This window comes from Aricia agestis, chromosome 12, assembly GCF_905147365.1.
Source record: "Aricia agestis chromosome 12, ilAriAges1.1, whole genome shotgun sequence".
Lineage (NCBI taxonomy): Eukaryota > Metazoa > Arthropoda > Insecta > Lepidoptera > Lycaenidae > Aricia > Aricia agestis.
The window spans coordinates 16,457,432-16,529,520 of record NC_056417.1 but is presented as its reverse complement, the minus strand read 5'-3'; the positions used below and the strand labels follow the sequence as shown (position 1 = coordinate 16,529,520).

Sequence of the window (72,089 nt, the reverse complement as noted above, 5' to 3'; positions counted from 1 at the left end):
TTGATGGTGTAAGCGGCCGAATCGCAGAATCATCAATATTATCACAGAGATTTTAAAAATTCTTGAAATCCACGCGATACTGGGGGGCGTGGCTTCCACCACAGATTATGGTATATACCAAAGAGAATATAATCACTATCTATGGATCTATGATCTATGGTATATACATTTTGAAATGCAAGATGTGCTCAGCTCCGTAGTCAGTTCTAACCACGTTCTAACTTCTGTTGTCTAAAAATGCTGCCAGTATTGGCTTTACAATTTCCCAGCGACCACATAACCCAATCAGCGACCACATAACCCAATAGACGCCTAATGTTTTGATTTCTCTTAACAAATTATTGTGTCAATGTGCTGAGGTAAGCGACGCGGGGGGAGAGGTAAGAAATGCATTACGATTGGCCAATTCAAATTCACGGCATGTCATAAATCAGAACTAGTGATGGGAAGTACAAGAAGCGCTTGTCAAAAGAAATAAAAAAACAGTACATATTTATTTTAAAGTATAGAATGAAGAAAAGACTTATTAATTGTGGCAAGCTTCTAAAAATATACAAAAACGTTTTCGGATTATATTAAAAAAGTACCATAAACTTACCTAAGTATATTTAAAAATACTTATACTTTTTTTACAAATTATATATATATACTTTTTTTAACAAAAATTCTGTAAATTATATGATTTTTGCGAAACTTTTATCGTTTACGCAGCACAATAGGAAAAATCACCCGATTTTGAAACATTCTTCATTGGTGCTCTGCTCTTATTGGTCTTAGCGTGATAATATAATATAGGCTACATAGGATATATAATAAAGCGTTCCTTGATTAATACTGAAAAAAAATTCTAATCGGTCCAGTAGTTATTTTTTTATTTTATTTTTTTTATTAAATAAGGGGGCAAACGAGCAAACGGGTCACCTGATGGTAAGCAACTACCGTCGCCCATGGACACTCGCAACATCAGAAGAGCTGCAGGTGCGTTGCCGGCCTTTTAAGAGGGTATACGCTCTTTTCTTGAAGGTTTGCAGGTCGTATCGGTCCGGAAATACTGCTGGTGACAGCCCATTCCAGAGTTTTACAGTGCGCGGCAGAAAGTTACGCGAAAAACGCACTGTGGAAGACTGCCACTCATCAAGGTGATGAGGATGGTATGTTTTTCGCGTGGGACGATAGCGAAAAGTTGCAGGTGGTATGATTCCGAACAATTCCTCAGAGCACTCCCCGTGATACAACCGATAGAGGATGCAGAGTGAAGCAACATCTCGGCGTAATTCCAGGGGGTCCAAGCTGTTTGAAACACTATGGCAGTCAACAATTCGAGCAGCCCTTCGTTGGATACGATCCAGAGGGAGCAGTTGGTATTTTGGCGCCCCTGCCCAGAGATGAGAACAATATTCCATATGAGGCCGAACCTGCGCCTTGTAGAGTTGTAGGCGTTGGTCCGGACTGAAGTACTGTCTCGCTCTGTTAAGAACGCCAAGCTTCTTCGAGGCTAATTTGGCCTTACCCTCAAGATGATATCGGAACTGGACTTCGCTCGATATGTTGACGCCAAGTATCTCAATGCTAGGGGAGATGGTTAAAGATGTGCCCTCGAAACGAGGATAAACGACCATTGGTGACTTTTTAGTGGTGAACGCGCAGACTTGTGTCTTGGCGGGGTTGAATTGGACTAAGTTACGTCTACCCCATTCAGAGACCTTCTCCAATGAATTCTCCACCTTAGACACAAGTTCGTTTCGACTCTCAGTGACATTTTGCCGAGAAATATTAGGGGAGCCGGTATATACAGCATCACCTGTACTATCATCCGCATAGCAATGAATGCCTTTGGTTTGTAGCATGTCATTGATATGCAGTATGAATAGAGTAGGCGATAGCACACAGCCCTGAGGGAGTTATAGGGTAAGCACGAACTACTATCGAAAAAACATTCGTATCGTTAACGTAAGCATTTTGTATGGAAACTTGAACAGGCGCCTCTGGTGTGCGTAAATTAAATTAATTTCCAGAGCACGAACACTTAGACGTAAGTTTCGTATCGTCATCGTATCGAATACGCAACGTAACTTGAGCCGTTTGTATGAAGATAGCTAGCACGAAGGCATAAAATGACGTATCGCAATTGTCGAAGGCTGGCTTGCGAGTTTCACGAATGTTTATTCACTTTAAAAATTTCAGTGAGGAAACTTTCGTCAGAGTAAATTTAGAGAATAAAATAGTAATTTAAGTGATTTTGTTGATTTATTTGGTGAGAAAATGCTTAGATTAGGACGGAGCACCCCACGACGTAGTACATTGTACTATTATCTTGCGGCGCGATTGATTATTGAAAGTAGAAATGTACAAAGAGAAACAAGGTGAGTAATGCATTTTGGTACACTATCTCTCCAAAATTTAAAACTTTACAGAAATAATGTTCGAAATATCCTTTTGAAAGATTATTAAAATTAATATTATATTATACTTAAAACAATAAAATCTAAAAAAAATGTACTTACTTACTTTTCCATAAATTCTACCATAATGGTGTATTGCGATTTGCGGGTGGCTGGTTCTCATTTCAGCAGAATGTTTTAGAAGTTAATTATATAATTCCATAACTTTCACACAACATTCACAACACAAGTTCACTTCAAAACAAAGTTAGCCTTGAATGAGCTTCGAGTTACCAAAAATGTCAAGTGCTTCGCGTCGTTCGTTTTAGTAATAAAGTGACGTGGGAGAGCCATGCTTCGGCACGAATGGGCCGGCTCGACCGGAGAAATACCACGGGCTCACAGAAAAACGGCGTGAAACAGCGCTTGCGCTGTGTTTCGCCGAGTGAGTGAATTTACCGGAGGCCCTTTTCCCTTCCCTACCTTCCCCTATTTCCTTCCCTATCCTCCCCTATTACCCTATTCCCTCTTAAAAGGCCTGCAGCACGCACCTGCAGCTCTTCTGATGCTGCGAGTGTCCATCGGCGACGGTAGTTGCTTTCCATCATGTGACCCGTTTGCTCGTTTGCCCCCTTATTTCATTAAAAGAAAAATTGTATTTATAAATACCATTTATCTTTATGAATATAATATTAACTTGTACTGCAGTTTCGTCATATTGCGTCATAATTTGAACAGCGTTTATTTTTTAAGTGCCCTAAAATCACAAAGTTTTTAATTGATTAAATACGTATCTAATTTTTTGAATGAAATGTTCATTCAATTTTACGACCATTCGTTCTATTTCGCTCACTCATATTTACGTTGGTGTGACGTCACTAACGTTATCGTGTCGAGGTCTCGATACTATTTCGAAAGTGCTTCGTGCTTCCAACTAAAGTTGTCTAACGTTTTCGTATCGACAACTCAATACGCTTGCGATACGAAACTTACAATCTAGCCGGAGATCGCGCGTTCAAACAACAAACAAACACTTCAGCTTTATATTTATTATTAGTATAGATTATTTGACTTGCTAATTCCGCCACATGATTTCTAAGTCACAATGAAATTGATGGAAATTTATTTCTAAAAATAGTTGTTCGCTAATAAAACTGCTTGAAGTTTTAGTGACTAAAAATCTTTACTTGGTTACTTTCTTTACGCTTTCAAGATAAGATTTCATGATTACTTCGCAACGCCGACAAAAAACAACGCTTTGTGATGGGTAGATAGTAGTAGTACTAGTAGATGGATGGTTTATCCATATTTCTCTTACTAAAATTGGCTCTGAATAAATTGATTCTTGACAGTAAAAAAGTATTTTGTATTAAACGCACGAGATGTACATGGGTCACGGATGTGGTCGATACTAAGACAGATTTTGCTATCAAAATCTAAAGTAGGACTTATAGGTCTAGTCTTACATATTGTCTGAAAGTATTCGCCTTGCAATAGGCGTCTAGAGGCTATGTGGTCGCTGCAATTTCCTTTTCAATTACATGTTGCCATGTAGCAAAATAATATGATAAGGCATAAGGACTAATAGAGAACGATATAAGTCATAAACTATTTTATTTGTATTCTGTGCTCTCTTCTTCCCGAACCACCGGCGCACGCGCACGTCCACTATAGGTATCTACCAACATTGTAAAATCGGAATATATCGGAGTTCTATCTTTTACCCCTTTCATTTAAACTACCAGTAGATAGGACCCGACAGGTATATTTTAAATAAGAAAAGTTATAAAATATTATTATTTTAAGCAATTTACTATATATCTAAGTATACATATTATAAAACAAAGTCGCTTTTTTCCCTCATGGCCCTTTGATCCCTTTAATCTTTAAAAACTACGCAACGGATTTTGATGATTCTTTCAGTGTTAGATAGTCAATTTATCGAGGAAGGCTATAGCACTAGGCTATATTTTATAATAGCAGCGAAGAAATAGAGGAAATTGTGGAAAAAAAAGGGAAAATTATTTGAAAGGGCTAACTTGAACGCGCTAATCTCAGCAACTATAGGTACTGGTCCGATTTAAAAATTTATTTCAGTGTTAAATAGCCCATTTATTGAGGAAGGCCATATGCTATATTTTATTACGCTAATACTAATAGGAGAATGTGGAAGAAACGGGGGAAATTATTTAAAAGGGCTTATCTCGCGACAGAGACATGATAGTTGTAAGCATAGACTTTATACTGTCGTATTATAGGTTTATGGTTGTAAGTAGGTATCATGTCTCTGTCTCGCGAACTACCTATTGGCACAATCCACAGATATAAGAAGTAGGTAAAAAACGTAAAGGATCATAGGCTAGGTATCGATTTCATTTTTTCAGTGGCTATATATTTTATACGCGTGCGACGCCGGGGCGGGCTAGTTATATTATAATAGTATTGGATCCGACCGTAAAATCCTGCAGGAATCGTTTTTTTCGATCAAATTTGTTTTAAAATAATCTTTAGAACGTATAGAATGGATTAATGTTCGGTTGCCTTGTCAAAAGTAGCCGCAAGTACCTCTAATTAAGTTTAATGTTCATGAGATAAATGCATAATTTGTTTGATTTTTTTTTCAGTAAATTTTACATCATTTGAAAGAAAATGACGAGACAAAATAAGGTATAAATGGTTGCCAGCTCTAAATCGGCCGCAACCTAGGGTTGCCAGCCCGTAAACACACATAGTTCATCATCAAAATTGAAGCATAATTTTTTTTAATAATTTTGATACAAAATTAAAGTTTTATGCATTTTGTGCATGAATATCCATGGTTGCCAGTTGCACGATAGCCGCAAATTGGGGTTGCCATCACTTTTGTTTAAGACAAATGTTCAGGCCTACAATTATTATGCCTGGGAGAATTTGACGACGTCGAGAACCCGCAAGATTGCAATTTTTATTTAACAGGCGTTTTTATTTTTATGCGTAGTGTCCTGTCATTCCTTCTTAGTTCTTATTTTTCCATTGAATACACGCAAATTTGTATTACTTTCATTTTACACAATTAGAGGTACTTGCGGCTACTTTTAACAAGGCAACCCAACATTAATCCATTCTATACGTTCTAAAGATTATTTTAAAATATATTTGATCGAAAAAAACGATTCATGCAGGATTTTACGGTCGGATCTTAGGATATAAAACAAAGTCGATTTTTTTCCCTCATGTCCCTTTGTTCCCTTAAGAGGAGTCCACACCGCCGTTTCTCCATACAAACGTTGTCCCCTGTTTCCTCCCTGGATAATGCCGGTAGGGTTATGATTTTTTTCCTGAATAATCACTTTTTAGAGTTTTAAGTCCAGTTTTATTACATGTGTTTAATAAACTTTTATGGAGCCGATGTGAACCGTGGCACAGTGTTGCCAGAAACTGTAACATTACAATATGTTAATTACCTCCTCGGTTAAAGAGACTTTCGAGATGAGGGCATAAGCGCAGCGGCATATAAAATTAGCAGTTAAGGGTAAACTATGAGACTCTCGACTCGCATCAATGTCATATTTAAATAAAAGCGCACTCCTAACGTGATACACGATTCTGGTTTATTTTGAAACCTAATGTGAACACACGACAAGTTTAACTCACTGTGGAAGCCGAGATTATGATTCTTTACCACGTGAACTTGGAAATGGTGGGATGGGAACGAGTACGAGTACAGAATAGGTGTTAATATCATTACGACCTGCAGATTCTGTGACACACCCATTCACCTTCTACTTGATCCTACTATTCTAATACAGAGCAAAATCTATCCTAATTTACTAAAGAGGAAACTACACCAATCCCAAATGAGCAGTACTGGGTTGCAGACGGATGCGTCTAATATGAAGGAGTCACAATAGAATATCCTCAAGGATCGGAAGTCAGGATTACAGTGATCTATCTACCTTCGGAGGAAAAAATACCTCTAGAGCATAGCGCTATCTTTTCTTAGGCCTATCCACTCAGTCGATATCCGGCCTAGATGTATGCGGATAACGTGACCAGCCCAATGCCACTTTAGCTTGGCCGTCTTGATTCTTACGTCTGTGATTGTAGTTTGGGAGCACATTATGTTTTTTATTGTTTTGTTTAGATTTAAGCTCTATTGCTCTTTGGCAGACCCTGAGTTGGAACTTTTGTAAATCGTAAATCGGTCAATGATCGATGCGCATCGTTGGATTATGACGAGCGAAATACATAACATAATTATCAACGAGTCTGCGCTTCGGTGAGATTGATAAGTCACAATTCTTAATGGACCAGCCTTTCTGTTGTCATAAGAAACTAATTGGCCCAAGTACGGGTGCTCGTCGACATAGTGAATTCCTTGCTCTTCTACCTCGATCCTACGTCTCGTACTGTTGATCATTGTTTGTGTCTTGGACCTATTTTTTGTAAGTTCCACCTCTACCGACTTGCAGATCTTGGAGCAGAATTTGATGATGTGCGGCTGACGGCTGTAGGCGCAAAAATGATGAGGTCGTCGATAAAGCGGAGATTGCTTAGGATTCTCTTGTTAACTAAAATTTCACATCTTTAAATAGTTGACTGGATTTCCCAAACCGCTTTTTTGCGCGGCAAGGCTGAAAACTATCCTATTTTTTAAGATTTAAAGGTTTTCATTTTTGATTTTAAAAGTTTTTTATTATTTATCATTATAATATCTAGACCGATTTACAAAAAAACTTGATACTGGATTGGATTTTATCTTTATGTAGTCGTTTAATAGGGTGCAATTAAACCTACCTGCCAAATTTTTTTTGGGGCTTAGGTATCATTAGGTGAGTCCATTAAACCAAAAAAATAGGTGTTCATTTTTTTACAATAACATATTTTATCCCAAAAAAAAAACGATGCACAATGGTCACTTCATAAGTTCATAATAATTACGATATTGCGAGGTCGCTAGTCCATCGCGCCGCACGACAGACCGGTTATGCGTAGGGGTAAAGCGGGGGTGACGCGCGGGGTGGGAGGCGGGAAGCCCGCCGCGCCGGTCGCCGGCGACCGTTTAGTATTAGTACCAATAAAAAAGTACTCTGTGATTAGTACCACGCGCGTAGTTGTATAGCTAACACGTAATTATTTTGTTTGTCACGCCCCCCCCCCCCCCCCCCCCCCGGCCCCCGCGCTTTAATTAGTGTCTGTTACAATGTACCCTAACCAAGATCGAGTGTTATGAAATGTGGAGGCATAGGTGGAGGTGCTACATTTTGTGTGGCGAAAGTTTACGGGGAACCCAGAGAATGTACGAGCAAGAAAGCCTTCATCGTCTTCGTAACAGCTGATTGATGATTCTCGAATGCAGCAGCTGTACCCTGAATCTGAATCGCGAAACAATCAAAGAGTCGGATTATGGACAGTTCGCACTTCGTAACACCTGCACACGCCTAGCCAGCCTCGAAGACATGCTTCTGACGAGGTTAAAAGTGACAAAGTTGTGCTTAACAAACTTTTAAAGTCGTAAAGACAATATGCAACACGCGCTAGACTCTGCTTAGAGCAAAACGGATTGCAGTTTTCAGAACTATGTTAAGTGTAGACAAGATGGAAGTAAATAAGATTTAGAGGTGGGTTGTTTTGATTTTTAATTACCTAGTTGTACTGTGTATATAAGTTAATTGATTTTTTTAAATACGCCTAAATGCAAAGGATGTGGTTTAGATTTATTATAAATTTCTAAGGTGCTTATTTTTCGTAATTAAAAAGTAGTAATTTTCCATTCTTTTGATGTGTATCAATTGATTTTATTCTAAACATACTTGTCTACGTCCTTTACATTTGACGGTCCTAAGTCCGTCAAAGTATGAAGGGAAAATTCGCAACTTATGATAATAACAAGAATTCAGTGACGGATTAGCCCTTAATCAAATTAAGCAATTGCCTAGGGCATCAAGTCACCAGGCACCAGAGGGGGCACCAGAAGAGTAAAGGTTCAAAGACCGATACTAGTTGTAAAATTTTAGTACTGAGTGATTATAAAAAAGAAATACGTGTATTTTTATTTTTAACAAGGATCAATATATCCAAATTTGGCAGGAAGGTTAAATAGGCTAGATGACTATTTTTTTTTCTTATTGGTAATTGAAAGACCCTTAAGAAATAGAAACATCGCTGAAAGAATGACTCTGATAGCTTAAAAATTCACCAAGATATGACAATTCAAACATCTCATAAAATAGACCTGCCCGAAACGCTCCATACAAAGTGCTACGAAAGACTGACGTCACTCTTTCGTAGTTTGTACGCATCGGGTGAAAACTTTGTTCGATAGGTATATCAAATATTGCGTTTATAAAAGTGGTTTCATAGCAAAAGTTGCTTTTAATTGCATAAGTTATCGATTGTTATACAAATATTAAGAAATTTAATTGAAAAAAAAATCGACTTGATTATCTAACTTTGAAGGCGCATAACAAAAAAAAATAAAAATGCTATAGAGCTGTAATTTTGGGAACACTTACTTTTCACCGTGATTTCTTTATTTTATTAACAAAATTCGCTAATCTTTGACCTTGTCATCATCCCTATTGCACCCTGTATAGTTGACTCTTGATAGGTAATATACGGTATGAATCAGGTGGGTGAAACTTTCGAACAAAAAAAAATTGGGTTCCAAATTTAAACGTAGCACCTAAACTAAGTTGTATAATCTGTACAATTTTAAAGTAAGATCGACAGTGATTGGTTGATAAAAAAGACGAAGAAGAAGTTTAAAACTCAAAGTTCGATTTTCAGTTTTTTTTTCTTGTTATGGCGCTCGGCTTTTAAACCATGGCCAGTGTCAAGTAAAGTATTGGCGGGAAAAAAAATGCGTAAAAAGTTTACAAAATTTTCAAGTCGTTTTTCCAGATTATCGTCAAGTCGAAAGTCTAGTCAAAGTCTAAAAAGTCGTCGGTAAAGTCAACGAGTCAAGTCAGTTGTTTTAGTAAAATGGTAGATCCTTTACTAAAACTTTCGATGGAGTTTTGGAGGGAACACAAAATGACACGTTTCTTGAAGTTGTATCACTTGCCCACACTTGTGCACGACAACGAATATTTAATGGTTAATATTCTACCAACATTACACATAAAAAAACCGGCCAAGTGCGAGTCGGACTCGCGCACCGAGGGTTCCGACAGCTTAAAGGTATTATAGACCTGAGTATTTGGTATGAATTTCAATTTAATACCTCTACGCGTTTATGAGGAAATGGGTAGTAAGTTTAAAATTATTAAAAAAAAATATATTATGTGATGTAACTAAAAATTTATGGTTTTCGTAATTTTTCCTTTATCTATGCTATAAGACGTTGCTTCGTACCAAATTTCAAGATTCTGAGTTCACGGGAAGCACCCTGTAGGTTTTGATTCCCTTGCAAGTGTCGAAAATTTGCGGCATAAACGGCTGTATCTTTTGATTGCGTTGGCTTAGAAGTTTGATTTTTTCACAGCTTCAAGGGACAGTAGACCTGAGTAATTGATATAAATTTCAGCTTCATACCTCCACGCGTTCCTGAGAAAAAGGGTCTTGACAGACGGACGGACGGACAGACGGACAACAAAGTGATCCTATAAGGGTTCCGTTTTTTCCTTTTGAGGTACGGAACCCTAAAAACCGAAATAACACAATTTTAGGAAAATAATACAAAAACGCAACGTCACTCTTTCGTATTCCCGGCAAAACTCCCGATTTTCAGTTAGTGAAAATTACTTTGTAGCAACTCTTTCAAAAATTGTAAATTAGTGGATTAATTATTGAAAAACGAAAGGTAAGCCATTGTAAAATGTAAATATAACCGTAAATTAATAAATTGAAGCAAAACATAACTATGTCATACCGTGTTCAAAGACAGGCCGGCGCCAGACATGGGCTTCAAAGTTTGAGCAAACTTTGCACAAATAGGAAAATGCCAGCAATTAATTTGCACAAATAGGCAAATGTCAGTGCCACACTTGGCGAATTTGCGTATTTGATCACATGTCTGGCGCCCGCCTTATACAAAGTATGTCATGGTGATTATTTGTATATTTGTATCTGGGTGCACGGGAGTGCCCCCGCCAAGATGAGCCAAGCGAAGCGCGCACGGGCACTACCTACCTTTTCTTGAAACGTTTCGTCGTATTTTTGCACCCTCGTAACTTTGGTTCGGATAATGCCAGATAGTTGAAATTTTGCAGATATAATGGCATGAGTATAATAATCAAACGCGCAAAGTTTGAATATTGTTACTATTATACTTTAGATTTTATAGGTGTCCAAAAATCCACATTTCTGGCACTGACTCACCGATCATCAAAATTGTTAGGGTACTTCCTGAAGTCCGAGAAAACTGAAATTTGGTATGTAGCATACTATTAGTACAGAAACAACAAAAAAATTATCAAACCCAACCTAACCTTTCCCGCCCCCTTGATATAGAGGGGGGATGTTAGTATGGGATACCCCCGTTTCTTGTGCTGGATACAAAATTAAAAATAGAGTATAAAATACTCCTTGTGCCAAAAAAAATACGTGTTAGCCATGTGAGATCACAGACTCACAGAAAACCGGCGTCAAACACCGCTCTCACAGAAAACCGGTGTAAAACAGCGCTTGCGCTGTGTTTCTTCTAGCGAGTTAAGCGGAGACCGGAAGCCCAACTGAACTATACCTTATTCCCTATCGCTGTTCTCTTCTGCTTATTCCCTTAGCCTATTCCTTCATAAACAGGGCGAAAATGTACTTGCAACTCTTCTAATGTGACAGTGTCCATGGATCGCAAGGACGACGGCAGTTGCTTTCCGCCAGGTGGCCCGTCTGCTTGTTTGTCCCCCAATTTCATAAAAAATCGGCCAAGTGTGAGTTAAACTCGCGCACAAATGGTTCAGTACCTCAATCTAGAAAAAATAGGCAAAAAAATTGTATTTTTTTGTATGGGAGCCAATGTATGAATGATGTATTAATGATGTATGAAAGATGTATTAATTTTATTTTGGTTTTAGTATTTGTTGTATAACAACAGCGGCAACAGATACCTATACACAATCTGTGAAAATTTCAGAAATCTAGCTATGCGGTTCTTGAGTTACAGCCTGGAGACACACAGACAGACAGACGGACAGACATTGAACAGTCTTAGTAATAGGGTCCCGTTTTTACCCTTTGGGTACGGAACTCTAAAAAGGGAAAGAGAACTTTTCTCTCTAAAAAGCCGGCAACTCGGCGACGATGGAAAGTACCATCAGGTGACCTGTTGCTCGTTTGTCCCCTAATTTTATATTTAACCGATCCTGACAAGACACTTGCAACTTTTATAATATTGCGAGTGTACATCCTCGTTTGCATTTTAATTTCATAAAAACGCATGTGGTAATTTTTATTAAGTACAGAATCATTCTGTAACTCTTTATAAATAATATAATATTATATTATTATGATATTATATTCGTAATTACTTCACTTTGTAGACTCTAGACCTTTGATATATATTCTACATTCTCCATAAAGTCATGACAGTGACGTTGCCATGGTACCACAGTTGTTTACCAGACTACAATAATTATTCTTACAATAAAGTGTTTTTACTACAATACAAATGGTATTTCAAATATACATTACCCTTAAATCGTCTTAAAAATATGTAAGTTCAAACACTTCAAAGTATAGTCGTAGTCTCAGCCCTCAGCAATAATTCTTTGCGAATATTTAATTTTTAGGCACGGACGTAAAAAATTTTAGGTTGTTAACAACGTCTTACATCGGTTAGTTCAAATATGAAACCTACAGCTACACCTAAAAGTTAAACCTCTTGGACAGGCAAAATGCGTGTAATAGCTAGATTGCCTGCGGGATAGTAAAAGTTCTCAAAAAAAAAAAAACACTCCGAACCCGTATCATGCCCGACTCACCCGTTCCATAGTCAGCAGGGGTGCTCCTCAGGCAATTGCAGTAGCAGCAAGCCCGTTGGATCTTGTAGGGGCAGGATACTTGTCTTCTCAAGCACGTGGTCCGCTCCGGAGCGTAGCTGAAGTACTCTTGAATTTTGATGCACTTTGGTCGGCCGACCACACAAAAAGTTCACAGCGATTATATTGAAAAACCAAAAGAGAAAGAAACTTGAAATTCCAGCTGGATTAAGCTTTTTCAAGGAAAAATTATCAGAACAAAATTTTCTCGTATACCATCAAGCCCGCTCCGCGGCAAAAAGGGGCCAGCAAACACTTATCATCTGTCAAGTGTCAAAGATATGTATTCTTCGTCTTCTTCCGACAGTGGTGAATTGCCATATTATGTTAAAGGTTCATCCAACGGTTGATGAAAAGAAACTCCCAAACTGAGCTACATCCCAACAGTGGAAATCAAACACAACACAAATCCAGAGTGTAATTTGAGAACTTATTATTTAATTATTAAGGAAATTAAGGAAATATAATATATTAAATTATAACAAAATTAAGTACACAACCACCTGTTAAACGGCTATATCAAACATCTTCGCGTCAAACAGCAGTGCAATGTAGATAGATGAAAATTGAAATCTCTTATTGATTAAAAGAGTACATTAACAAGTATATGAATATACGTGCTAGCTATATCGCGATGTAGACGACCAGCAGCGACATCTATTATTATCAATAGAAAAAAATAGCAAAAAAGTCACGTTTGTTGTATGAAAGCCCCCCAAATATTCAATTTATTTTGTTTTTAGTATTTTTTGCTAAGTAGCAAGGGGGCGTCCACAAATTACGTGAGGTGTTTTTACAAATTTTCTGATCCGTGGTTAGATTTCGTGAGATTAACGTGTTAGATTGTTTGACAGTCAGTAGATGTATCATGTAATTCTCGTTTATAAGGTCAATGTATGAATGAAATTATTTCTTTGGAAACGAATTAGGGTTGCACCAGAGGCGTTGTTATAATTATTAGCTAAAGTTAAGGTTATCGTCAAATATTAGGTCCATTATTCACTTTAACAAGGGATTTGACAGTTCATTTGACATTTTTATAGGTAGTTAAAGTTAAAGTAAGTTGGTGCAACTCACTCTTAGGTTGGGTTGCACCAGAGGCGTGGTTAAAGTTAAAGTTAAGGTTAAAGTTATGTTTATAGTTATGGCTAAATTTAACTTTAACCTTAACTTTGACCGGAGACATTGACAGATGACAGCTGATCCAACAAGGTTATAAATGAACGTGGGCCAGCAACAGCGCCCCCTGCTGGTAAAGGAGAACTGTCAAAAATGGCGTTTTTGTATGATGACGGCGTTAGTTCCTTTTTTCGCCACGTGCATTTAAAACCTTGTCGAGCTCTATGGTTATGGTTAAATATGGCGTCTTGATGGCGTCCATTTTTAACTTTAACCAAAGATTTGACATTTTGCATTGTAGTTAAAGTTAAAGTTATAGTTATAGTTAAAGTTAGTTGGTGCAACCCAACCTTAATGAATGATCTTAATAGTATTACGATTACAGTACTCCCAAATTAATAATGCGCATGGAAATCTTGAAGTCTAGTAATAGTGTTCCGTTTTTACCCTCTGGGTACGGAAACCTAAAAGTAATTCACCCAAAAAAAATGAACTAAAAGAAAAACAACATAAACCAACTTACAAAAAGAAATGAAATCCCACCAAAAACATTTTCATGTAAAAATGTTGCCAAGATGAGAACATATAGTTCGTGGTGTCAAAAAGTAGTGAGATCTCATATAGAGCCAATTTCTAACGTTAAGACTCAGTCCTAAATTTAAAAACCTTAATTTTACACTATTGCGCGGCAAAATATGTGATAATAATAAAATGTGTTAGCCGTACGAGAAGAATCTAAAAACTCTACACATTAGTCAAAATCGGTGTCTTGGCCATTTTGTTATTCGTCATGCTTTAGGCTTTGAACTTAATATATACTTTTCTGTTGTACTTACAAACTCTTATTTTAAAATGGCCAGGCCACCGGTTTTGACTAATGTGTAGAGTTTTTAGATTCTTCTCGTACGGCTGACACATTTTATTATTATCACATATTTTAATATTTCACATAAAAAATACGCCATTCACTTCATTCTGTCACAAGCTAACTCGTCTGAGTGGTGGCAAATAGAATATAATCACTACGTTTTAAGTGGTGGTTGTCATACCAGTTTCCGTAAACACTATAATAATCTCTAATTTTGGTGGAAACAAAAATTTCCACCAAAATTATTTATATAAAAAATGCAAGTTGAAATCCACTCATTTATAAAATCATGCAATTTAAAATTTTTCAATCTCTGACTAGGACTTATATTAGAAGGCATGCAGCGGGAACTATAAGGGTTGATTCAGACCGCAACGCGATGCGTAGATGCATTTCTAAATTAGTATGGATTTGACAGATTCGCAAGACGTCTGACGCAATTGAAATCTGTCAAATCCATACAAATTTAGAAATGCATCAACCCTAATACTCTAGCGAGTACAGCGGGCATAAGCAGCTGTGTGTGCAGACTGCAGTCTGATTTGGCAATTGGCGGCGGCACTCGGCAGTGTGGACGCGGCTGCCGAGCGGGGCGACCGGCCGCCGCCCGCTATGCAGAACACTGCTCGCGAGGAGCTAAAGTGACGTGCGAGAAAAGTTTTTTGACTTCAAAGTAACGATAATAATATTATAATGTATTTGTACGAAATTAAATCATTATTCTAGGTCAAAATAGTTGCAACTTTAACATACAATTGATTGACAATTGACATTGATTACAAATGAAATATTTTTGGACACTCGATGCCTACTCTCTGTAAAGAGCAACGTATGACGCCGAACACGAATCACGACTATGTTCTGTAGACAGGTAGTAGTCGTGCAGGCGACATGATTTATTCAATTTAATTAAGGTAACTACTATTATTTTTAAGAGGTGGTATACCTACCTTATACCTATACCTATATACTTACCTATCTTGAAGGAAAAATATTGTTTTAAAATTTAAGCGTAGGATAGGTATTATGTCACATTATACTTAGTCTGGCCATAAATACTATTACTACTAAAAATAATACCCCAGTAGAGTTAGATTTTTTATTAAAATTAATTATAGTCAGATTTTTTTTGCACCAGTGCAGTGTTTTTTTTGACCCCTACTTCCCCTAACATTATCACATCAGGGCTTCAGTGCAGTGTTTAGAAGTGGTCACAAATAGCTTAAATTAAAAAACTCGACCAAATCCGACGAGTGCGTTAGCCGCCCTATTGGTTTCAGGCCCGGATCTAGGGGGGGGGGGGCGAGAGGGTGCACTTGCCCCGGGCGACAAAGATTGAATTTTATAATTAATTTCTGATTGAAGAATTAATTTCTGAACTTAGAGTTTTTCAAGAACAAGGCAAATACTTACATTCAAATATAAATAAATTACAACATGTTTCTTTGTGAGAACTTAGAAGTTATATATAAAAACGATTTACAGAATGCATTTCCTAACTTGAGCACAGTTCTTAAAATTCATGCAACCCTTCCTGTAACTTCTGCTTCATGTAAAATAATAAAATGAAGCTTATCAAAAATGATCGCTCCACAATATGCCAAGAGCGCTTGTCGGGTTTGGCTATATTGTCAAAGTGTAATTGACGATTTCACTGAAATGAAATCGAGACAATAAACCTTTAATTTTATTATATTAATAAACAATTTTATAAAAATCATAGCATTTTATTTAAGTAGGTACCAATTGAAAACGCACCTTTTTGCTTGGAGGGCGGCAAATTGGGATTCTGTCTCCCCCCTTTTTAAAACGTAGATCCGGGCCTGATTGGTTTGAAGGTCTAATCTTTTTTCAGCTATATCTCCTTTATTTTATTTTTTTAAGAAAATGAAAAGGATCAAATTTGTCGCGATTCTCTACAATTTTAGTCCTTATAATTTTATTGTAAAATCTATCTTTACGGAAATAACTGCAAAAAACAAGTCAAAGTATAATTTCGACCTGTTCGACCTGCACGGCCGTAGCAAGAGGGGGGCATTGGGGGGCAATGCCCTACCTTAAAATCATAATATCCTACCTTAAAAATACCAAAACTCAAGAAAATCAATCAATTATGTTTTTTTTTACTTCTGCCCTACCTGTAACCAATGCTGCCCTACCTCAAATTTCACTCTAGCTACAGCCCTGTCGACCTGTATCGCGATTATTATTTAGTTGTTAAGTTTATATAATTTTTATGTATGTTAGTCATTAAGATATATATTGTATGGGCCTACGTAGCCTGATTTTAAAAAAAATAAAAAATAATCATACAGAAAAAAAAAACACAGAAATAAACTTGTAGCTCATTAAATTAACCACAGTAATTAAAATTAAGTCTTCGCTGTCTGTCTCCAGGCTTCAAGAACGGTGATAGGTAGAGAGTTGAAATTTTCAGTTATTATGTATTTTGTTTCCCTCTATAACAACAAATACTAAAAATATATTATATTAATTTTAATATTTGATGGGGCTCCCATATAACAAACAGGATTTTAGTGAACTTTTTTGTTCTTTGTCAATTAATATAGCAGCACTAAGACAATTAAAATTAGCACAAAATATTTAATTGTATTTGTGGGCCGGGGGGGGGGCAAATTATCCAGGTTCTGGTGCCAGGGGGGGGGGGGGGAAATTACCCAGGTTCTGGGCCAGGGGGGGGGGGGCAAATCAGATTTTTCATAAGCTAGGTGTTTATAAAGAATAAAAGATTAATAATTTTTAGTTGTAAAAATATTGTATTGCTAACAAATAGCAAAAATTAGTTTTCTCAATTTTTATAGATAAAAGTACTAGATAATATACTTAGTAGGGACGTCAACATGATCCAGGGGGGACCCCCCCCCCCCTGCCCCCCCTCGGTACGCCCATGGTCTAATTCATGATCAGATATTCAGTTTTATCCAATCGCTTGGGTCCCGGTACATTTACCATAGGTGTAGGAGTTTAAATATTGATTTCTAAAAGTCATAAGGATCAAATTTGTAGGAAATTTAATGATCTATCACTTACAACTTTGTTTCTACAATTACTTTCACTAAATTCGATAATATTTGACAAACAAGCGAAATTATACTTTGACGTGTTTTTTGCATTTATCTCCATAAATATTGAGTTTAAAATGAAAATTATAATAATCAAAATGTAGAAAATTAAGTTTACAACAAATTTAGTCCTTATAATTTTCGTAAAAAAATAAAATAAAGGAGATTATATAGCTAAAAAAAGATTGGACCTTCAAACCAATATGGCGGCTAACACCCTCGTCGGATTTGGTCGAGTTTTTGAATTTAAGCTATTTGTGACCTCCTCTAAACACTGTTACAAAAAAAACCTGACTATAATTAATTTCAGCTTCCCATACAAGGCTGAACTAACCCTACTGGGCTATAAACAAAATATTACATTTGAATTTGGATTCTGTAATTTTTATATTATGTTTTATTATTGTGTTTTCTCATTTTGGCGCCAATGTATTTTACAATATTTTGCGATATTGAAATGGAGTGGGGTGATCAAAAGAACCAAATCGCTGCGACTGCATCACACAAAGCATGGAGAGTTTTAAAAATTACGAGTACATTGGACTCCATATCCAATGTCATTTTTAAAACTCTCCATACGCTTGCTATTAGTAAAATGTTTGTGTACCGGGCCATTAATAAGTACAACGAGACCTCCTCTGCTTGTGGCAGAAAAAGATCTGGCCGTCCACGCAGTGTTCGTACGAAAAAGGTGGGTTGAGATACGGAGTTATTTTGTGGGGCAATAGTGTCAATAGCAAAAACTATTTATATTACAAAAAAAATGCATCCGAATAACAGCCCAAATAAAAAATCGAGACAGTTGCATATTTTATAAAATATAACCTTCTAGCACTCCCTTCATATTTGTTTATTTGTTTTTAAAAATAAAGATCATTTCACAAAAATAGAAGAGAGTCACAACATCAATACTACGCTAGCACACAGACACAAAAACAAATTACACCTACGGCCTACCCTACTGTAGAATAAAAATGCTTAACGAAAGTCCCTATTATATGTCCGTCTTTATAATAAATTACCAGATTTCCTAAAAAAAGAAAAAAAATTACCCTCGTTTAAAAGAAAACTAAACACATATCTAATAAAACACTGCTTCTACTCATTAGATGAATATTTTAGTATTGATTTGAGTATAAGTTAAGTTCATAAAATATATTAAGTAGGTATTATTAATACTTTATGATAATAATATAATACCGCTGTGATAATACTAATGTACAAGATAATTTAGTTTAATAATTTAGAATACCATAAAAATAAGAATATACTTACTCACTTGAATAATAATCATTAATAAAATTATAGTTTTGTTACTCGTATAGTTTTGCAAACGCCCGAACAAGGCATAAGTTGTATATTTCGTCAATGTATGATGATTTATATATGTACTTGGTTGCAAATAAAAATTTTGAAAAAAAAGCAGTAAGGGAAAGAATTTGAAAAAAATCGGTTCGAAAGTAAAAGATTTTATCTCACGAGATAAAGATAGCACCTAGAACCATGTCGATTGTCGTGTATTTTAAATGATGACTTAGGACTTGCAGCCTACAAGAGACGCACTGGTTATTTCCTAACTGATAATTTAAAAAAGAAAGGGTGGTCAAATTGAAACAGCTACTGTAGCGGTACGCAAAGGGAGGTCACTAAAATGTTTGTTTACGGATGAGATTTTTGGTTGGAAACGAACGTTTCGGACTTCATCAGAGCTGAAGACTGGTCGTCGTCCAGTCCCGATCTTAATCCACTGGATTATGATTTTTGGTCGGTTTTAAAGAGTATAGTTTGCTGTAAATGCCGTGGTAATTTGGAGTCACTAAAACAATCCATACGACTGGCAGTGAAGAATTTTCCCATGGAAAGAGTCCGTGTTTCTAATGATAACTGGCAACAATGTTTAAAGGACGTTATTGTAGCCAATGAAGGCCAATTTGAATAAGCTTTTAATATTTTAAATTGTTTTATATTTATGTATTAAACTAATATACTGTAAAAGAAATAAAATTTATAAAAAAGCCAGTCAATAAATTCTTCAAATTAGGTAAAAGTTAATAAAGGCAATGTGCCGCGCGATTCGCGAAAATATTAATTAAGTAATATTTGCGGCGTGTGTAACGTGGAGCACGACCGTTCGCTAGCTCGACACATTACACTCCGAATATTCTTCACTCCCTTCATTTCACTCCATTTAACAGTAACATTGTCCTACAAATAAAACAGTCCATATTTTGGGACTATCAATTCAAAGTATGAAATCCTTTCTAATTCTGTTAGCTAGGTACCACTTTCGTCATTTTTCGCAAATAAAAATGTTCGTCTTATCAAAATGAAGCTATTCACAAAAAATTAGCTAGATAGTAATAAAAAAAAAGTTTGTTCTAGGGCCAGGTGTGCCGTACTATTACAGTAGAGTACTCACTGCGGGTACTTTTACGCCATCCAAAGTACTGCTACAAAAGTATTTAAGAAGGAATTGCCATCCCGATTACTACAACATATTTTGTTGTCGTTGTTTTTGTTGGCTGTCGATTAATTTATTTTTGAATGGTTAACAGGTCCTCTACTACTCGGGCCCGTATAATATCCTGATACATCATCCCGGCTGCCTAGTCTCTGCACCTTCGTGCGTGCGCGTCACCTGCCCGCCTGCGCGACATGCGGCGGCGCTGGTCGGTGGTGCTGGCCGCGCTGGCGGCGCTGGCGTGCGCCCCGCGAGCCGCCCCCGCGTCCCCCGCCGCCTGCGCCGCCACCCCGCTGTGCCGCTGCTCCGCCGACCAGCTCGCCTGCGACGCGGTGCCCTACTACAGGTTCCCCGAGATCGGTGAGTCGCGGCGGCCCATCGCGCACTCGCGTCGCGCGTTTGGCCGCTCTGACGGTGTTGCGCGTGCGCAGGGGCGGGGGTGTCGCATGTGGCGCTGTGGTCGGCGCGGCTGAGCGAGCTGCCGGAGGCGGCGCTCGACGGCCGTGCGCTCCGCTCGCTCGTGCTGGTCGCCGCGCGCCTGCATCGCCTGCACCCCGCTGCCTTCGCGTAAGACCGATCCTCCGATGACGAGTCGGGCTAGCCGGGCGTCTCTCTATATATACGAGTGATGTTGCAGGTCGATGACGACGAGCCTGGCGTCGCTGGACCTCGGCCACAACGAGCTGGCGGAGGTGCCGCTGGAGGTGCTGCGCCGGCTGCGGGCGCTGAACTGGCTTAATCTGCAGAAGTGAGTCGCCGCGCACCGCCGCCGGGAGGTTCCGACCACCCCGCGTTATCATAATCTGAGAATCATTCACTGATATTTAATAATAATTATATTTGAGTACAGTAATTGAGTTCCTCTAAATTCCGCCTTATACAATATTCACAATAAAATATTATATTGCGCTATTAATACATATTATACAATGTACTCGTAATACTATTGCAATGTTTTCACGCTGGACGGGAGCACCAGCATCGATAATGATTTTTTTAAATTACGTTCACAAAACAAGATACAATTCACGATACATGTACTAGCTATAAATTATAGAATCTATTCTAATATTATAAAGCGGAAGGTTTTGTTTGTTTGTTTGAACGCGCTAATCTCAGGAACTACTGATCCGATTTGAAAAATTCTTTCAGAGTTAGATAGCCTAATTATTGAGGAAGGCTATAGGCTTTTTATCACGCTAAGACTAATAGGAGCGAAGAAATAGAGAAAAATGTGTTATGTGGAAAAAACGGGGGGAAGTTGTTTGAAAGTCCTTATTTGAACGCGCTGATCTCAGGTACTACTAGTCCGATTTGAAAAATTCTTTCAGTGTTAGATAGCCCATTTATCGAGGAATGATAATTTTATTACGGACTAATAGAAGCGAAGAAATAGATGAAAATGTGGTAAAAAAACGGGGGAAATTATTTGAATAATTATATCTCACGAACTACTGGAGAATTTTTTTCTGTTATTTTGCACAGATAAGAAGTAGACCACGTGAAGGATCATACGCTATGTTTTGTGGACTAATTTGTCTTGAAATATCTAATTTACGTGGGCGAAGCCGCGTGGAACGTCTAGTATAAAATAAATAATACTAGGAAATGTATCTTTTGGAGTGAACACGACATGCACATAACAAAATAAAAGTTGTATCAACTAAATATTAACTTTAAACAAAAGAAAAAACAGTCATCACCCTCACCGAAGATCTCCTTAATCGTCCTTAATGAATAATGAAAAGAAAAGAAAAGTTCGTGTCGTTCGCAGCAACCACGTGGTCGAGCTGGACCCGGCGGCGGACTGGGGCGGGCTGGCGGACTCGCTGAGCTGGCTGTCCCTGAGCAACAACCGGCTGCAGGCGCTACGAGCGGGGGCACTGGCGGCACTACGGCGGCTGGCGACTCTCGAGCTGGACGGCAACAGGCTGCAGCAGCTGGACGCCGGCGCGCTCCCGCCCGCGCTCGACGCGCTGCATCTCGCCGACAACCTGCTGCGCCGGCTGCCCTGTGCCGGGCTGCTCCTACCGCGCCTGCGCCACCTCCAACTGCGAAATAATGCGCTGCGCCCTGCGGACGCGGACGTCGACGCCGGCTGCCCCGCGCCCCGCGCCCGCCTCGAGTCCCTCGACCTCAGCGACAACGACCTCGCCGACGACTTCCGACTCGACTTCCGCCCGCCCCAGCTCAAGCGGCTGATGCTGGACCTGAACGACTTCACAACGGTCCCGGCGTTCGTGCAGGAGTTCGGTCGCCTGGAGCGGCTGTCGATGTCCCACAACAACGTGAGGCGCGTCCCCGCGGCGGCGTTGCGCGCGCTCGCCGGCAGCCTGCGGCGGCTGGAGCTCGAGCATAACGAGCTGGCGGCGCTGCCGGCCGGCGTGTCCGGCCTCGCGCGGCTGCGCCACCTCGCCCTCTCTTACAACGACTTGTCGGACTTGGGTGAGCTGCCTCCCGAGCTGCACGCTCTGCTTCTAGCCGGCAACGCGCTGACGTCACTGCCGTCGGGGCTGCGAAACCTGACGCGACCCACCCTGGCCTACCTGGATCTGGGCTACAATCGAATCTCTCGCGTGAGCGCGGATTCCTTCGGGCCGTGGGCCGGGCGTCTGAGCACGCTCATTCTGAGAGGCAATAGAATAGCGCAGCTGTCCGTCGGCGCGTTTCCCCCGCTGCCGCTGCGAGAGTTGATCCTGAGCTTCAACGATCTATACCACGTGGAGGCGGGGGTGTTCGCCAACTTGACGCAGCTGAAGGTATTGGAGCTATCCACCACGTCGTTCGGCGGAGACGTTCCCGCGGGGTCGACTCTGGAAGCCCTGACCTGGCTCGGGTTGGACAATAATAACATTCACCGCGTTTCTACTGAAGACATTCAAAGTTTTCCCTCTCTGGAGTATCTTGACCTAGATTTTAATAAAATAATAGAGTTTCCGAGCGACGGCAAGCCGGGGAACGGGTCGGGCAAATTGAAGGAGTTGAGGCTGTCGTACAATTTTATCAGCAAAATACATTCAGACTTCCTGCGGCAGCTGGCGGGGCTGCAGAGCGCGGATTTCTCGTGCAATCGCCTCCGCGACGTTAACGCGCGTGCTTTTGCCGAAATGACTGAGTTGATTTATCTGAATTTGGCAGAAAATGAGATCGCGATAGTGGCCGACGGGGCGTTCACAGATTTGCCTAAATTGGAAGCATTGGACATGCAGAAAAACGGCCTCGTTGAATTTTCATTGCGGTTTTTTAATAACGTGTCCAACGACGAGGCGAACCTCATCGTAAACGTCAGCTACAACCGCATCTCGTCGCTCAGCGGGGCCGTCGCCGTCCCCATTACGATTTTAGATTTATCCTTTAACTCGCTGCAAACTGTATATAGAGATTTTTTTGAGTCCATGCGCTACTCCCTGAGACAGGTGCTCCTCTCCCACAACAGAATCGTTCACGTCGACGGGTTCGCTTTCGGTTCTATGCCTCATTTGATTATACTCAATTTACAGAATAATAGCATAAGTGTCGTGAAGCGCCGAGCCTTCGCCGAGATGCCTTCGCTACAAATGCTCGATCTGTCGCACAACGAGATCCCCCAGCTGTCCATCGAACAGTTTCACAACCTCCGAACTCTGCGATACTTGAACCTGGCGAGTAACAGGCTGCGGGCGTTGCCGCGCGACGCCCTGGCAAACACGTTGCTGGAGAACCTGGACTTGAGCAACAACCGACTGACGCTCTTCCCCCGCAGCACCCTGGCGCAGGTTGGGTGGACCCTGCGGCGCCTCGAGCTGTCGCGAAACCGCCTGGAGTACCTGGACGCCGCCGCCCTGCGCGCCGCCGCGCACCTGCACGAGCTGGGGTTGGCGGGCAACGCGCTCACCGCGCTGCCCGACACCACACTCGCCGCGTTGCCGCGCCTCCGCCGCCTCGATCTCGCCTACAACAATATAAAGGCCAACTTCAGGGAGCTGTTCGGGGGCGTGCCGGAGCTGCGCCGCCTGTCGCTGGCCGGCGTCGGGCTGAGGACGGTGCCGCAGCTGGTGCTTCCGGATCTGACGGAGCTGAACCTGAGCGGCAACCACATAAACTCGTACGGCCGCGCCGACGTAAAGCACCTGGCGAGTCTGCGCGCGCTCGACGTCAGCGCGAACCACTTCACGTCGCTGCGGCCGGCGATGTGGGCCGCCCTCCCCCACCTCCTCGCCCTCGACGTGTCGCACAACCCCATAGTGCGGCTCCCGAAGGGTGCTCTCGAGGGTCTGGAGCGCCTGGAGCACCTGAGGATGATCCGCCTAGGGCGCCTCGAGGCCGTCGAGCCCCGGGCGTTCGGCGACCTGGGGTCGCTGCGGACGCTCGCCGTGGACTCGCGCGGCGGTGAGGGTCAGCGGATGCCCCTCGCGGAGATAGCACTTGCGTCGCAGTTCATAGAGGCGCTCGTGATTCTGTTCATCGAGGAGGTGCTGGAGTCGCAGCTGGCAGGGCTGCGGGCGCCGAAGCTCCGCTCACTGGAGGTGCGCGGCGCGGCGCTGCGACGGGTGGGTGCGCGCGCGTTCGAGTCGCTCGGGCGGCAGCGCGCACTGGTGCTGCGCGTGACGCACACCGCGGTCTCCGAGCTGCCGGCGGGGCTGGTGCTGCCGCTGCTGCGAGTGCCGCACCTGGCGCTCGACGTCAGCGACAACCGCCTCCTCAGCTTCGGCCCCGACGTCCTGTACCCCAACCGCACCGGTTGGAGCCGACTGGCGACCAAACTAATCCCAGGTGAAAACGAGAGAACTACAAAATAAATAAACTAAGCCTTTAGAAGTAAGAACTACTATAAACGACACCGATTGCTTAAACTTAAAACAGAGAGAGGAGACTTTTGACGAAATAAAATTCATCCCCTGGTACGTTTCAGCTTCAATCTTCACTATTTTAATGTCTTATTTTACGTAATTCAAATTCTAATTTTTTCATTCAAATTCATTTATTTTTTGCGTATGTGTGTTACAATAATAGGTCTTATAATATTGTTACGTGCTAGGGTTCGAGGATTTGGAGAGAAAGACCTGGTGACTCTCTTGAAGACTTTATTAACACTGCACTAAACACTAGGTCACAACACTTAGCACTAAGTCCAAACACTAATCACTAGGTCCAATCACTAAGCACTATCACTGTCCTAGGTCGTAGCCAAGTCGCAGGTTTCACTGGTTCACTCACTATTGATCACTCGATGTCGCCTTGAAGATCGCTCAGATTGAAACTGACTTGCCGGGCCTGCCTGCGGCTCTTTTTATATGGCGAGACGAATTCCAGAAATTTCCCGATTCACGTAAACAAGTAAACAACCGTGGGAAATTTCTAGGAGGCTCGGGCATGTGCCACAATAAAACTGCCGTCCTTGCGATAAGTGCAGTAAGTTGAATTTAATTTAGACCTTATGGACTCAGTCCTAAGGTCTAAATTCAAACACGCTAACAAATAAAGGGTAAGCACTTAAACAAACATTGGACCTTTTTAGAAGGTTCGAGTATGTACTTGCGCACCACGTGTCCGTATACCATGTACCGTAACACTACTCCCCTCTTAGAGATGCTCGTCCCGAGCATCATTGTTACTGCCATGGTAACGCGCCAGACGGTCTATGTGTACCACTTTGAATGTCCCTCTTGGTTGCTTTTGAATCCTGTAAGTCACGTCATTCAATCGGGTAACCACTTTGTATGGGCCGTCCCACTTGGTCTGCAACTTTGGAGATTTGCCTTTTCGGCGAGTTGGGTTATGCAGCCACACCAGTGACCCTTCTTCGAAGCCGCTTGTATTCGATTTCCGGTCGTATCTGGTCTTCATGTTCTCACTTGACTGTAACCCATTTTCCCGAACCATGGCGTGTATATAACGCATCTTTTCCCTTAAATCGCAGACATAATCTGGTACGGTCTTTGGTTCTTCCGGTGATCCTCCTGTCAAAAGGTCTACTGGTACTCGTAGTTCTCTACCGTAATTGACATACGCCGGGGTAGCTTTTATGCTCTCATGCTCGGCGGTACGGTACGACAGAAGGAAGAGCGGTATATACTTGTCCCAGTCCTTTTGTTTGTCATCTACCAATTTCGCCAAATGCCTCTCAAGGGTCTGGTTAAATCTCTCAACCATTCCATCAGACTGTGGATGGTACGCGGTGGTCCTCGTTTTATGCATTCCCAAAATTCTGCACACTTCCTGGAAGACCTGCGATTCGAAATTCCTGCCCTGATCGGAATGGATTTCTAGAGGCACACCAAAGCGAGATATTACTTCTTCGACTAGCTTAGAAGCAACTGTTGTAGCTTCCTGGTTTGGTATGGCGAACACTTCGGGCCATTTGGTGAAGTAATCCATGACAACCATGAAATACTTGTTTCCTGATTCCGTTACAGGAAATGGCCCAGCTACGTCAACTGCGATTCGTTGCGCCAACGTTATACAAGCGCAGGCTCCCACGGCTCCTTGTCTGTGGTCCCTTCACTGCAGCGCAAGTAGTGCATTTGCGGCACCAATCCTGTACATCATCTCGACAATGCAACCAGTAGAATCGTTCTCGCACTTTCGTTAACGTCCTCTTTACTCCTAGATGACCTCCTGATACGCCATCATGCATTTCACGGAGAACATCCGGTACTCTCGTTCTTGGGACAACCATCTGAAGATGGAACTCTCTGCCGTTGGTCTTCTCCCATTTCCGGTAAAGTATTCCGTTTTGAAGAATCAGACTGTCCCATTGCGCCCAGTACGCCTTAGTGACAGCGCCAGTGGGTGCAACCTCACTCCAGATTGGCTTTACGTCATCCTGTTTCTTCCATGTGATGATGTGTCGAAGGTCGTCATCTCTTTCTTGAGCCTCTCTCATACCATCATTCTCCCATGGACCCAAAGGACTTGTTTTCGTTAACTTTAATGTTACTTCATTAGATTCCTGCTTAACACAATGTTTGCAGTCTTCTGAACACGGCCTTCGTGAGAGTGCGTCGGCATTCCCATGCGACTTTCCGCTGCGGTGTTCCGTCTTGAAGTCATACTCCTGGAGTTGTTCTATCCATCGAGCTACTTGGCCTTCTGGGTTCTTGAATTGTAGTAGCCACTTCAAGGCTGCGTGATCAGTTCGCAGTAGAAACTGTCTGCCGATGAGATACTTGCTGAAATGTTGTAGCGTCTTTACGACAGCCAAGAGTTCTCTTCTTGTCACACAGTAGTTTCTCTCTGGCTTAGATAAAGATTTGCTGAAATATGCAATTACAACTTCTCTTTCACCCTGTTTTTGAGATAACACCCCTCCAATGGCCGTGTTGCTTGCGTCCGTGTCGACTATAAACTGACCTTCAGGTTGTGGATACCCCAGGATTGGTGTTTCACACAGATGTTTCTTTAGTTTCTGAAAAGAATCTTCGGAAGTCTCGTCCCAAATAAACTGTCGTTTATCTTCTGTCAGCCGATGTAATGGCTTGGCTATCTCTGAGAATCCCTTAACAAAACGCCTGTAGTAGGAGCATAGGCCGAGAAATGCCCGCACTTCGGTTTTGTTCTTAGGGGTTGGCCAATTTTGGACTGCTTCTAGTTTCTCCGGGTCCGTCTGAATTCCATCACTGGAGATAACATGGCCGAGATAGTTCACCTTACTCCTGAATAAACGACACTTTTTCGGATTCAACTTTAACTTGGCCCCCTCTATTTTGGCGAAAACTCGTTCTAAGTTTCGCAAATGGTCCTCGAAGTCGCGGCCAACAATGATGACGTCGTCCAAGTAGACTAAGCAAGCCTCTCCAACTAAGCCTGCCAGTACACACTCCATGAGTCGCTCAAATGTGGCAGGTGCGTTGCACAATCCAAAGGGCATGACGTTAAACTGCCATAAACCTTTACCGGTGGAGAAAGCTGTCTTCTCTTTGTCTTTTGGATAAATTTCCACCTGCCAGTATCCAGATTTCAGGTCCAGGGTCGAGAACCATTTCATGCCACTCAAGGTATCCAGAGTGTCGTCAATTCGAGGTAATGGATAACTGTCCTTCTTGGTGACATCATTGAGACGTCTGTAGTCCACACAAAATCTTGTGCTGCCATCTTTCTTCTTCACTAATACAACCGGTGAGCACCACGGACTTGCAGACGGTTCAATGATCTTATGCCTTCTCATGTCCTCCAAAAGGCCTTCAACTTCTTTTTCCTTTGCAATGGGTATCCGTCTTGCTCGTTGACGAATTGGATTCTCGCTTCCGGTATCTATCCTGTGCTGAACCATCGACGTTCTTCCAAGGTCGCCTTCCTGACTGGAGAAGATATTCGCGTGGCGTTGTAAAAACTTCTTAGCTTTCATGCCCTGCAAATAAGTCAGATTACTCTTGCAGTCATCGAGTAGCTCAGTCACTATTCCATAGTTGCTGGTGTTTGCTGAGCCTGAGCCTGTGATCGAACTACACTTTCTCATCCAGACAACTTCCTCGCACTTTCCAATGACATCACCTTTGTTCAAGCAGATCTCGCGATCAGCAAGATTCAAAACCCTGACCACAGCGTTACTGCTTCCACTAACAAGGGTTCTTGCCGTCATCAATTTTTGCGCTGATGTCTTGGTAGGTGTGTCTTCGATTAACACGCATCTGTTTGACTTCTTCTTTCCAGCTGGCGGTAGTTTCACCAGCACCCGAGCTTCCGCACGTCCAGGTATTATTACTTGAAGTGCTCAGCTTGCAAGGAGATCTACGATATAATATGCCTAGGTCTGGTGGAGGGTAGCTTTGATAAAATGTCCGACGCGCGCAAAAAAGACTGGACCTGCCCTACCTGTAACTGTTCTCGCCCTAAGGGAGACAACTCTGGTACACCGGTGCGTTCAGCACTGAACGAGACGCACTCAGCAAGAGGTGCTAGCGCTACCAACATAACCATGACGCGAGGTAGCCACCGTAACAAGCCATCAGCTGAAACTGCAACTCCGCAACACTGTAGTGAAATTACGCAACTAATGGCAGAACTTCGCCTGCTAAGGGACGAGGTCGGAGAGCTAAAAAAGCAGAACCTTGAAATAAAGGAGGAAATTTCACTTATCTCTAAAAATATTAACGATAAGGTGCAGGTGTTCTCCGAAAGGCTGGAAACTGCTGAAAAAGAAATTGCTGACCTGAAATCATTGGTAACAAGCCTCCAAGCTCAATCTTCCAAGGCTTCCCTACAAGACCAATATTACTTGAGGAATGAATTAGAAATCGCGGGTATTCCAGAGCAAGTAAATGAAAACCTCCAGCACATTGTGGGGCTCGCAGCAAATAAGATAGGCATCCAGCTAACCGAAGGCGACATAGACTCGGTACACCGCATGTGGCGGTATTGACGCGGTTTGAAGGAAAGATTAACGGTAATCACGCCAATTCGTCACATTGGGACGAGGAATAGAGATTCCTCGACGTTACACACAACAATGAGCAACCAAAAACAACGAGCACTCACCAGATCTGCTGGAAGACGTCGTTGAGTGGGTTCAGTAGCTCCTCGATACGTCTGTTGGTTCTGTGGATGTCTGGGTAAATTCAGCTGGCCAGCTATCACGTTAGGATTTAGGATTCCGATGTCCACACACGATTCACCAGTAATTTTGGTGGAACTCGCGATCGCGGTAATGTGCAATTAATTAGATGCACGCGTTACAAAGTCTTAAGACGCTCTCGGCGAGAGGCGGAAAGCGAATATGGCGACTCCCGCGCCAAACAGCGTCACAGGATCGTGTCTCGCACGTCATTGGCTACTATCGTAGTGTGCGTTAACAGGTGACAAGTTGACGCGCGGTAAATATGAATTTTGAATTATTGTAGAAACGATACATTCCGCCCACCAAAATACCAACTGGGATTTTCTTAAACTGATAAAAGAAACGATAAAATATGAATAACTTACGGTACTAAGCTTAAACTGCTAGGTTGCTACTAAAACTAAGCGGTAATTGATTCTATTTGTCATTCCATAGGAAGAGGACACAATTTGACCAGGGGTCGTTTGAGCAAATGATCATGACGAGTTCGTATAGTTGCCACCCGAACTACTCCATCTGGTCCAGGATGTAGTGATACTACGCGTCCCAGCGGCCAGTGGAGAGGAGGTCGATTGGTATCTTTAATCAACACGATAGAATTTATTGTTAATGGTTTTGAATCTTTGGTCCATTTCGCTCGCTGAGTTAAGCCATGTAAGTACTCATGCCTCCAACGTTTCCAAAACTGCTGTTGATAAGATTGAATCAGTTGCCACCGGTTCAATCGATGAATTTTAACGTTAGTGTAATCTGGATCCGGAACTGTGGTTAAGGGTTCCAACGTTAAAAAATGACCCGGGGTCAAAACGCTTAAATCGTTAGGATCCGAACTCAGTGGACACAAAGGTCTGGAATTCAAAACGGATTCGATTTGAGTAAAGAGCGTGGCAAGCTCTTCAAATGTCAAAGCTTGATCCCCAACGATACGATACAAATGTGATTTTGCGGCTTTAATTTGGATTTCCCATGCTCCTCCGAAATGGGGGGCAGAAGGGGGATTAAATTTAAAAGAAATTCGCTCTGCTTGCGAGGCTTGTTCTACATGTGATGCGAGTTGTGCGCTCGCGCCTACGAAATTGGTACCGCAATCAGAATGGATTACGTTACATCGACCGCGGCGAGAAATGAATCGGCGCAATGCCGCGATAAAACCATCGGTCGATAAAGTAGATACTACTTCAAGATGCACGGCTTTTGTACTTAGGCACACGAACAAGCATAAATAGGCCTTATCTAGCTTAGCGCCCCTATGGGTACCTAATTTAATTCGAAAAGGCCCTCCGAAATCAACACCTACCTCTGAAAACGGTTTCGTTTGATTAACGCGAAAGGCAGGCAAATCACTCATAAACGGTTGTAAAGGTTTCGGGTTAAGACGATAACATCGTATACATTTCGAAAGTTGATTTCGAATTGCACGTTTTGCCGCAAATATCCAAAATTGTTGTAAAACTAAATAATGAGTCGTATTTAGACCTGGATGAAAGTTGTTTCGGTGAACAGATTCGATTACGGCTGTTGTAAGAACACACTTCCTTGGTAACAAGGCAGGGTGCTTATGTTCAAATTCTAGGCCTGAGTGAGCGAGACGTCCGCCCACCCTGAGAATACCTAAATTATCGATAAATGGACTCAGCTTTCGAAAACTTCGCGGTAATGATTTTCCATGTTTCAAGTTTGAAATTTCTAATGAAAAATAGCGATTTTGAAAATGTTTTACGATAATAAGTAGCGCACGATGACGCTCGACTTCGTTAATAAAATTAGTTTCGTACGATATGCCTGTGCGGCGCGCTTTATTAGCAAATCTAAAAATATAGGCTAGAATGCGACAAATTTTGTCAAGAGATGAATATTTCTCGAACATTTGACCGATAATGGACGGTTGTTGATCGGTATTGCTTTTGTCGATTACGAGAGCTACGCGACGTTGCTCAGATAAGACCACATCATTGTTAGCATGGGTCCTCGATATGTCCTCTGGCCAATGAGAAGGTGATTGGGACAGCCAGTGAGGCCCCGCCCACCATAGTGAATTATTCAATAGATCGCTGGGTAATTGGCCACGTGAACAGACGTCTCCGGGATTCGTAGCAGAAGGAACGTACCTCCAACACTCGGTAGGTACGATATCCTGGATGTGACTGACACGATTTGCGATAAAAGTCGCCCATCGCGACGAAGGCGATCGCAACCAAGCCAGGGTAACGGTGGAGTCACACCAAAGGAAAATCTCATGTATGGGAATCCGTAAGGTATCCCTGACGAACTTCATGAGATCGGCGAGTAGAACGGCTCCACACAACTCTAATCGAGGCAGCGATTGCTTCTTAAGAGAAGCAACGCGAGCTTTTGCACAGACGATAAAAACACATATAGAACCGTCAGACAAGGTCACACGTAGATAAATGACAGCGCCATACGCTAGTTCAGAACTATCGCAGAAACCATGTAATTGATACGATAAAGCGTTTTTACTAAAGAATTTACGTGGAATCTTTAGGTTCTTAATTAAAGAAAGCTGACGAGAGAAATTGTTCCATTGGGAAACAATTTCCGGTGGAGGAGTTTCATCCCACGACGAACCGATAATCCAAAGTTTTTGAATTAAAACCTTGGCAAGAATTGTTAATGGGGACAAAAAACCTAAAGGGTCAAAGATTCTAGCCACCTCACTTAGAATCGTTCGTTTGGTGCAGGAATTGTTTGTCGGTTGAACGGTAAAAACGAACGAATCCGAGGCAGGCTCCCATTTGAGGCCTAAAACCTTGACAGTTGTGTCTGTCGCTTCGGTAAAAGTTCTAGATTCCGATAGACAAACCTCTGAGGGAAGATCACTCAGAAGTTCAGGGCAGTTACTTACCCATTTTCGCAGCTCAAAGGAACCACGACCAAGAAGAGCGATAACCTGTGATTTTATGTCACGTGCCTCCTCCAGCGAAGAACTTCCGGTAATGACGTCATCGACATATATATCGGAAGTTAGAACGGTTTTAGCCTTCGGGTACTCGTGACCTTCATCGTTGGCTAATTGCTGGATGACGCGACATGCAAGAAATGGAGCAGAAGAAACTCCGTACGTTACGGTATTCAAGATGTACTCTTGAAGGGGCTCATTTGGATGAGCACGCCAGAAAATACGCTGATAATTGCGATGATGAGGAACTAAATTAATTTGACGGTACATTTGACGAACATCACACATAAAAACTACTTCATGTTCGCGATAACGAAGAAGGATTTCAACAATATTGGACTGCAACTTTGGACCAGTCAGTAGTGTGTCGTTTAGCGATTTGCCGGTAGCATCCTTGGCAGACGCATCGAAGACGACACGAAGCTTAGTCGTCGCGCTATCCGGTCGCAGAATGCAATGATGCGGTATATAATACCTTCCCTGTCCGACTTGTTTAGGAGACACTAATGACATATGCCCACTTTCGTTATAATCGGTCATAAAATCGATATATTGTTGTTTAAGATCCGAATCACGAGAGAGACGTCTTTCAATAGCATGAAAGCGTCGAAGAGCTATATCTCTAGAGCCTTCAAAAATTGGCTCTCCGTTATCCTTGAAAAGAAGAGAAACGAAATATCTACCTGTCTCGTCACGGTAGTGATTGTTGGTGAAAGTACTTTCACACAATTGATCTTCTGGAGAAAGACGAGAGGAAGATGGAACGGTATCGATTTCCCAGAAACGTTGAACGATAGTATTTAAATTATTGTCAAGAGCCTGAGAAGCAGGCATACCTAACAAACACGAAGAAGCGAGTTTACTTTTACCTAGGAGAAGCCATCCGAAAATAGAATTGAATGCTTGTGGTTGAGAAGCGCTAGCCTTTATACGTTGCTCAAGAAGCGACTCAGCGAAAACATCGGCACCCAACAAAACGTCGATAGGACCAGGAATGTCAAAACCAGGATCAGCGAGCGGTAATGTTTTAACTTCCCACCCATTCGTGTTGAGCTTCGCTATCGGTTGCTCGCCGCATATGTTTGGAACAACGAACATATCAAGACGAAACTTATCGTTATTGTTAACACCTATATCGCAAGTAATCACGCCGCCCACCGCAGCAGGATTACTTCCTAGGCCAAGAATTTTGACGGAAGTAGCGATAGGCTGCAAGCGCAGCTGTTGTGCAGCTCGAGCCGTTATAAAGTTATTTTGACTTCCGGTATCAAAAAGCGCGCGAAAACTATAAAAATCGCCGGATGCGTCGCGAATCTGTATTATGGCGGTCGCTAGTAACACCGTCGTCGGAGACGGAGAAGAAATTTCCTTCGATACTAAGGTCGTTGAACTTGACTTGTCATCGGATGACACGGAATTAGTTTTCGGTAACTCGCGATGTAGAAGAGTGTGATGTTTACGTTTACATTGTTTACACGCAAATATTGAAGTGCACTGTTGCACGGAATGTGACGCGTTCAAACAGTTGTAACACCATTTCCTGTCAGTGGCCACGGCCATACGTTCATCCGTCGATTTTGAAAGAAAAGATTGACAAGCCATTATGCTATGTTTATCGCCGCAATAAGAGCATTTACGACCAGGCGGTAATGTAGACGATACCTTAGTAGGGCTGCCGTTCCATGCAGCGCCAGTACTAGTACGAGAAGAAACTAGTGTGACATTTTGTCGCTTCGATCTCAACGAATTTATCGGAAACTCTTTAGACAATGGCGCGGATTTGTTATTAACAGTGCGGTCGGTAAAATGAGTATCACGAATCAAAGCTTCACATTTCGAACGCAAAAAATCTTTAATTTGAATATAGGATGGAAGATCCACATCACTATGTTTTTCTTCTAATTCGCGTCTTAATTTAGGATCGAGCTTCGCTAAAATGTGATAACTAAGAACAAAATCCCACTGCTCGACAGGTAAACTTAATTGTTTCAATATAGTTAAGTTTTCTTCGATAGTATCAAGCGAGTTTCGAAAATCGTGAGCGTTACCTATTTTAAAATTAACTTCTAAAATGTCACGCCAACATGTAAAAGCTAGTTCGCGTTTATTCTCGTATCGATTTCTGAGCGCATCGTATGCACTATTGTAATGCTCCGCCGCGACAGGAAACGTCCGAATTAACGATAAGGCATCACCGCGTAAAACGGAAACTAAATAATGAAATTTCTCAATATTAGTTAATTGAGAGCACTCGTGAATCAATGCGTTATAAGTTGAAATGAATTCCGGCCACGATTTTATAGCCCCTGAAAATGTAGGTAACGATATCTTCGGTAAACGTATGTTGCTACCCGGCGCAGCTGCGACTGAGTCGCGCCGCGACCGCAAGTCATCCGGTTGAGAAGATGAACTCGGTTCATATTTACGTTGCAGCGTAACCACTTGAAAATACATGTCGTCGAACATCTCCTGAATCTCGTTATCTTTGTCGTCGACGTCATCCTTTAAAAGATCTAAAATTATAAAATGCGCCTCTTGAAAGTCGTTAGTAATAGACTTTAATTCTTGACAATATGAAAGAAATAACTCGACCTTTGATTGGTCAGACTGAGCCGAGTTCCCGACGTCCAAGGCTCTCGCTATACGATTATATGCGATAGTGCGTTTACGACGCAAACTAGGTAAATTATTAATCGTATAAGACGATTCGATACATTTCTTAACCGTAGGTTTAGATTTACGCCTCGCTAGATAAGACATAATTATAAATCACCACAACAAACGATAAGGTTAAGTTCGTTTCAATCGATAATAATAATTGAAAATGAATTTTAAAAGTACGTAAACAACTATGCAAGTTCGAGGGATGTGACTTGATATAAATCTAAGCCACTGAAATAGACACTGCACTATTATAGAAATTATTTAATGTCTATGCAAGAATGTTTTACGAAAACTATTACGATATACTACTAATCGTTTGAAAATATCGATAAGAATATTGTTTGTGAGAATATTGTATAAGAATATTGTTAACTTCACAATAATTAATTTATGAAGTGAAAAGTTCCAATCGTTACGTGCGATATGCGCATCTACTGTAATACATCGATGGCCTGAAGTTGCGTAAACAACTTGAAGTACCTAATATGCCTCGGTGCGTTCGGTACGGTGCGTTGCTAAGTTCACTCGATACGATATTATTTGCAATAATGCTAACTGCAAATTGTTAAGAAAAAAAGAACATGCAACATTGAAATAGAAATATCACTAGGCAAAATTAGGGTTTTTTAAGTTGGAACATTTAACCTTGAATAGAAGTTGCGAGAACGTTCGATAACCTTTTATGAAAATGAAATGCGGTAGTTGTGAAAAGAAATGGAGCAAAGATTATGCTTATTTTCCGTTAATTTGGAATCCTAAACTATGTTTGTAGGTATGATTACGAATTAATAAATCGGTATTTGGCAGGCTGAATGCATTTTTACCTAGAAATCCCTGGTTTCGGCACCAGAAATTGTGGCGGTATTGACGCGGTTTGAAGGAAAGATTAACGGTAATCACGCCAATTCGTCACATTGGGACGAGGAATAGAGATTCCTCGACGTTACACACAACAATGAGCAACCAAAAACAACGAGCACTCACCAGATCTGCTGGAAGACGTCGTTGAGTGGGTTCAGTAGCTCCTCGATACGTCTGTTGGTTCTGTGGATGTCTGGGTAAATTCAGCTGGCCAGCTATCACGTTAGGATTTAGGATTCCGATGTCCACACACGATTCACCAGTAATTTTGGTGGAACTCGCGATCGCGGTAATGTGCAATTAATTAGATGCACGCGTTACAAAGTCTTAAGACGCTCTCGGCGAGAGGCGGAAAGCGAATATGGCGACTCCCGCGCCAAACAGCGTCACAGGATCGTGTCTCGCACGTCATTGGCTACTATCGTAGTGTGCGTTAACAGGTGACAAGTTGACGCGCGGTAAATATGAATTTTGAATTATTGTAGAAACGATACACCGCATTACTCCTAGGAACAAAGAAAAAACTGATGGATCACAGAGCACCCCATCTAGGCTCCCCGGTGTCATCGTGCTTAGGTTGTTACGTCGCTGCAAGCGAGATGAACTCATCAAAGCTGCTAGATCTCGTAAAAATGTAACTACGTCTGGCATGTCGGATGGTAGTCCTTCAAAAATTTATTGGAACGAAAGATTAACTAAAGCAAATAGAGATATTTTTCGTGCAACCAGGGAACGATGTAAGCAATTTAACTTTCGATACTGCTGGACCCGCAACGGCAACATCTTTGTTAGAAGATCTGATGGCAAAGAAGCTAAGCGTATTATATCCATGGCAGACCTGGACAGTATTGTTGGAACTCCTGCAAACTCAAGCAATTCGTAGATTAAGTCTTTATTTTCTGTACTTTGTTTTTGTATTTCATATTTACTCACAATTTGCGCTGATCCGCACACCACAATTAGTCACACTACACATCTCAGCTACTCACCTTCTCTTCATAATCATATCTCCCCGTAATATAAGCTCAAAACACATACTTGACTTGTGGTTTTTTTCTTTATCAATGCTTTCAGCTCATTACCTCAAACCACATGATCATGCTATATACAGCCTTCAATCTCAAACCTCTAAAAAAAAAAAACTCTATCACACTCGTTCTCTAATAATATGTCGTAGATATTATAATTTTAAAAATTGTTTACAGTAATGGATCTATCGGATGAAATTGATCAATCGTTAACAATTACATGTGAAAGGTTAGAGAACTTAGAAGCAGGGCATAGATTGTTATCTAAAGATCATGACTTCTTATGCCTGACGCTTAATATTAGAAGTATTAACCAGAACTTTGACTCCTTTTTAGTGACTCTTAAACGTTTAAATTTTCAATTAGATGTAATCATATTAACTGAATGTTTTCTGACTGAAGATACGATCGTTCCTCTGATCCCAGGATATGTGTCATTTAGAACATCAAAATATATTAATAAAAATGGGGGTGTCGTCATCTATGTATCGGATAAATGGAACGTCTCATCTTGTGAACCAGACTGTGATGATTGCAATTGCTTACAAGTCACTCTGGATGATAGAAAAGTCGTTCTTGGCATATATCGTTCGCCCTCGTTCAGATGCATTGACCGGTTTTTGACATCACTTGATAATTTACTGCAAAATAACAGCACAAAGATTCTGATACTGGGCGGTGACATTAATATAAATACGCTGTCAATACCATTAGACGATAGCTACGCAGAATACCTATGTATGCTTTCTACTCATAGGCTTCTGCCAGCTATTACTCTCCCCACAAGAGGTTCATCCTGTCTCGACCACCTATTCACAAACTTACTTACCCACACTATAGGCATAGTAGCAAACTCAAATATAACAGATCATGAATTATGTATATTGGCAACTTCACTCAAAATAAACAAAAGACCACTGCAAAGAACTCGAGTTAAAATTAATTATGATGGCATCTTAGAGGATCTCAGTTCCGACTGGACCTCTGTTACTACAAGCGGTAATGTTGAGCAGGCCACGGAGAATTTTTATCACATATTAAGAGAATCTATTGACAAACATTCACATTCAGTCCGCATTAGTCGTAGTAAGTTCAACATTCATCCCTGGATTACCCCAGGACTCATGAGGTGTCAAAGAAATCGCGACAAGCTACACATGAAATGGAGAAAAGATCCTAACAATAAAGTAGCAGAACACACATACAAAAGATACAGAAATTTTCTTTTTAACCTCCAACGAAATTTGAAAATTGCCTATGAATCACACATGCTCGAACTCAACAAGGGCAACCCCAAGAAACTATGGTCTTCCATTAAAAAAATATGCCACATAGCTGATAAGAAAAATGAAGCGAATGCCTTAAGTTTTATTGAGGCAGACCCTGTAAGCTCATTAAATAAATGTAATGAATACTTTACACACGTTGGCTCAAATTTGGCTAATACAATACTCAAAAATCTTGCTACGACTGAAAAGAACTTGGCAAAAAATTTTAAACCTACGCGATCAATTTCTGACTCATTATTTTTGGCCCCCACAGACCCACAGGAAATTCACAGCTTGATATCGGATTTAAACGTAGATAGTTCTCCTGGATCAGATCAAATATGTCCCCGATTGATTAAACATATTGGATCTGCTATCCTCACCCCCCTTACGTACATTTATAACTTGAGCCTTTCAACAGGAGTATTTCCCTCTAAATGGAAAACGGCGGCTATTACTCTTTTGCACAAGGACGGTTGCAAATATAGTCCTAACAATTATAGGCCCATATCGTTGTTATGCATTTTCTCCAAGCTGCTTGAGAAAATTATAAATAAACGTCTGACTAATTTTTTGGAATCACACAATGTCATCTCTAAGAAACAGTTCGGCTTTCAGCGTAATAAGTCGACCGAGGATGCGACAATGCTTTTATGTGATATAATATCTTCTGCTTTAGATCAGAAGAAATACTGTCTTGGAGTATTTTTAGACCTTTCCAAGGCTTTCGACACGGTTTCAATCCCAATCCTTCTTAGCAAACTAGAATCCCTCGGTGTAAGAGGTGTACCTCTATCTTGGTTTCGTAGCTATCTATCCGATCGGCTACAATATATTAAGTCTGTCGGTACCGTGAGCAACTCTCTACCAATAAACTTTGGAGTTCCCCAAGGTAGTATCCTGGGTCCTACTCTGTTCTTGTTATATTTGAACGATCTTTTGGATTTGCAGTTGGATGGAGTGGACATTGTCTGCTATGCAGACGACACCGCATTAATTTTCCGGGGTAACACTTGGGAAGAAGTCTTTGGAATTGCCGAAAAAGGTCTCGGTACAGCTTCTAAGTGGCTTAACTCAAACCTACTGACGCTTAATGTACACAAAACCAAATATGTCGCATTTCATATAACTTCCTCTTCAAAACCTGCTCTGTCCCTCTCGTTAAAAATGCACTCCTGTAACTCTAATTTTTTATCATGTTCTTGTCCTTCCTTGCAGCGCGTGGACAACGTTAAATATTTAGGCATACACATAGACGAAAACCTTTCATTCAGCCAGCATATCTCTTCAACTGCTTCTCGCGTTCGCAAATTGACTTTCATTATGAAAAACCTTAGATCTTCGGCAAATAAGGAAGTTGTAAATACCGTATACAAAGCTATCTGTCAATCTACACTCATTTATGCAATTAAAGTCTGGGGCGGAGCAGCTAAATCAAAACTAATTCAGCTCGAGCGTGCACAAAGATCTGTCCTTAAAGTTATGTTGAAAAGGCCATTTCGATACTCAACTAACCTACTCTATAAAGAAAGCAAAGTCTTACGTGTCAGACAAATTTATATCCTAAGAGCTGCCACCTTCCAACACAAAATTATTATAAACTCTCCACAGTATCATTCCCTTCTCGACCGCAGAGTTTACAAAATTCCAATTCCTCAAGTACGTACGACATTTGCACAACGCCATGCACCCTTCCTAATACCTTACCTGTATAACGAAGTCTGTAAAAAAGTCCCGTCCTTTATTAAGTCAACAGTTAGGCAATCAAAGAAAATCTTGGAGGATTGGCTGTTAGGTATAGACTACATAGAAACTGAACTCTTATTGAGCCACTTATAAAAGACATACACACACACACACACACACACACACACACACACACACACACACACACACACACACACACAACACTTACACACATACACAACACAGTACACACACTAACACACTTCAACAAACCTTATTATGTCTTTGTTCAAGATTAAAAATAACTTAGATTAAGTGGTTAGTAATATTGTATCCGAGCAGGTTAATTGGTATCTCATTATCTGGTTTTTGCGACACAAGCTGTGCTTAGTGCAAAGGCCGCTGCAAACTGTTTTCTCATAAAAATCCTAGTCTTAAGCAAATTGCAATATAGAATCGGTATGTTATGTGTAAAAAAGTTTTGGCAATAAACATATTATTATTATTATTATTATTATGACTTTCTTTACACATTCAACTTTCCCGCAGGCGCCTCCAAGGATGAAAATTTCTTCTTCGCCACACTTGAACACTCCGTCGGCGACATTAATTCTGCAGTTGTGCTTCTTCATGAAATCCAAACCCAAGATGCAATCATCCATAATCTCAGCCACAATACTCGTAACGTCATGAGGGTATGAGAACTCCCCCACATTCATCGTAACTGACATTTCTCCCAGGACGGGTATTGGCTGACCGGAGGCGGTAAGAAGCCGACAGTTAATTCTCCTCTTGTGCCTCCTTGCGGTTTTTATCAAATTTGGGTTCACTATTGTTCTAGAGGCTCCTGTGTCTAGAGTCATTTTGCAATCCGTCCCGTTAATAGTCCCCTGAATCACCAGACTATTCCCGCTGCTTGCTTGGGAGACAACCGTTATTGGGGCTTCCTCCGTGTCAGCCAGCACTCGCCCCTTAGTCCTGGCTTTTATTCGTTTCCCTGCTCCCGGGCAGGGGATGAAGCCCCTTGCTTCTTCAGCTCCTCCATTTGTTCCTCGAGCCTTTTCATTCTTGCCATCTGGGTCTCTTTCTGCGGGCAGTTAAGCTGAAGATGGCCCCTCTCGCCGCACTTGTAGCACATGGCTCCAGAACTTCTCTTTGTAGGAGCCTTAACCTCCTTGACTTCCTCAGTGACCTCGCGGATCTTATATGTCTGCCGTATGTCACGCCGAACAGCCTCGACCTCTAAAGCATGCGCCAATGCTTCCTTAAGCGAGGTGTGGTGACGTAGCCTTACTGCAGCTCTGACCTCTAGGTCCCTGATTCCGTCGACAAATGCTTGCACAATGTTCGTGTCGATCATCTTGGAATCGGCTCCTGGGTGTGCCTTCTTGACCAGTTTTTCTATTTCCAACGCCCATTGTTGTAGTCCTTCTCCTGGGCGTTGGACTCTGTCACGCAGTTGGGCACGGAACACGTGCTCCAGGTGTCGCTCCCCGTATCTGGATTCAAGTGCCTCCATCAGGTCTTTAAACCCATTTCCTGTATGCGCTTCTAGGACCGACAAAGCTTGCCCTCTGAGCGCAACTGTGAGAGCGGTCAGGCATTGTTCATCATTCCATCCGTTGGCAGAAGCAACCGTCTGGAATTGCTGACGATAAGCGTTCCAAGAAGTAGTACCGTCGTATGGTGGCACTTTAACTCTTGGTCCTTGTACCACTACGGAAGTTCCACTAGGCGTCGCGATTCCTGTGGTTTCCACGCGCACTTTCCACTTCTGTAATTCTGTGAGGCCGGTTTTCACATTTTCCATATCCACTCCTAACCCCGTAACTCGTTCGTCCATTACGTCTACATCTTTTCGAAGCTTAAACACCGTGTCACTGACATCCTTTATAGCTCCAAGCGCTTTTTCTTGGAGGTCTTTTTGTTGCTCTTGTGATTCTCGAATCGCTCTGATTTCAGCACCGAGCTTGCGTTCTTGTGACTCTTGTAAAGCGCCAAGCTTGCGGTCTTGTGCCTCCATCATTGCCTTTTGAGAATCTTTCAACGCCTGACTTTCAGCTTTTTGAGACTCCTGCAAAGCGCCGAACTTGCGGTCTTGTGATTCTTGCAGAGCCTGAATTAACTCAATTAGGCTTTGTAATTGGGGAGCCACTTGAGGGGCCGCAGAAGCTACGGGCGATGCATGGTGGCTGGAGCCAGTAGGCAGGGGTTGAGCAGACGGAGCTCGGTGGGCGGAGCTAGTGGGCGTGGCCTGGTGGGCGGAGCCAGTGGGCGTGGCCATGCCCAAAGTGGGCGGAGCCTGAGGGGCGTGGCCAGTGGGCGTGTCCCGGTGGGCGGAGCCAGTGGGCGTGGCCATGCCCAAAGTGGGCGGAGCCTGAGGGGCGTGGCCAGTGGGCGTGTCCCGGTGGGCGGAGCCAGCGGGCGTGGCTTCAGCCAAAGTGGGCGGAGCCTGGTGGGCGTGGCCAGTGGGCGGAGCCATGTGGGCGGGGCCAGTGGGTGGGGCCTGTCCCTCAGTGGGCGGAGCTTGGTCCCCAGTGGGTGTGGCCTCCGCAACTCCTCTCTCGGAGTCAATGGCAGCAGCTCGCTGCGCCCTTGTCCTGACACTCCCCTTGAAGTCCTCTCTCGGAGTCAATGGCATCTCCAAATCGCACTTCTGACACCAGTTGTTACGTGCTAGGGTTCGAGGATTTGGAGAGAAAGACCTGGTAAATCTCTTGAAGACTTTATTAACACTGCACTAAACACTAGGTCACAACACTTAGCACTAAGTCCAAACACTAATCACTAGGTCCAATCACTAAGCACTATCACTGTCCTAGGTCGTAGCCAAGTCGCAGGTTTCACTGGTTCACTCACTATTGATCACTCGATGTCGCCTTGAAGATCGCTCAGATTGAAACTGACTTGCCGGGCCTGCCTGCGGCTCTTTTTATATGGCGAGACGAATTCCAGAAATTTCCCGATTCACGTAAACAAGTAAACAACCGTGGGAATTTTCTAGGAGGCTCGGGCATGTGCCACAATAAAACTGCCGTCCTTGCGATAAGTGCAGTAAGTTGAATTTAATTTAGACCTTATGGACTCAGTCCTAAGGTCTAAATTCAAACACGCTAACAAATAAAGGGTAAGCACGTAAACAAACATTGGACCTTTTTAGAAGGTTCGAGTATGTACTTGCGCACCACGTGTCCGTATACCATGTACCGTAACAATATTTTATATCGAGTTCAACACATAGGCCTCTGTGGGCATGCAAAATTAACAATTATTAAAAAAATATTACGGTCTAAATTCTAAAACAATAATTAATAGAAGAAATAATAAAAGTAAGTCATAAGAATTAAACATTATAAAGCAATAACATAATATTAAGTATTAGGATTTAATATTTGAGTCATAACATTCATAAATAATTAATTCACCAAGTCTTTCATCTATACATACATACATATAAATAAAATTGGAGTGTCTGTTTGTAATAATAAAATAACCGTTTTTTACTACATGCATATTAATATTTAGACGGTACTTACACCAAAATAACAATTTTTAGAATTTTTGTCTGTCTGTATGTCTGTCTGTTTGTTCCGGCTAATCTCCGAAATGGCTGGAGCGATTTTGACAGGACTTTTATTGGCAGATAGCTGATGTAATAAGGAGTAACTTACTCTACTTTTTAACCGACTTCCAAAAAGGAGGAGGATATTTTTTTACTTTTTTATTTTTTACTTATGTATTTTACATTTTGTTAACGCGGACGAAGTCGCGGGTAACAGCTAGTAAGTAAATAAAAAAAGAAGAAACAAATAAACAGTATTTCAATTAATGCTGAGTAAGATTTAAAAAAAAAATGTCCTGTCACATGACGTGTCGTAGAACTCGTAGAGAGGTTATAAATAATAAGCATGGTCAAATGAAGCATGGTTTTCACAACCTTACAATTTAGAAAACGTGGCAGCTTAATTAGCCTACCTAATAAAATAAATAAATGGAACGTCTGTGGGCAGGAGGGCTGACGCTGTCGAACAATCCGGTGCGGTGCGGGTGCGCAGCGGCGTGGGCGGGCGGCTGGCTGCGGCGGTGGGCGAGCGAGGTGGGGGGCGGGGCGCGGGCGGCGCGGGAGGCGGCGCGGCGCGGCACGTGCTTGGCCGCGGCGGGCGGCGCGCGCGCGCTCGTGTCGCTGAGCGCGGACGCGGCGAAGTGTCGCGCGCGGGCGCCGGCGAGCCCGGCGCCACCGCCCGTGCTCCTGGCGCGCACCGCTGCGATACTAGCGCTCGTACTTCTATACTGGAACTTTGTTAGATAACACATAGAATATATTATTATTAGGAAATCAATTTTCTACAATTTAGGTTTTACAATTTTCGGTACGTTTATTAGGTATAGAGTGGGTGTCAATAATATGTAAATAGTCGTATAAAGAAATTAAATAACATCCAAATAAAAATGGTTTGATCAATGATTGAAAGTTTTAACGAACTCCGTGTTCATGAGTTCTCGCTAGAACTTACTTTATTAACGAATAGTACATTTTAAACTCATACTAGATATTTTCTTCAGAAGTTGCAAATTATCGTCTTATGTTTTGAGTTCGATTGTTTTTGGTCTAAAATCCGCTGTATGATAAACGTTCAAGTTACATATTGATTTTTTTATCGCTAAAATATTATAGATAAGGTGTAAATTAATCAATTATTTTGAGCGTGATTTGCTGCTTAAATATGAACGTTTAGGTGGAAAAATAATAATTGTACTTGAGAATAAGAAAGTTTGTGCCTAGCAGAGAGTCACGAGAGATGAAACTTTTATTTTCAGTATGAACAAATTATTATACAAGTTAAATCACTTGCGAATATTTCCAAAATACTGGCGTGTGGTTTTACTTGTATCAAATGTGTGTTAATTATGTTTAATTTAACTAAATATATATTAAACAATAACATACAATACTACGACATATCCTAACGATTAAGATTTTACAGATTTTTATCAATATCTATAGTGCGATTTTAATAATAAATGTTTCTATTAAATATTCCTGTCTTTAATTCATCAAACTACTTCGATGTCCTTAACGATTCGACTTCATCTATACTAATATTATAAAGAGGTAAACTTTGTTTGTTTGTTTGTTTAATTGTAATGAATAGGCTCAAGAACTACTGGACCGATTTTAAAAATTCTTTCACCATTCGAAAGCTACATTAATTACGAGTAACATAGGCTACTTTTTATTTTGGAGAATATAGGGTTCCGTAAGATATTTCAGTTTTTCGGAAACAACCAGAAAATTTACTTATTTTGCGTACGCTGCCTAAACTATAAAATATAGAACTATACAATGTTATAAGTAAATGTAGATCTTATAAATATGTATCTACAAAAATGTCCGCGACACACTATACCTATCTATGTTAAGTGAGGCACAACAACCATTTTTTTATTTAAAAATCTTGATTTTTTTGGACTACATTTAAACGCATTTATTTTACTCATGCTAATAATCCTTATCAAAATAAATAATTTCGTCACTAGGTACAGTTTATGTAGATTATATTTGCTCTTCAAATGATTAAAATTGGACGTTCAGCTTAGAAGTAATGGCGAAATTAAAACATTGCGATTTACGCCCGTTTCGAAGTGGGCGCTACCAATGCCACAGAATAGATAATAGTACAAGTACCAATGCAGTGGCGCGCATTGTACACATTGAAAAGGTCTACAGAAAACTCCGCGATGGTATATTATTATTATTATTATTTTTATGAAATAAGGGGGCAAATGAGCAAACGGGTCACCTGATGGAAAGCAACTTCCGTCGCCCATGGACACTCGCAGCATCAGAAGAGCTGCAGGTGCGTTGCCGGCCTTTTAAGAGGGAAAAGGGTAATAGGGGAGGGTAGGGATGGAAAGGGAAGGGAAGGGAAAAGGGGAGGGTAGGGTAGTATTTTAATTTTAAATGAACATTTTTGAAGATATTACAGACTAGCTGTTGTAGCTAGTCCGCGTGGACTTTAGTTTATAGCGCGCGGTGTCAACAAAATTTGTCTAATTTAAAAACTTTTTAAAACCCTGGTACTCGGAAGTGGTACCCCTCTTAGGGCCGCGCTACACCGGATTGGCAGCGCTGAAAGTGCTCGCCTCGCCGCTGCCATTCCGGTGTAGCGCGGCCCTTAATTAATCAAAATACCCAAAAACAGCTGTGCAGTGTGCACATAATCTATACTAATATTATAAATGCGAAAGTATCTCTGTCTGTCTGTCAGTCTCGCTTTCACGCCAAACGCCAAAACTACCGAACCGATTGTAATGAAATTTTGTATGCAGATAGTTTAAAGCCTGAGAAAGGACATAGGCTACTTTTTTACTGGAAAAAAGGGTTGTCAGGGGGTGAAAATGCGTAAATTTGTTCAAATTAAGTTAGTTCCAAAAAATCATAATAGATGGCGCCGTGCGTCTTCTACATCGCGCTGACGCTTGCTCAAAAGTCTTTCTATAAGAGGTGGTATCATCTTACATTTAAGTTTCGATTTTTTTTCGATTGTTATATCTATTCTACGGTATTAAATAACTCAGTACTTTATCTGTGCAGTGACGTAACCTTAAACCTATCAATGATAAATAGTTTATGGGTAAAGTTGTGTAATTAGGGGGCTAAATAAGCTTTAAAATTTGGCATAAAATATAAAGTTAAATATAAAAAAATGAAGTACTTATTGTGTGCACACTGCACAGCTGTATTGATTTAAGGGGTACCAGGGTTTTTTTATAAAAGCTTTTGACACCAATTTTGTTGACATCGCGCTTTATAAACTGAAGTCCACGCGGACGAAGTCGCGGGCAACAGCTAGTAACTAATAAGTATGATTAGTTCTATGTTACAATGAAGTAAAAAATAAAACGCCATCTGTTGAATCGTATTAGAACTAAAATGTTCATTGCATCGATATATTTCTGGATTTTTATAATATACATTAAATATATTTAAGTAAAAAATAAAACGCCATCTGTTTTCATATATTAGAATTGAAATGTTGATTGCATTGATATATTTTCTGGATGGAATATAGGCCAACACGCCGGTACACTTGAACTCCTTTATTTTAGAGCGCTTTATGTTGTCAACTTGTCACATATATTAGAAATGCAGTAGGAGTTCTATAAGATAAGATAGATTGATTATTATTATACCAAGTGATAATATTATTAAACATAATATTCTAACGTATTAAAAACTATAAACAAAAACATAATAACTAATAAGTATGATTAGTTCTATGTTACAATGAAGTAAAAAATAAAACGCCACCTGTTGAATCGTATTAGAACTAAAATGTTCATTGCATCGATATATTTCTGGATTTTTTATAATATTATACATAAAATATATTTAAGATTTTTGAAATATTGTTTTAATTAATATACATCCAAGACCCAGGAACATTGAAAACTTTTTGTTCCGCCTGCGGGACTCAAACCCAGGACCCCCGGGATGAGCGCTGGCCACGCGCAATGCGAATTAATTTTCATCGATATTTTCATGGAAATAAGATATTTTCCCACATCAAAATTTAGCCTATGTCCTTTCTCAGACTCTAGAATAACTGTGTACAAAATTTCATTGCAATCGGTTCAGTAGTTTTGGCGTGAAAGCGAGACAGACAGACAGACAGAGATACTTTCGCATTTATAATATTAGTATGGATTTAAAAATTGCGGGACGTAAGTAGCTTTTGCAGCAGTACCGGCCAATGCGGGCCACGGGTAGTAATGAATATAAATTATTTAAAAATCAAACTACGGAATCGATTTTAATCATTTTTTCAGTGACTTAGGTCCACGGACGTAAAAAAAGTACTTAGGTCATAATTTATTTTATACCCGTGCGAAGCCGGGGCGGGTCGCTAGTATTTTATATAGTCAATACTGAGAACATTATACAGTAACCGTCCGTCTATACTCGTACAGCGTACCTACTCTGTAATATACATCTCTGGCGCGCGGCGGTCAACTTCAACCGTACCTGGGCCTCTATCATGAGCTCTTAAATCCATTCACTTTACGTCCTTATACTTACTGTATAAGGACGTAAAGTGAATGGATTTAAGAGCTCATAATAGGCCCCCTGCCCGACTATGTAAATAGCTAAATCTTAGTCAATAGTTTGGTAAATACTGAATTCGAGAGTCGAGCCCGAACTTGGACTCGTTTTCTATTCTATTAATTTCATTAACATGGTAATTTTGATATCAAAGCATGCCACGTGTTATAGCTTCGCTATTTGCTAAAAGTTATCGGTTCGCATTAGAATCACATCGCACAGCTCGCGTCATGTACTCGTATTACTTAAATATAAAAAATAGCCGCGGTGCGTAACAGCGCGGACGTGTTTGTTTTATCATGATCGCAGACTATTGCTGCGCACGATAATATTAGCAATCGTATTTTTAGCAAGTACGATTAATTTAATTATTGCTTTTAATATCATTTATTTAATACAATTAGCAATAACAATTAATTATTATTGCTAATGATATTTTTACCAACACAAGGAGTACGATCTAAAAGTGAAAAACTATGTTTACTTTTAGATTGTACCATTCTTTGAAATATCGTGTGAAGCGAACAGGTATATATAGTATAATGTTAAATTTACATTGTGTTTGGTGTAGTCAAAGTTCCGCCGCAGGCGTCTCGCCGCGCGCAGTGTACAACATTTTACCCTGTACAATACTCACAGTCTATACAGTACCTACACTACAATTGGATGTATTGTATACTCCCCGGATGTTTCACCAAGTTGGACGTAGAGTACGGGAGGTGACAGATCACTGAGAACAAAACAGCGGACCGCCCGCGCCGCCGGCACTGCTCGCGCTGTCTCGCGCAGTTATCAATATTGTGGCGGAGACCGAATTCAGATGTTTTATCGTACTAAATTTTTAATAACTTTTACCTATAATACGTATTATAATGAAAAATAAAATTTACAAGTTAGTTATAATAATATCATAGTTTAACCTCATTTACTTCTTAATTTGAGGCTGGGTGTCCCCGGGCCGTTCTAGTTTTTTAATATCGGGCGATGAATCTAGTCCTCGCAGCTAGCAATTCAAGTTGGCTAATTTGAGTTCGCCGGCTGTGGCGGCGGGCTGTGGCGGCGGACGGCGGCGGACGGCGGTGGACGGCGGGGGACATCTCTCCCACCCGCTCCCCGCTCACTTTCAATTATATTCGTTCCCGCTGAGCCGCAGGGAGTTTTTAAAAGTTTCCATTTAAGAATGAAATATTTGTTTCATTTGAGAATGTAGTGCTCATAGACACTCATAGTTAACGGGGAATAGTGCTATCCATACTAATATTATTACAAATGCGATAGCGGGTCTGTCTGTCTGTCTCTTACCTCCTCACGCTCAAACCTCTAATCTAATGTTGCTGAAATTTAGTTTGGAGATACTTACCCGGAGAGTCCCGAGCAAGCACATAGGACACTTTTATCCCGGGAAAGGGTACCGCACCGGTTTCCGCGCGATGAGCGAGTTTTGGCGCAATTAAAGACGCATCATTAGAATTCTGCTACGTCAAACCGCAAACGCTGTAAATGCAATAATAAAAAAAAAAGAAAAAGCAATCGTCCAAAAGACTTTTACTTTACTACTACTGTAAGACTGTCCCACTACCCTCCAGCACTAGACTGAATCTTTAAGCTCAAACGCTAAATTACTGTGTGTCGGTTAGTTGAGTGCCCCCCCCCCCCCCTTTCTCCCTCTCGCGACTCGCCGCTCAAAGCTTTGTCGGTGCCGCGGGCTCTAGTTATACCGAAGTGAAGTGAGTGAGTATTGTTGTTTACAATTTTTGTTTTGATGTAGAAGAGACGACATGTCCTTAAGTTACCTGGGAAGTGTGTTGAGATTAATTTGATACCATATTTTAGCCTATTTAATGTGGCACGGCTTCGAAAAAGCTGCAAACGGGAGAACGTCGTAGATGCTGTAGCACGCCTACGAGGGTCTACGAGATCTCGTAGACCCTCGTAGTGGCGGTCTACGAGATCTCGTAGACCCTCGTAGCGGCGGTACACCTCGATTCATTCAGCTATGTTCCACTATTTTTATGTAATAATTCTAATAATATATAATCTGTATTTTCTGTTCTTTATAAAATATATAATATAAATTGTAATTCAAAAAACTATTTTCATTTTTAAACTAGACAGAAGAGTTTAAAAATGAAAATAGTTTCTTCATTTTTAAACTCAAGTAGATAATACCTACAGTTATGTATACACGTCACAATAAAAACAGAACTGAACCACTTGATCGTAATGCTCGTATCTATTTAGATTAAAAAACTCTCAAGTCAGTGAACTATTAAATCTGATTTGCTCTACGATGTAACAGTCGCCGCGATATTACTGAAGTTTTCAGCGTTATCTTTATCTTATATATTCCAGAAAACGTGCGATAAAAACCAGCCGAGTGCGAGAAGTTATTGGTAGTACCGACAGCTCATCATGAGTAGAGACCTACGAATAATAAAAACTATTTATTATTCGTAGGTAGAGACTATTAATTACGAATATACATACACATTTAACATACATGTGGTAAAAAAGAAGATATAAGTTTCATCTGAAAGCAACCTACAAATTTACACTTTGCTTTTACCTCTTACTACTTTATTTCTCCTTTTTATTGTTACTACTAGCGATCCGCCCCGGCCTCGCATCTGGTATAAAATATAATATAACCACTGAAAAAAATAATAAAATCGATTCAGCAGTTTTGACTTGTACCTATTCATAATTGCTACCCGCATTGGTCGGTGCCGCCGCGCCGCCGCGCCGCCCCGCCGCCGCGCCGCCGCGCCGCAAAAGCTACTTCCCGTAATTTTTAAATCTGTAATATCTTCGAAAATATTAAGGTATTTAAATCATATGCTGTAAAGGTATAGGCCATATAGATCTACATTAAATCAACAATGTATTTAAGTTATTTAATTGGATAAGGATTAATGCTGTATTTATTAAAATTGCTTCGAAAATTAGCCATTATTTGTCGTAAAAAGAAAATGACAAAAAATGTGATTGTGGGATATCCATAAGAGATAGACATGTATACCGTCGCGGAGTTTTCTGTAGACCTTTTCAATGTGTACAATACTTGGTACATTATTTTGATAAATCTCGTAGGGCCTGCATTTGCAATGTAAGCAGAAAAAATGTAATTATTTACTCGTATGACATCACATTAGAAACCCCAACAATAACAGTCTTTCTCCACTATTTAATGAATGTTATTATACCTATAACCTTCCTCCTGAATCACTCCATCTATTAAAGAAAACTGCATCAAAATCCGTTGCGTAGTTTTAAAGATTAAAGGGAACAAAGGGACATGAGGGAAAAAAGCGACTTTGTTTTATAATATGTATATGTAGATGGTATGTAGATGTAGAGGTAATAGGACAGATAACTCATAACGCGTAACATATTTAGTGAGAACGATTCAATTTGCTCCTCCCCCTCTGTATGCAACTGACCCCTCTGGCCCGACGCCAAATACAATAAACCGGTAATAGAATACAGCCGCGCCCATCTTCAAGGATATGAGGTACCACTTACAGTGACGCAAGGAGCACACACCATGACGAATGACATGGTGCATGAGTTTGAGAGAAATGGACTTCGGAACACGAAAACAACTCATAAAGTTAGCGAGTGTGACCCATTAACTGAACGGGACATAAAGCATGGTTTATGGGACGAACAAAGTATCAGCATGGCCTAAGGCACGTGGCGTAGGACTGGAATCATATTGTGCACCGAATCATCGCTTTTCTCTGAGTGTTTCCGATATTCTACTCTTTCAGAATAAAATGTTGTTGCTACACAACTACAACTATACCAAAGGTCAAATTCATTCATTCGTTTTTGCTTCAAGAAATAACAACACACACAATAACAAACTTTACCGTTATAACACGAATAATAGAGTCATTACTGACTATGCTGTAGCCTGTATGTTACACGAAGCTCCACTGATTATACAATGCAGCATAGTCATAGTGATTTACCGAGAAGGTTCGCAAGCACTACACCCTGTCTACACCTCACACGAAATAGAATTAATAACGCTAATATTCAAGACGCAATCTGGTTGAGAGTGTTCCGCATACAACATTATACATACAGTGGTATGTAGCATATCGTATATTGTACAGATACAACATAATATACGGGCGAATATTTCGAGCGGCTAATAAAGATACATGCGGCACGTACGTTGCACTCTGCATATTGCTTCGAGCTGCGGGCTGCGGGCTGTACCTCCTCGCTTGGACCGCCTCCGCTCGTCTTGTTATCACAGCGTCGTATGTTTATGTACAGCAAACGTACAGGAAGCCCAAACAGGTTTGCATTTGATTACATCAAAATATAATTCTACAGCTCTTAGATGCTTTATGTGATTCCTCTCCAGAACGGAATTCATTTTAACTAATATAATATATTGCTGTATGCATTAACTGGATTTTTAACTTTTAGATGCATTGAATAGACAGTTAAGCTATTAGAATCAAAATCAAAATTGTTTAATCTATCTTATATATAAAAATGGATTTTCAAATGTGTTAGTCGCGCTAAAACTCGAAAACGGCTGAACGGATTGGGCTGATTTTAGTCTTAAAATATTCGTAGAAGTCCAGGGAAGGTTTAAAAGTGACCTGTGACACGAAGTTCACCGGGACAGCTAGTTTATATATAAAAATGGATTTTCAATTCTGTTAGTAACGCTAAATCTCGAAAACGGCTGAACGGATTGGGCTAATTTTAGTCTTAAAATATTCGTAGAAGTCCAGGGAAGGTTTAAAAGTGACACGAAGTTCATCGGGACAGCTAGTTTCTGAATAATAATTTATTCAGAAATTAAACAAAATTTTGATTTAATAAAATAAATATTTTCAGAAAGTCTACATGTGCAGCCTGTGGAGCTCATACACGCTCCGGGCCTACAACGCCCTCCGCGTCCAGTTTAATAACGCATTCAGGATGCTGTTGGGGCTTCCCCGCTACTGCAGCGCTTCAGGGATGTATGCTGTGGCACGGGTGGACTGCTTTTACGTCACTCTGCGAAAACTATGCGCGTCCTTAGTGCGCAGAGTGAGGGGGAGTACCAACAGCATACTTGCTATGACAGCCAGTCGACTTGACTGTCCTTATGTACGTCGCTGCTGCGCCATATCTAACGGCATGGAGCAGGGATGATGCACAATGTAGCTATTATAATACATATTATACCTAAAGATTATGATGTTACTAATATAATTTTTAAGCCTCTACTAACAAGTGAGTCATTGTCACATAACTAAATAAAATATTTCATTTCATACATGGAGCCTACCACCGGTTCGGGATCTAACCCGGCGAGAAGAACCGGCGTAAGAAACTCGCATGACTATAATATACTATTATAAGTACAGTATTTTTCGCTCTTCCTTCTATTATGTAATGGACGCGCGGTGGCTGCCGTACAGTTTACAGCTCACTATAAAATTACTTCGCCCCTAATACTATCCGCTAATAATCCCGCACCGTATTAGGCGGCAGAAGCTAGCAACGTTCATGGAGCTTTAGGCAAGTTACATTCCATGATTTAGATTAGCAAAGTAAAGTATACCTAAAATGATCGGAATTTCACATATAACGCTTCAGGCAACGCTATATTCAAGTGACATGTCTGTGGTACCATCGAAGAATTTGATTCGAAGGCAGTTGTTGACGGACCTGTGTCATTTGATCGTCATGTCGTTATGTCAATTTTTTTATATTTTTTTATAATATCTATAGACGCTTCACACCACGTCAGTCTGGCCCCGTGCTAAGTACCTGCAGAAGGACTCGTGTTACGGGTACCAGACAACGGAAATATATTTAATACTTTTATACTATACATGAGGCCCTTAAGATTTTTATTATATGATACACATATTTAATACACATCCATGACCCAGGAACTTTGAAAACTTTTTGTTCCCTCAGCGGGATTCGAACCCGCGACCCCCGGCTTGAGCTACCAACAGCCCACCAACTGAGCCACAGAGGTCGTCAAGTTGTAAGTCGTGATGTGTTCGGCTTCGGCTGTGTTTGACTTAACGCGACCAAACTACGTAAGTCCGCCATCTGCCTATGAATCAACTTCTCTGATAGTACATTTTTTATTTATAGCTTTGCTGTTACAATTTACGAATGTGACTTGTCTAATAACCCAGATAACAGATTAAATATAATATATTTTGTAAAATTGATGGCTGTTGTTATCCCAAATAAATAAATAAATTTTAGAGACACAGATAAAGGCGCTTATTAATTAGGTATTATTGAATAAAGGTGTATTTATTTAATATGGTCTTTACGTGGTGGAGCCGTGCTTCGGCACGAATGGGCCGGCTCGACCGGAGAAATACCACGGGCTCACAGAAAACTGGCGTGAAACAGCGCTTGCGCTGTGTTTCGCCGAGTGAGTGAGTTTACCGGAGGCCCAATTCCCTACCCTTCCCTTCCCTATTCCCTTCCTTACCTACCCTACTGGCAACGCACCTGCAGCTCTTCTGATGTTGCGTGTGTCCATGGGCGACAGAAGTTCTTCTGATGTGCTTTCCATCAGGTGATCCGTTTGTAAAGGGTTTTGTTTGTAGGGAGTTGTTTGTAAAGGGGTAAACGACCCCTTTGTGTGTCTACCGCCATGTAATCTGTACAGTGTACAGTCAGTTCAGAGGGGCAGGACCAGGAGGGGGAAGGGGCATTAACACGCTTTTATTAGCTTCACTTGTAACTACGAGTATGTATGTAAGAAAATCTTGGAATCTTAATTTGACCCACTTCCCGGTCCTCGATTAGGATAAAATTTTGCACACGCTCTGAGTTCTGATGACAATACATGACTAGCTAAGTAACGTCATTACAAATCCAATATGGCGGCCTCCCCTGCAAGATGGCAGGCAGGCTATTTGAAATGCACCCCCATGATATGCAGGGTATCAATTGAAAGGGTTTGCTGTCAAGAATACGAAAAAAAAATAGTCACGTGACTTAAATCTGACATGGCGGACATCCAAGATGGCGGATTGGCTAAAGCGTGTTTTAAGGTTTTCAAACTAGTATGTTATGTCATGGTTGTGTACTTCTTATATTTAAACTTACAATTTATATCCTGTTCTTCCAGTAATCTAATTTATTACATATTTGAATTTGAATTTCTTAAAAATGAAATATTATATGTACGACAGTTAAAAGTTGTTATAAAACAAATGCCGCAGTCGCATATAATTATGCATCGCCTCACTCTCATCCACTCCATCCGATAACTTCGATGTTTTTCTTCGAACCATTTATTTATGTGCTCAGACGAAAACTTATTGAGTATTGACAATGCTAGTCAACAATGCAATATAAATTTTATCTAGAGGCTAACTTAATACAACAGTTAATTTTGAAACTCTTTATTTAATGCTACAATTACTATACCCATCCTTTCGTGTTAATGACTATATAGATTAGCTAAGCGGCGGTCTCGCCTGGCACCGCCAGGTTTCTACATCAGATAGCTGTTTCAATTTCTTTACCGCCTACTCTATAAAGTATTATAATCTGAACGTTTTTTGGGTTCGGTGTTTTGGCACAAAAATGTACGACGTTCACGCCCATTGGCTATCGGCGTGGTGATCAGTTTAACGTCTAGCGCCTTGCGCCTCGTAAGTGGCGGCGAGCACGCGAGCGCACCGACCACATACAGGTCGCGTGAGCTACGGCATAGTTTAACTTGTATGTAGGGTGGCTGTCTAAGTTTACGGATGGAGCAGCATACGGAAGTTATTAACAGCTATAAGCTATATTATCTGCCCCAAGTGACATACTTTCGTCATAATTTTCCCTCTTAAACGATATAGCTTTAAAAGTATGTATAGTAGCTGTCATATTCACATTCTTCCCTCATAGCACAGACTTTACCCAGTTTGGGGGACTAAGACATCACGCAAAATTTTGCAAAATAGTTTGACAATAAAGATTTTTGTTCTTTCGTATTTTGCACTTCGTATTATATTAAAACGTTAGTGCTCTACGTTAATAAATACACGCACGGAGAAAGTTAAAATACTTTTTAAAATTTATTTATTTAAACACGGTACAGGTACAGTTTACGAGTCAAAAGGTCAATAAAATACTCAACAATAAATGAATGAACTTCTGTAAAGGAAGTTATTGTGTTAGCATGAGTTGTATTACAATATTATCATTGTTAAGTCTAGTGTAGGAGCTGAATTAGCAGTTTGTTTCAGGCGAGCGGACAGCGAATTAGCTGCAGCTCGTTAGTTCGTATTGAGTTCACAGCGAGTTCTGTAGCACACCACACTAGAAGCGCACAAGTACAGCAGCACTGTCGACTCCCAGCCAGTCCCAGCAGATAGTCGAACTTGTAACGACTAACGCGATTAGGCGACCGCCGGGAATACCGACCTCCTGCACATAATATCAAGATGTCAGTGCAGTCTTCGCAATCAATTTCATGACGCTTGAAATTATCTCTTCTAAGTCTTACTTCATCAACTCAAAAGCGTATCTACGTTGAATCTTCATAGAAATATCGCACTGCACAAATCAAAGATAGATTTAAAAAGTTTTGTTTATGAGGCTGTTCGCATGAGAAAATACGTAGTACATATATCAAAGGCTTCAGTGAGGACTAAGGAGGTACTGCACGGAACACGTTGACGGATAATAAGAAACTGATTGCCCCGCACATGATATTTCTACTGCCGAAGATGTTTGCATTGCATTGCACGCGAATCGCGACTTGACTTTTCGTTACGTGGAAAATGGCTTTTATATCCTCCCTTCAGGGGCTGTTTTCCCGTGTCAACCCTAGCGATGACGGCACGCGCGGTAATCGCGAGTTCGACTTCATTTTGCATTCACATCCAACTGTCTATATTCCCCGTCGCTCGTGATAACCCGCGAGCGAGCGACACTAGGCCGTAATCCCGCATCACAAAGTCGCTAATAGTATGCTGAGAGGTCTCGCAAGCGGGTTCCGTGCGGCCGCGTAGTTTGGCAAGTTATATTTAAATTACAGATCGCTGCGCTTGCATCGTGATTGCCGGAGGAAGCCGCTAACAAGACCGATGTCGGGGCGGAGCGCCGGCCCGCGCCTCGTGCCCGCTGCAACACGAATGGAGTAACGAAAATTACGAAATAACGTATATAATACTCTTATTCCAGTCTACGAATACGTTAGAATAAAGATCAAACAAAATTAAAAATTTAAACTGAAGAAGTTATAATAAATCGTTTAAATGCAATTTGTATAATGTATAGCGATTACTCCCTAAATACTATATAATGAAACGATTTGTAACTTGCAAGTTTTGACTTAATTGAGTTAATCCATATTGAGCACCAACTGTATTGCAATATAATATTGTGGCGGTACCCACAATTCGCCTAACATTCCTGCATCGCGCTATCGAAGTTTCGGAGAACGGCAAGATAAATACAACGTCTGAAATGACGTCAGTGGGCTTCGGCCTGACCGAGCATGCTATCTCGCTCGGTCGGAAGATCTTCCTTTTCGGCCGCCACGAACAACGTTAAATTGGTGACCACCGACAAGAACACGCATCCTTCTGGACATGAATCATCATCAACACTCCCCGCCCATCCGCACCACGTCAGCAGACATCAAGCATAACCGGGTCGCCTCGACCATAAGCCGCGTTAGGCTTCCGCGCCGGTCGAATCCGTGTCTGGCTTGAACGGGGCAGCCATAGGCTACAACGACCGGTCAGCAAGCAGAGCACGGGGTCCCTCTCCTGGTCATTGCACGCGTAGCTTCGGCCCACACCTGACAACACAAGCGCATCGAAGAATACCACAGGTCTTCGGGGGGGGAGTGATGTGGCGGTACCCACAATTCGCCTAACATTCCTGCATCGCGCTATCGAAGTTTCGGAGAACGGCAAGATAAATACAACGTCTGAAATGACGTCAGTGGGCTTCGGCCTGACCGAGCATAACACCTCGCTCGGTCGGAAGATCTTCCTTTTCGGCCGCCACTAACAACGTTAAAATATCATGCAGGTACCTTATACATAGCTTCGTACTCGGAACGTTTAAAAACCAATCACGTGATAAGTAATATTCGCCATCAAAACATTATCGCAGACAAATAGTTAATAGAGTGCAGCGATCGGCGTGCGATAAGTGAGCAGCTCGCGGTAATGGCGGGGGCGGGACATTACCTGATACCATCTCTCGCACGAGACACCGGGATTACCGCGAACCACGGTAATTACTACACGACTGCCCAGCGCTTGTAAACTGACCAGAGGGTCTAGACAAGTGGCAAGCGCTTATCTTAAACGTCAACAAAATGTATGGGATTTGACATTAGTATTCGCTAGCGAAGCGATGACTTATGTCAAATCGCATACATTTTGTTGGCGTTTGCGATAATCGCTTGCCACTTCTCTAGTAGGGCAGATGTTGTCCACAACGTAATTCCCCCGATGCGGCTCGCTATTATCAAAAATTCAAAGCTTAGAATGTAATTGTACATAACTAATTAAGTATGCCTAATTATAGATTCAGATAAATGAGATACAAAAAGAAGACCTACCGACCTAGTTACTTAAACTAGTGAGTAAGTGTCTAAACACACGATGCCGAAGTTACGCGGCGGAAATTCTACAGAATTACGCCCGCAATGTATTTTAAATTACCGATGACACTATTCCGTTGCGTTCCGTCCGTATTTTGTATGCGTTTGACATTGCGAACGTAATCATGCGGAATTTCCGCCGCGTTACTTCGGCTTACTAATCGAATAATTATTATCAAGTGATTGCTCCTTAGTCCTCATACAATGTCGACTGGTCGGAGAAGGCGCGCAGCGACGAGCAGAGAGTAATGCCCAGGGAAGTTGTTACTCGCTGTAAGAGGGTCACAAACTCCGCGGGGCGCGGGGAAATACTACACGAATCGATACCAGATACAAGAAAAACTTGTAATAACAGCACCGCCTGGATACTAGTATAGCGCACTCATATTCGCCCAACTCTTTTGAGAGTTTCTTCCAACAGAAAATAGTGCGATCATAGTGATTTACGTGTGATTTACAAACCATGTGTGCAACTTGTAGACAGAGAGCTTGTATTAAAAAAATGTACAGACTACAGAGTTAAAATTCTGACCAAAATTGTGACAACGCGGCGTCGTGTCTCGTGACGCAATATTATTATTATTATTTTAACCCTCTTTTTCATGACGCGACTTTCAAATTTCAGTCTCAACACGACTAAAGAAGTTTTACTTCAATAGTAAAATCTATCTCTAACAATAAAATGAAAGACAATGACAGACAGGAAATAAAATATATTAGATTGTAGATAAGTGTTGCGCCCGTCGCGTCGCCGGTGTTAGACTGGAGTTGTTGTGAGGAACATCGCAAGTGAGTTGTACAAAGGAAATCAAATATTGTTAATTAATTACAGAGTTGCGGCGCCCCGGGCTGTATAGCGGTGCTAAACAGAGGGGGGGGGGGGGGGTGAAGTAATTAAAAGTTTCAGTTATCGCAGCACGCCACCGCCATCAGTATTGAAATTAATTCGTGTTGTTCCTTGCGAGTCTCGCGACAGCTTAGCTGGATGTTGGAACATTATCTATCTATACATATTATAAAACAAAGTCGCTTTTTTTTCCCTCATGTCCCTTTGTTTCCTTTAATCTTTAAGACTACGCAACGGATTTTGATGATTCTTTCAGTGTTAGATAGCCCATTTATCGAGAAAGGGTATAGGCTATATTTTTTCACGCTAAGACTAATATGAGCGAAGAAATAGAGAAAAATGTAGAAAAAACGGAGAAAATTACTTAAAAGGGCTAACTTTGAACTAATCTCAGCAACTACTAGTCCGATTTGAAAAATTATTTCAGTGTTAGATAGCCCATTTATTGAGGAAGGCTATAGGCTATATTTTATCACGCTAAAACTAATAGGAGAATGTGGGGAAACGGGGGAAATTATTTGAAAAGGCTTATCTCGCGAACTACTGAAGCAATTTTTATGTTATTTGGCACAGATAAGCAGTAGGCCACGTGAAGGTTCATAGGCTATAGATTTTAATCATTTTTTCAGTGGCTATATATTAATTTTATACCCGTGCGATACCCGGCGGGTCGCTAGTTATTTATATACATCTGTGCCTTCTGTGCCTGCTGATCCTTTTTTCGCGCCATAAATAGTTGGCAATATAATATTTTCTCGACTTTAAACAATCACTAGCCAGTTCTTTCTTCATATTTTCTTTTCCTGGGTACGACGTATAATATGAAACTGTAAATACGCGCGAGTATATAGAGCGCATAATATCGAGCATGTATAAAGTATACAACACGGTGTGTGGCACTGACGAGTGACAGCTGAGTCAATACGTCGAGTCAGCGCTTGCATTATGCAACGAGCCAGTAGATACGCCGCCCAAGTGCTCAGAAATGGACACTAAATATGCCGGTTTTCTATTTAGCTAAAGAGGGTATTGCGGCTGGCTCTATTATAAGTGTAATAGCTATAAACTGTACGGCAATAATAATAAAATACCTTTTGGTAGTTAATATTTCATAGACTTCATCAACTTGTATGAGTCATGGCAGGTACGTGTGCGACCCGGTGACGTACCTACTATAAGTTATAACAGCAACAGGTCGGGGAGTAGGAAAAATGTATTGTATATTTAAATGTGAATTACGTATTCATGTACTTACAGACTACAGTTTATTTTTTTGTTTGTTGGTGGTATTTTTTTTTATCTTTATAAGCTATTGCATAGCTTTTATCGCGGGTTTCGAGCGCGGCGACCGGTACAAGAAATTCCGTAACGTAAACCTAACAATCCCCCCCCCCCCCACTCCGATCAGCACAGGGGACTTCGGCACGGTGTTTGTGTACGTGCGACTAGACGTATGCTAATTATAATTGCATAAGTTGATGAAAACGCTATGCCAGTAGCTTTACGGCGGCAGTCCCCGAGAGCCGCACGTATTTTTTTTGCTTTTGAGAAAATGTTGTGTGTTTTAAGTGTGTTTAACTAGCATCTCATTCAATTCTCAGCGGTCGGTAGTCATGTCATTATATAAATCAATGTGCGCTTTTATAATTATGGACGTGGCGGTAATATCGTGCACGTCCGCGGTAAAAAGAAAACATAGGGAAGTAAAATATATGGAAATATATGACGACGCTTTTAAATTTTTGTCGACGATAACTTTTTAAAGTGCACGTTAGAGGACATCACGACGTCTACACTCTTCTGAACCGCACAAAGCGTCCGCGGTGCGGAAAATCAAAAGGGTATTTAACGTACCCAACGTTTTATTGCGGAAGTTGGCGTCCACGATAACGTGACGTCCGGAATTATAAAAGCGCACAACGAGTACGTAATAGTATAACAAAGTATTTTTATTTTATTTTATTTATCAAATACTTTAACAGGCTACAGACTATAAATAACATACAATATTTATAAACACCATAACTTACATCAATCTGCAGTCCAATTCTAACTGTATACAGCTCTTTAAAACTAATTAATATTTTATTACATGTTACACAATTATTATTGTTATCCGCTACATACACTTTTAACGTATACGGAATAATAACCGTTCACTGGCGACTGGTCCCTGTTCTCATTAAAACATAATTCACTTTTTATTTCACTCCTTAATTTATGTTTACCCGCGAGCTGTGTTTTCCGTATTTTCTTACCGATGGGACTGGTGGTTTTTTAAACGCCGTCCAGATTTACTTTATTTTAAAATTGAGAAATCCTCGACAGAACTAAAGACATGAATGTCGATCCTGGCGACACAGGAGATACAGTGGTGGAAATGTGTGTTGGGCCACAACCCGTTTAAAAAAAGGGTGGATGAAGTGGCTATAAGCTGACAATTTGAAAACTGTCGTTTTTTTGCATGAATTGAGGCTTTAGGGCCGGGAAAATGATTTGAAATGAAAAAATATAATATAGTTTGTATGTATAACTAGATAATATATTAGCTTGATGATAAAGTAGGCACAATAGACATGGTAAGTTACAAGGTTTGTTCAAATAAGGGAAAAATGAGTAATTTTGCTCTTTACTTACGTTGTAAACTGTTAGGTCACGTCATATTCTATATATATGTCTTCAGTTCTGTCAAGGATTTGTCAGATTTAAAAATATATGAATTTTATAAGTGATATTTTTATTATAGGTCTACCAGAATCTGATGGCAAACGATGGCACCCAATTTTCAAAAAATATCTTTGATCATTGGATAAAACTATATTCTATATATATAAAACGCAAAGGTGACTGACTGACATGGTGATCTATCAACGCACAGCCCAAACCACTGGACCGGTCGGGCTGAAATTTGGCATGCAGGTAGATTATTTGACGTAGGCATCCGCTAAAAAGGATTTTGATCAATTCTACCTCCAAGGGGTTAAAATAGGTAATGCAAGTTTGTATATAATAATACTTGCTAACGCGAGCGAAGCCGCGGGTAAAAGCTCGTTTTTATATATTTTGCATGCTTCACACACAGAATCAGCCGCTATAAGGAAAAAAAGAATCAAAATGTTTTATTCCAATTACCCCGGTATTGCTAGAGTCAATTTATTTTCTCATTTTTTGCCATCAGATTCTGGTTGACCTATAATTGAACTGAAGAAAGTCAATCGTATAACTTCTGCACTTCTCCTTACAACGCCTCCTGAATGTCGCATCAGCCCTGCGGAGACAGCGATTACGTGATGCTGTCCCGCTCCCCCCACTTTCGGCGCCATTAATAAAATAGTTAGTTCCGCCCGCCATCGAGTTAGGTCCGGGCCGATATATTTTATCGGTGACCGGTACTTTTATAATGGAATGTCGCAATAAATATTTATTGCCCGAAACACCCGCGCGGAGCCGGCGGACACGACTCCACGGACGGTTTACGACCCCTCCCAGCTATTGTAGATAGTATATTCATTTTATTGGAAGCTATAGTTGACGGCGGAACAATTTGCCTGGTTTCTAAGATTGGACCTGTCGTCTGACTCTTCGCCGAATCATATTATATCAATAAACAGATAGAGAATAAACACGAACGTCTTCTTTTATTTTATTACTTCTTCTTTACATAACACACTACAAGAGTGGCATCGCCACATCGCTCCGGTTCGTCGGAAGGGTAGAACTGCGATTCGTTGACGCACCACAATGCAATGGAGCAATATGGCTTCGCTGCTACAACGTAGACTTTATAATAAGAGATTTTAAGACTCAATCATGTATCAAGAGCTACGTACATTGTCTTTGTAGTTTAATAGTGCTGTTTGAGCGAGTTGTGTACCGTAGCTGTAATGAAACGTCAGGTTGTATCTCATCACGAACGTTAAGCGAGCTACCTCGTGTGTAGTCAGGCGCCGCGAACTTTAAACACACATTAGCAGATTGCATTTGAGTTTTCATGATACGTGTCTTTAGTCATAAAAATTCAAGTATTGTAATGAAGTTCTGTTGAAGTAATAATTTTCTATTGACAATGTGAGAAAATAATAAATAGAACTTACAATTATTATAGTTAATATTTCATAATAATATTAAAATAAAAAATTAAGGCGGCTCCCATACAAAACACACAATTTTTAGCCTATTTTTGCTCTATAACGGTACGGAACCTTTCGTGAGATAGTCCGACTCGCACTTGGCTGATTTTTTAGTAATAGAAATGTTTGCAATATGTCTCAGATTCAACAAATTGCTTGGATAATCTCTTTCAGTAGGACTGCAACATTACAATTAGAAAGGCTGAGCAAACTATTTAACCTACGCTACGTCCTTTTGAGCGTGAAGAACTAAGAAGTAATGTGCAGTCAGACGCAGAATAAAGACGCTTTTGTGTTTGCAAGCGGGAGATGTGCTACGCGCTACGCGGCGTGGCGGGAGATGTGCTACGCGCTACGCGACGTAGCGGGAGATGTGCTACGCGACGTAGCGGGAGATGTGCTACGCGCTACGCGACGTAGTGGGAGATGTACTATGCGCTACGTACCGTAGGCCGTCGCGGAAAATGCGCTACATCATACGTAGAGTAGCGGGAGATACACTACACACTATGATGAGATACAAAAAAAATTAGCAATAAATTACTTTTTAAAACTACAGCAAGTACTTTTCAGCATGTTCAAAGTCCCTGCTGATAGTTTTCCTAAATGAAATTTTTACCTCACCTTTGCCCCGGCGGCTGGCGCAGCGCCAACTTCAGCTCAGCTTTCGTTTACATTTATTTTACCTCGGATATGTAACGAGAGCGATTCCTACGTCCGCGGCACAGAGGTCACAGGTGAAGCTCCCCCTCGTACCGTATACCCCCTCGCACCCCCGCAGTTGTCTACCGCCTTAAACGGCACTTTTAAAAGTGCAATATCAAATGAAATTCCGTTTTAAAAGTTTGGTGCATCGCTCGCATGCAAATATGAAGCATAAAAATCCTATAATATATAGAGCAGTGCACCTGAAGTTGCCGGAGGCTCGCGATAGTGAGAAGTATTATACTCGCGATGGACAACGAGAACATTTTTTGAAAAATTGAAATTTTGTTATACTCAAGTCTCAATTTTGAGCACAGAAATTCAAATAAAAACAAATTTTATTAATATAATTAGCTCAAAATTTGAGCTGATTATATTATTAAAGTTTTTTAATACTTAATATTAAACGTGCAACCTTAGGTTAGGTTCACACGGCACGTTTTCTGCATGTTTTTTTTTGTAGTCTGACGTATACTGCAAAAAAAAAACGAAAAAAAATGCCATCTTCATACCCATACGGATGCCCGGGTCGGCAATTCGTATAGGTATGAAGACGGATTTTTTTGAGTTCCCAGCATTGTTCTCATAGAAAAAGTTGTTCATTTTGACGGGCTCATTTGATGGTTTCAAGGATAACGGTGTTTACACTAACATCTTGTATATAATAGAACCATTCACACCTCGATTGTACTGCACGATTTGTTGTGTCACTAATATTATTATATTATATTCATCTATATCTATACTATCTATACTTCTATACTATATATACTATAATATTATAAAGAGGTAAACTTTGTTTGTTTGTTTGTTTGTTTAATTGTAACGAATAGGCTCAAAAACTAATAGACCGATTTTAAAAATTCTTTCACCATTCGAAAGCTACATTATTTACGAGTAACATAGGCAGAGTAGATAGAATGATAGAGTATGTCGACTTAGAACTGATGTTGAAATTTTTAAATTTGACGTATTATGACGAAAATCATCGCTAGGGTTGTTAACTTGTTACCTACGAATTTAAAAATATGACATATTCGATGGACGTGTTCTTCTTTGGTCGTATTGTTGTTTGTGTTTTGGCACATGTGATTAAAATTGTCAGAATCCAATTTTGAAATCTTTATTTTAAATATTTAAAAATAAATTATATCAGCCAGCGCGAGGCACATTCCGTTCATAATCCTATGAAACCCGACGAATTTGACAGATATTGAAACCTGTCCGTCTCTTTGCAGTCGAACTACTGGTCGTTATGTCTATTGTGACATAGGCTACTTTTTATTTTGGAAAATATAGGGTTCCGTAAGATATTTGAGTTTTTCGGGAACAACCAGAAAATTTACTTATTTTGCGTACGCTGCCTAAACTATAAAAGATAGAACCAAACAATGTTCTAAGTAAATGTAGATCTTATAAATATCTACAAAAATGTCCGGGACACACTATACCTATCTATGTTAAGTGAGGCCCATAACCATATTTTTATTTAAAAATCTTGATTTTTTTTGGACTACATTTAAACGCATTTATTTTACTCATGATAATAATCCTTATCAAAATAAATTATTTCATCTCAAAGTACAGTTTATGTGGACAATATTTGGTCTTTGAATGATTAAAATTTGACGTTTGGTTTAGAAGTTATGGCGAAATTAAAATATTGCGATTTACGCCCGTTTTGAAGTGGGCGCTACCAAGGCGGGGGTGCGCCCGCGGGAGGGGAGTTTAGATCTATGAGTATTGACTATTGAGTAGTAATGTATCTATCAGTAGTATCGACGGAGAGCTGACGACCAAATCAGTCATGTTACATGTAGCTTCACCTGTATTAAAACTGCGTTAGCTACTTCCCTGAACAACTCTTTCTGATAATCTGCGTGCTGGCAGGCCGTGGGCGGTAGGTGTGGGAGTAGTGGGGTGGGGAAAAAAAGAAATAATGTAGCTTCAGCTGTATTAAAACTCCGTTAACTACTTCCCTGAACAACCCTTTCTGATAATCTGCGTGCTGGCAGGCCGTGGGCGGTGGGTGTGGGAGTAGTGGGGTGGGGAAAAAAGAAATAATGTAGGTTCAGCTGTATTAAAACTCCGTTAGCTACTTCCCTGAACAACCCTTTCTGATAAATAATCTGCGTGCTGGCAGGCCGTGGGCGGTGGGTGTGGGAGTAGTGGGGTGGGGAAAAAAAGAAATAATGTAGGTTCAGCTGTATTAAAACTCCGTTAGCTACTTCCCTGAACAACCCTTTCTGAAAATTTCTGCGTGCTGCGTGCAGATTATCAGAAAGGGTTGTTCAGGGAAGTAGCTAACGGAGTTTTAACACAGCTAAAGCTACATGAGTCATGAGTCATGACTGATTTGGTCATCAGCTCTTAGTCGGGTAGTAGTAGTAGATCTATGAGTAAACAAACAAACAAAGTTTACCTCTTTATAATATTGGTTTAGATTAAAAACTCATTTATTCAGTGAGTGACATTGGCTATATATTTTTTACCCGTGCGAAGCCGAGGCGGGTCGCTAGTAGAGAAATAAAATATGTATGGTATATGTATGGCTGGTCTCTGATTATATTGTATGCGCTGTTATGACGTATACTGCAAAAAACGTGCAGGATTGTGACGTGTGAACTTAACCTTATGGCGATGTGATGAGTATAATAATTGTATAATCGTAATATTCCTCTGCAGCTATAATCCTTTTATAGCTGATGATTGAATAAAAGTTAACTTATTACGAGCAGTAAGTTTTTATTACATTTAAATGTTGTTGTAGTTTTTCTATACTAATATTATAAAGAGGTAAACTTTGTTTGTTTGTTTGTTTAATTGTAATGAAAAGGCTCAAAAACTACTGGACTGATTTTAAAAATTCTCTCACCATTCTAAAGCTACATTATTTACGAGTAATATAGGCTACTTTTTATTTATTTATTTATTTATTTATTTATTTATTTAGGACCAAAAACAGTTTTGCATGAATTACAACATTAGGTTTAGACATTAGAAATACACGCTACATACAATAACTAATTACAATTGGTCACAGCATGCAATTACATTAAAAAGTAAACGGTAAACACAAATAGAAATAAAAATAAGATACATAAAAACATCTATAAATATGCTTTTACAATAAAATACAGATTTAAAATTAAGAAAAAATAAAATAATGATACAATTCATTAACTTACAATAATTCATTAAATAAAGTTAAAATTACAATGAAAAGGGTTTAATTCAATTGTAAAATAAATTATAAAACGTTTTTTAAATATAAGTTATGTAAAAATTTAAGTTAAAAATGGTTATTAAAATACAGATTTGAAATAAAATAATAAAAAATACAATTCATTGACATACAATTCATTAAATTAAGTTAAAATAATAAGGGTTTATTTTAAATAGTGGTAATAAAAATGAATTAATATTTTATTTTGAAAAATATAGGTTTCCGTAAGATATTTGGGTTTTTCTGACGCAAGGTGAAAAAAAGCAACCATAAAAGTTACTTATTTTGCGTACGCTGCCTAAACTATAAAAGAAGAACCATACAATGTTCTAAGTAAATGTAGGTCTTATAAATATCTACAAAAATGTCCGCGACACACTATACCTATCTATGTCGACTGAGGAACAACAACCATTTTTTTATTTAAAAACTTGATTTTTTTTTGGACTACATTTAAACGTATTTATTTTACTCATGCTGATAATCTTTATCAAAATAAATTATTTCATCACTAAGTACAGTTTGTGTAGATAATATTTTGTCTCTGAATGATTAAAATTGGACGTTTGGTTTAGAAGTTATGGCGAAATTAAAAATTGCGATTTTCGGTACGCCCGTTTCGAAGTGGGTGCTACCAAGGCGGGGGTGCGCCGCGCAGTAGCGAAGATTATGACCGGCCCGGCAGCTGGTGAATTAACTCATAATATACCAAGAATACCAATGATCCCTACTGATTTGCCTATAAGTACCCTTCAAAAGGCTCCAATTTCCTGTAAAACTTTCTTTTGCACTAACGATAAATAAATCCCAGGGCCAAACATTCAAATTAGTAGGAATAGATTTACGATTATTATTTTTAACAAAAAATTGAACCCGACTTCCAAGGAAAAAACAATATTCTTAAAATGACCTAAAAAGTATGAAATAATTCTTATTTTTCATTAGTGCCTTTTTCAAAATTCGACTAAATCTCAACGAATTCTGTACTAAAATTTCATTCGTTTGAAGTAAAAGTACCAATAATTGGGTCATATTATGATGACCCACGGTGCAATTATGGTTGTGATGATAATGATCAATCAAATTGATGTGTTGGCTTATGCTTTCAGTTGTTTAAACAACGCCGAAATCCCCGAACCTGTATCTATAAGGATTCAAAAGTTCTGTTCGTTACCTTCGGATCCAGGGTATAACTTGGTGCGAAGTCTTACTTTTTGGTAGCATTTACCTCAAATGCTTCAGAAAAAAATGAAATCACTATATGTTTCCATACAAATTTCAAGGAGTCCTCTCGATTCCTCATGGATCCCATCATCAGATCACCACTTTTGTGAACGTGGTACCAAATTCGAATTCAACCCTGTACAACGACAAAAGAATCATGAAAATCGGTCAACAAACGGCGAGACTAAAACAACGGTTTGCACTCCAGGACTACCGTCAGCAGTGAAAACTTATTAATAATTACATTTAAATATTCTCATCAACTTTAACGTTCAGAGAAAGATAATCTTACAGCCTGCGGATAATGACTGCGTCGTCGATGTTAATGTCGGTGTCTGTGAATTGACGTGGGAATCATTTTGCTGACCGTGTCTTTCCTGGGTAGGCTTTTTGCAAATTGCAGCCGACATCCACGCGGGCGGAGCCGCGGGCGACCGCTAGTCGTTAATATAATATTAATTAGCTATATTATATTAACGACAAACTACAACAATCTAATTGTCGCGAAATTATTTGAAACAATATACATCTTATCGTGCCGTGTTGATTACGAAATTAACCGTAATTATTTAATATTCGTGGCCATGACCACACTACAGTCTACAAGCCACATCGTAACATGCGGTACTAGTACCACTTAACAAGATTAAGGAGAGTAATGTGGCGGTGCTCGTAATTTGCACTTTATTATATACAGTCGCTTATATACTCTCGCGTGACATGAGCTACTTCACACATACATTGTATTGTTATGAAATTAATATTATGTTTGTATGAATGTATACAGGGTGTAACAGAACTAAGTGATCAAAGCGCACGAAAGTGCGCAGGCCAAGTTCCAGCAGACCGCGCGCATGCCGTGCATTATTTACACGAACCGTTTCGACGTACTTTTGACCCCCCTGTAACTCAGTGTCTATTGCGAGTGCAAACATAAAATGATGCCTACGTAGGCATTATATACTAGTACTTAAGCAGTATACCTAATTTCATATAAATACTATTTATACTTTAACAAATATCACTAGCACATCTATCGAAAGTATTGTTTATATGGGGCGTGGTACAAAAACAAAAAAAATATTAGCATTTCTTGAAAAAAAGTATTGGAATCCCACCAAAAACATAGCTGTTAAAATGGGGCCAAGTTCCTATCGCCTAATTTTTGGCCTAAAAAAAGAGTTGAAATCCAATCCAATGTCAAGTTCAGATGCACATCATCGATCGTAATCATCTTCATCAACAGCCTGATCCCTAATACCTCTAAATTTGAACTTCGCAGGTTTTCGTGATATACGTAACACTTGACTAATTGTATAATTAGATAATATTTATATAATTAAACTAGCTGTGCCCCGCATTGTTACTCGCGGTTCAAGTTATATTATATTACATAACTTACCAATATAATAGTACCAATAATAGGGTCAATACGGGACGATACGTCATGGATCTTTGATGGGTTATGGTAGTGATGATGATGTTGATGAATGTAATCTGCATAGTAGCATATAATATATGCTTTTCGTTCTCAAAATAATGTCGAAACTCCCAAAATTGTATCTATAAAAAGTGAGGAAGTCTCTCAGCACCACTCAAACCCTGGTGCAAAATCTTACTTGTTGGTAGCATATGCTTCTAAGAATACTGCTCACGAAACCGAAGTCACCACACGTTTCCATATAAATATTGAGGAATTGCCTCAATTTTTCATGGATCTCTTCATCAGGTCACCACTTTTATGAATATGGTAACCTATACATCAAAAGAAAATTTTTGAAAATCTGTTCACAAACGGCGTCGCGTTGCGGTTTGAATCGACCCTTAGAAAGGCGGGAATCGTATTTTATCGAAGTCAGTCAAAATCATTGTCTAGACATCGATAACGATCATGTCGGTTCTCTTATTACTCTTTAACTTAGCTTTCAGCCCCGGGTGACGTCTAGCTACAACTTACAGATATAGGTATTTGTACGTAATATATCTTATCTTCTACGTAGGAGAGCCATGCTTCGGCACCAATGGGCCGGCTTGGCCGGAAAAATACCACGTTCTCACAGAAAACCGGCGTGAAACAGCGCTTGCGCTGTGTTTAACCGAGTGCGTAAGTTTACCGGAGACCCAATCCCCTACCCTATTCCGTTCCCTACCCTCCCCATTACCCTATTCCCTCTTAAAAGCCCAGCAACGCACCTGCAGCTCTACTGATGCTGCGAGCGTCCATGGGCGACGGAACTTGTTTTCCATCAGGTGACCCGTTTGCTCGCTTGCCCCCTTATTTCATTAAAAAAAAGTGAGTAATTAAACAAAAGACTCGCGAGAAGCATTTCAGGTAGCCGGCAGCCGGCAGGGTTTCCCAAACAAACCGCAACTTCTGTCCGAGCGAGATAAAAGTTCGCAGATGATATCGGTCGAATGTAATTTATGTGCCAACTTAACTGGAAACTCGCCACTCCGCGCGACTCGCCCGTCAGCGTCAGTTTTTTATTCATTCGCTACTATAATTTAATTAAGATTCAATTTATTGTGATGAGTCAACACCGCAAGATTTATAAAAGAGTAATTTTCTGTCAGTGGAGTTTCAATGTTTTATTTTTAAGTAATTTTAAGTTATAGGTATGACAATCATTAAATACGTATAGAGATATAAATAACGTTAGTTGTAAATACATTATACAGTTACTATTCTCGGGTAAACCTGCGTTGGCCTTAACTACTGCCTCCTGAGCATCGTAATATATTTTCTCGAACACACAAATCCACGACGTAACCCGTTAAACAAAATTTGACATACAGGGGAAGGAACTAACTAATTTTTACAAAATTAATTTAAAAATATATTTCGCATTTATTACGCTGGCACAGCTAAGTCTTAAATAAACTGATTTTCCGGCGTCGCGTTTACTTTTATTTTGAGCGGGCGCAGCAGCCCGCACTTAACGAATTTATTTATTAAACCGTCAATGTACATACATAAACTACATCGCATCTACCGGCACTTGAGATGTAACTAAATGTTTAGTTTACGTAAACCAGCCGAGTATCGCACTTGGTGTCAAGTGTCAAGTGTTGACCACACACGACCGTGGTGTCACAAAAGTGCGTATCAAAGCTTTAGCGAATTTCTGCATTTACAATGTAATAATAATATGGGATGTCCTTCACGCGTAGTGAACAAGTGTGCATTTGTATATGAGGCAAGAACGTAAGTTAATTTGTAAATGTCCGTAAAGTAAATTTTCAACGCAACAGTCATTATGTTTATAGCAATCACCTGAACGAATGGATCGACTAAAATAAATCGGCAATAAAGTTAAACGTAATTATATATATGACAAGATATTTTGCGATTGTATTCACGTGATTACGACTTCTGAGTCCTGAGTAACCATAACTATGTGCAAATATAAT

The 72,089-nt window shown here is 40.5% G+C and overlaps 1 protein-coding gene across 1 annotated transcript; it reads left to right on the top strand.

Moving 5' to 3' along the window:
* The first annotated feature begins 20,065 nt into the window (after window positions 1–20,065).
* Window positions 20,066–44,139, top strand: LOC121732750 (chaoptin-like). Its single transcript, XM_042122704.1, has 5 exons — window positions 20,066–20,231; window positions 20,303–20,438; window positions 20,509–20,619; window positions 21,646–24,623; window positions 43,841–44,139. The coding sequence occupies exons 1-5, from the start codon at window positions 20,066–20,068 to the stop codon at window positions 44,137–44,139; spliced, it is 3,690 nt and encodes a 1,229-aa protein (XP_041978638.1).
* The last annotated feature ends 27,950 nt before the right edge of the window (window positions 44,140–72,089 follow it).

Excerpts from the sequence above, each read along its gene's own strand:
- LOC121732750 (XM_042122704.1), top strand. The coding sequence starts at position 20,066 with ATGCGGCGGCGCTGGTCGGTGGTGCTGGCCGCGCTGGCGGCGCTGGCG. Across the intron at positions 20,620-21,645 it reads AACTGGCTTAATCTGCAGAA|CAACCACGTGGTCGAGCTGG; the intron begins GTGAGTCGCCGC and ends TGTCGTTCGCAG. Across the intron at positions 24,624-43,840 it reads GGCGACCAAACTAATCCCAG|GAGGGCTGACGCTGTCGAAC; the intron begins GTGAAAACGAGA and ends GTCTGTGGGCAG.